The sequence below is a fragment of the Canis lupus genome, chromosome 25 (assembly GCF_003254725.2).
Source record: "Canis lupus dingo isolate Sandy chromosome 25, ASM325472v2, whole genome shotgun sequence".
NCBI classification, from domain to species: Eukaryota; Metazoa; Chordata; class Mammalia; order Carnivora; family Canidae; genus Canis; species Canis lupus.
In genome coordinates this window covers 4,117,411-4,178,358 of record NC_064267.1, presented here as the reverse complement: position 1 = coordinate 4,178,358, position 60,948 = coordinate 4,117,411, and the positions used below count along the sequence as shown (strand labels likewise).

Sequence of the window (60,948 nt, the reverse complement as noted above, 5' to 3'; positions counted from 1 at the left end):
CTTGGTGCCATTTAGACTTGTCATTAGCTACTATAAAAATATTCAGGGACGCAACTGATTTTATATTTATTCATTCAGGCACTCATGCATGGATTCCACAAACACTATTGAGTGTCTGCTGTGCGTCAAGCACTCTAGGACCTGATTCTGGTGGTAAACACAAGAGGGTGAGTCTGAGGTTCTCTTTCTTTACTTTCTATTCTTGGAGTTTACATTTGAAATATTCTTGGTCCCAGCCACCTCTAAAAGCCAACGTTCTGGCTCACAGTTAGGCCAGACACACTGGGAACTGTCCTATTCTCAGCCCAAACATTCTCAGTCCTATTTCTCTTTCTTACATGATTTCTCTGGCTCCTGACACAAATTCCTAGATTTATCCAAAATAATGCCCATGGATGAAGTCTTGTAAAAAAAAAAATCACCTTTGAACTGTAATACCACTTGTCTGCCCTGAAATAGGATAAAGTGTTCTTTTTTTCTCTTTCTGAAACTCTTTCAGGAAACCTAAGTCATCACTAGAATTCTGAAATTTGAATATGTATAATCTTTTAAGTTTGGCTGATGTGAATCATAGAGCATTAGAGAAATTAGCTTTACAATCTTTCTTGCTAAAAGTAAATTCAATTTTCTTTTAGTCTCTGCCATATAAATTGCAAAATGGCTGAAGGGATTTTTGGCAAAAGGCAAATCTATTATTATCACATTAGGATTTATTGAAGGCAAAAATGGGACCATTAGTTAGAAACTATGATATGGACTATAATTTGGTGTTTAACCTTTCATTGAAACTGTAAAACAGACAATCCCTGTTGGAAAGAAGATTTTAGAGTAGCAGGACAATTTTAAGATCTATTGAATCCATCCCATTTGAGAACTTTTTACAAAAAAGATAGTTTTTATGAAATTCTAGTCATCCTTAATGGAAGAATGCTAATTACTCAAGGAGTAATTAAAAACTTGTCCAAGCCCCAAGAGATTGCTTATGTGGACAACTGAAAAAAGTAGAAATTTCCTTCACAGCTATAATTTGGGAAGAAAATTTCTAAACCATAAAATTTACAAAGGCTTCTTGCTTCCTCTTTGGAAAAGAGTTGGACTTTATAGAACGCCTACCTGGTGATGTGGGATTTTGAAAAGTTTCAGCAAGACATGAACATCACCAGCACTATAAGTTGGTTAACAAGCATCCCCTGGCACTGGAAACACAAGCATTTCTTGGTTTCACTAGTAATCTTGTTGCTACTAGGACACACTCCCACAAATTTAGTGTTTTAAAACACACATTTATTCTCTCACAGTTCTGGAGCTTAAAAGCCCAAAATGAGCCTTACAGAGCTACAGTGAAGGTGCCCTTCTGGACCCTCCAGGGTCTCCGTTCCTTGCCTCTTCCAGGTTCTAGAATACATTCCTTGGCTCATAACCATTTCTTCCCCACACTCCAATCTTTTCCTTCCTTCATGGAATTTTCTACTGCTCTCTCTTATAAGGACCCTGGTGATTCCCAACCAGATAATCCAGGATCATCTCTCCATCTCAAGATCTTTACCTTAAACACATCTATAAAGTCCCTTTTACCATGTAAGATAATATTCACAGGTGCCAGGGACTAGGATGTGGTTATTTTTAGGGCACCATTATTCAGCCTATCAACTGAGCAACCAGAGTCATTAACTTCTGCAAACCTCTCAAATGGAGGGAAAAAAACCATATTTTGTAAACTCTAGGAGGATGATACCCATGTTAATATTTATGCCATCTCTAACTCTGTGGATCTATGAAAAATCTCACCCCAACCAAAAGAGTCTGCATCACTGATTTTTTCAGCTTTATTTAGGCATAATTGACAAATTGTACATATGTGTAGTGTACAATATAATGTATATGACATACATATACTTTGTGAAATGATTACTACAATTAGGTTAACATATCTATCAATCTATATAAAGCTACTTTTTTCTGTGATAATGTTTAAGGTCTACTCTCTTAGCAAAGTTCAAGTACACAATACAGTATTATTAACTAATCACCATGCTGTACATTAAATCCCCAGACCTTATTCATCTTCTAATTGAATGACCGTACCTTTCACCAGCATCTCCTACTCTTCCACTGTTCTATGAGTTCAACCTTTTATTTTTTTTTAAGATTCCATGGTTAAGTGAAATCATATAGCATTTGTCTTTGGCTAATTTCACTTAGCATAATGTCCTCCAGATTCATTCATGTTGTTGCAAAGGCAGGTGTTACTTGCACAGCAATTCCTTCCCAGCTGGAGACTCTCCTAAAACTCTTATTGGTTTTAACCAAAAAAAAAAAAAAAATGGGTTGAGTTGGGCCAGGGGAGGCGGTGACTCTTATGTTTGATCTTAAAAAAAGAACCCAGCATCTCATTGCCCATAATGCTGGGACAAGCTGTACAGAGGGTAGGGCTCAATAAACACCTGCAGCTGAATGGAACTGCACACCATTATACTATCATCTGGTTCTTTTTGATCAAGCCCTGTCCCATGGGCGAGTCAAGGTATGTTGGATGAGTGAGAAATCACCGGGATTATAAAATGTGGTTGGGGAGGAAAAATATCCTTTGGCTTCTACCTAACCCACAAGTTCAGATATCCCAGAGCAAATTTTTATTCTTACCATCACAATATGCCGCCAGTTCTAAAATCAGCAGTAGTTGATCCAGTTTGGAAATGTGAGGATGGATGTAACAGAATGGAACAAAGGGACATGGTGGTAAGGCAGTGAGTGTTGAGAATGGTATGTGGATTGGAGAAAGAATTAGAGGACAGTTGAAGTTCCGATCAATGACACAGCTGGTATTTGCTAATTAATACTATAGCTGTGAAATAAGAAAAAAAGAAAAAGACATAGCAAGTTAGTGATTATTTCAGGATGACTTACCAGTACAATAATTATTTAAGCATTGGTTTTTACAGAATATCATGCTCATTAACAACTTTAAAAAGTGACAAGATTTAGGACAGTCTGAAGCTGATTATTAATTAGTACCATATATATTTTATAATGTAACTAAGAAGAAACATAAATTTAGTAACAAAAATGTAATTATACACAAAGGTTACAACTTCTTTTTGGGAGGTTGATTGATGGTGTTTGAAATGCTTCCAATTGGGGATCTCTGGGTGGCTCAGCGATTTGGTGCCTGCCTAGAGTCTTGGGATCGAGTCCCATGTCGGGCTCTTTGCATGGGGCCTGCCTTCTGCCTGTGTCTCTACCCCTCCTTCTCCCTCTCTCTCTCTCTGTGTCTCTCGTGAATAAATGAAAAAATGAAATGGCTCCAATTATTTTTAAAATCTGTTTTTTTTGTTATGATAAACCTAAGGATATTTAAAAGTAAGCATTAGGGGTGCCTGGGTGGCTTAGGTGGTTGAGGGACTGACTCTTGATTTCAGTTCCAGTCATGATCTTGGGTTTCTGGGATGGAGCCCTGCCAGTGTGGGGGCTCCACTCTCAGGTTGAGATTCTTTCCCTCTGTCCTTCCCCCCACTTGCACTCTCCCTCTCTCTCAAATAAATAAATAAAATCTTTAAAAAACCAGCATTGATATTTTTGAAAGTACAAATCCATGGAAATTTTAAAACTGCTTCATAAACATTTTATTAAAATCTGTGGAATGCTAATGTACAGAATTCCAGACCATTGCCAATGAACAGAAGTTATTGGGATGAAGCTGGTTCTATTTATTTTAAAGCCTTCAGATCCAAAACCCATAAATCCAAAATATGTATCTGTAAAATTCTCCCAGTGAGTTATAAAATGTTACCATTGGTTCATGGAGTAAAAGGCAACTAGCTGTTCAACGAATCAAAACTTGAGGAATGTACTCCAGGAACAAAATTCAGAGATTTACAACTTCATGCCGCATAGCTGGATATAGGGTGGAGGAGCTAAGAGGAGGATGGGTATTTTTTAGGACATTTAGATAATCATATCTATTATCACAATAGAGATATTGCCAAGGAGAAACTTTCTGGCAGGTGAGGATTATCTTGGGTAAATTCAGAGTTCTCAGTTTTGTTAGGCTCAGAAAAATAAATATTACTGGTTTGTTTGAAATTGATTAAATTCTGGGGGGTTGATTCATTCAAACCAAAAAAGAGACTAATAAACTTGAAAAATGTTATTTATACTGGGAATAATAGCTGGCAGAATAATTTGGTACCTGCCGTTTGCTCAGAGCACTCCGTCCTGGTATATGCTCTGAAGAGTGAAGCAAAGGCTAAGCACAGAGATGAAATGAAGGGGGTGAGTTACTGACCGATGATGAATGCTCTTTGCAACTCTGGACATACTGGACCCTCCTCAGTAGCCTGCTAATATCTCAGGTAGTTGAGGGCCTGTCTAGTCTCCTTGAGAGCTTTATGTTAGACCTCTACCAAGCGTATCTGGCTGATGCATATTTATGATTAGATTATTTTGAGGTTGGTTAACATGATCAGCACTTCATTAATTCTCTGGTTTTTGTGTTAGGTGGTCATATTTTCTGAACTTACCCTTAAATTTTCAGATATTTTCTTGCATTGCTCTACAGATTGGCTATATATCTTAGTATTCAAATGGAAATCCTGTCTTAAAAAAAAAAAAAAAAGAAGAAAAAAAAGGAAATCTTATGGTCTACCTTCCACACCAATGGCTCATGATAGATCTTAAAGGCACTAACTATATAACTTCTCAGCTTAAAAAGCCCTTCAATGATTTCCTGCTGTCCATGCAGGAAGGCCTAAACTTCTTAGGGTGGTAGACAAGGGCTTCATGGGCTGAAACCTGCCTTTCTCCCCAGTCTTATCTTTTGCTATGGACTCAACTCTTCCTTTTTCATGCTAAGGCCATGTGAAACTTATTTGACCAACATGTCATATGATTCACATCAATCCTCCCTTCACACACATGCATACTTCTACCAAACATGTCCTTGATTTCCCCTGCTGGCTTGGAAATACTTTTTCTTTTTTTAAAGATTTTATTTGTTTATTCATGAGAGACACAGAGGAGGCAGAGACCTAGGCCGAGAGAGAAGCAGGCTCCATCCTAGGACCCTGGGATCATGACCTGAGCTGAAGGCAGATGTTCAACTACTGAGCCACTCAGGCATCCCGGAAATACTCTTTCTATGAAGTTTTTTCAGTCTCCTCAAGTTTCAGAATCAGTCATTCCTTTCCTTGATCTGATTATTTCCATCAGAGCATCTCTGGTGCTGTCTTCCATATACTTATTCATACGTGTGTCTAGACAGCAAGATGTTTTGTATCTTCACTGCCTGAAACAGCTCTGGCTTATAGCAAGCATTCAATGAATATTTGTTGAAAACATGAATAAGAGTCCTGAATCTATAAATTGTCAGTCTACAGCACTGAAAGGAGAGAGGAGAAAAAAGGAGAAAGAGGGAGGCTACATGTTAAAATATTTGAAAGATGAAGCCAAAGATGGCTCAGATACTGGAGAATTCCCATGGCTAAAGAAAGGAATATGATGGAGGAAAAATTTCTGAAGCAGTTTAAATGCTCTGATGATCCTACCATATTTTATCTCCCAAATTATGATGTCATAATTGTGTATATTTATCCACATTTGCAAATTTCTTTTATCTCAGTTCTGCCTTCTAGAACTTTACTTCTTTCTGAATTATATCCTTAAGAAAATGTCTTTTTTAAAAAATGTACATTCTCTTTTCTTTATTATTTGTAAGAAATTTAGTATAGTTGACACACAACACTACATTAGTTTCAGGGATACAGCACAGTGATTCGACAAGCTCATGTTATGCTATGTTCCCCACAAGTGTAGCTACTATTGGCCCCCAGACATCACTACTACAATGTCCCTGACTATTTATGTTGTTCCTTTTGTTCCCATGACTTACTCATTCCATAACTGGAAGCCTGTATCTCTCTGTCCCCACTCTCTCCACCTACTTTTTCCAACTTCCCATCCTTCTCCTCCTGGCAACCATTAGTTCTCCGCATTTATATGTCTGCTTCTACTTTTTGTTTGTTTATATTCCACATATGAACAAAATAATGGTATTTGTCTCTCTCTATAGGACTTATTTCACTTAACATTATACCTTGTAGTTCCACCCATGTTGCCTCAAATGGCATGATCTCATCCCCTATCTATGACTGTGGAATATTCTACTGCCCATATATACATCACATCTTTATGGTCTATTGATGGACACTTAAATTGCTTCCATATCTCGGCTATTGTAAATAATGCTGCAATAATCATAGTGGTGCACATATGTTTTCAAATTAGTGTTTTTGTTTTCTTTGGGTAAATACCCACTAGTGGAATTATATCATATGATATTTCTATTTTTAATTCTTTGAGGAACCTCCATACTGTTTTCCACAGTGGCTGCACCAACTTACATTCCCACCAACAGTGCATAAGGGTTCCTTTTTCTCCACAGCCTCGCCAACACTTGTTATTTCTTGTCTTTTTTTATTTTAACCATCCTAACAGGTGTAAGGTAATATTTCTTTCACTGTGGTTTTGATTTGCATTTCCCTGATGATTAGGGATGTTGAAATCTTTTAATATATCTGTTGGCTATCTGTATGTATTCTTTGGAAAAATGTCTATTCAGGTCCTAAGCCCAGAAAATATTTTTCTTTTGCTCATATTCTTGACTCAAAGTTTAGCTAGGTAAATTATTCTACCTTGGTGTTATTATCACTCAACATCTTGTGGAAATTTTTCTGATTTCCATTGATGGATGCCTGCCTTTAATCAATCCTGGAAATTTATATATATACATGTAAATATATATCATATATGTTAAGTTCCTTATGTAAAAATAAGAAATATATATGTTATGAAATGCATATCAAAATAACATTGAGGTAAGATCCATATAACAAAATCAACCATTTTAAGGTGAACAATTCAGTGACTTCTTTTATTTTGGAGTATTGTCTCTGTCCTCTTCTATTTTTTCTGTCAGGAACTCCAAGTTACATTAGATTTTCATATTCTACTCTCTATGACTCTTATTTCTTTTACATTTTCTGTTTCTTTGTGGTATGTGTAATTTCTTCAGTTTTATCTTTGACTTCAGTAAATCTCTCTTCAGCCGTGACTATTCAGTTGTCTAATCCACCTACAGAATGAATAATAATATTTTCTTGTGATGAGAACTTTTAAGATTTTTTAGATTGGCAGCTTCCAACTATACAATACAGTATTATTAACTATAGTCACTATGCTATATATACATCCCAGAATTTATTTTATAACTGGAAGTTTGTGCATTTTAACCCCTCCTCACCCATTTTGCCCACCAACCCCCCCTCCCACCCCAGGCTCCGGCAACCACCAATCTGTTCTCTATATCTAGGAGTTAAGGGTTGGTTGGTTGGTTTTCGATTCTACATACAAAGTTAAGGGTTGGTTGGTTGGTTTTCGATTCTACATACAAATGAGATCACACATTAGTATGAATATTGTATGAATATTTGTCTTTTTTCTGACTTCATCCATTGATGGACACTTAGGTTGTATCCATCAATAAATTTTTGCTGTTTAGAAGTTATATTTGTTTTTTTCCCCAAAAAACTTCCTAGTCATTTACAATACTATTATTCTTTACTCATATTTTTGATTCCTTTAAAGGAAGTAAAATGGGGCACTTGGGTGGCTCAGTGGTGGAGTGTCTGCCTTCAGCTCAGGTCGTGATCCCAGGGTCCTGGGATCGAGTCCTGCATCAGGCTCCCCATAGGGAGCCTGCTTCTCCCTCTGTCTGTGTCTCTGCCTCTCTCTCTCTCTGTGTCTCTCATGAATAAATAAATAAAATCTTAAAAAAAAATAAAAGAACTACAATGAAACTGACAGCTGGCCTCTGTAAATATTTATTTCATATTATCCGTGTGATAATTTCAGTATTTGACATTCTTTCATGTCTTATTCAGCCATTTTAGTTTCTGATGACTTTGGCCCATGGTGGTTTATTTGCTCATGTGTTTCGTCATTTCATAGTGGGAGCTGTGTTTGGCTGATATGGGGTGTCCTGAGTTCTGAGCTGAGGGCCTCCTTTTCCACAGAGGACTGGTATTTGATTCTGCCAGGTGCTCTCATTCACTACCAACCTGATACCCCTTCAAAAGCTTAGTGTTTCCTGGATGCTGTTGGTAGTGTAATTTGAACCATAAATCCAAGTAAAAGGGTCATGTGGCTCTGACACATGAGTGGATGGGTGTACACTGAGAGCAGTTCACAGAAAAACTGTAGTTTAAATTATGTGATGTCAACACATCTTCTTTGAAAAAGAATTCACTTAAAAGGAGCTGACTGTCCCTGAAAGGTAATTTGATATAAAATCCACATAATATCTAATCTGTCATGTTTCATACAAATTCTCTTAATAGATAATAGATACTCTTTACCAGAATATGCCACTTTTTATTTTTTTATTTTTTTAAAGATGTTATTTATTTGAGAGAGAGCATGTGCACATAAGTGCATAAGGAAGGTGAGCAGCAGAAGGAGAAGGAGAAGCAGACACCTTGGTGGGCAGGGAGTCTGATGGGGGACCCTGAGATCATGACCTGAAATGAAGGTAGACGCTTAAGTGACTGAGCCACTCAGGTGGCCCTGGTATGCCACTTCTTAGATGCTAAAACTTTTTTTTCCAGATTGCTATTAAATGGGAATAAGGCAGCCACTTTTCACGTAAAGATTTTGGTAAAGATTATGGATCTCTGCAGGAGTTCCTTGTTTTCCAGGATAGAGAGCAGCTGGAGATTAACCAAAAGAATCTCCTAAGGATATCTAGTTTAGATTTACTTTGGGGTCTGTGGAAGGAGCCTTGGTGTCCATCGAAAGATGAATGGATAAAGAAGATGTGGTTTATGTATACAATGGAATATTCCTCAGCCATTAGAAATGACAAATACCCACCATTTGCTTTGATGTGGATGGAACTGGAGGGTATTATACTGAGTGAAATAAGTCAATCAGAGAAGGACAAACATTATGTGATCTCATTCATTTGGGGAATATAAATAATAGTGAAAGGGAATAGAGGGGAAGGGAGAAGAAATGGGTAGGAAATATCAGAAAAGGAGACAGAACATGAAGACTCCTAACTCTGGGAAACGAACTAGGAGTGGTGGAAGGGGAGGAGGGCGGGGGGTGGGGGTGACTGGGTGGCAGGCACTGAGTGGGGCACTTGACGGGATGAGCAGTGGGTGTTATTCTGTATGTTGGCAAATTGAACACCAATAAAAAATAAATTTACTATTAAAAAAATAGATTTACTTTGGGGAACCACTAACTCATGCATATTGGGACAAAAGGAAGTGAGGCTCCCTTGAGGCAGCTTCTCTATTTCAGTATTTGTAGAACCCACCAAGGAGTTGGGAATCCTAGCACATCATGGTAAAAGGCTCCCTCTCTGTAAATGTGAAAGTTGCAACATATGTAGATTTTCAGGGTACTTATTAATAAACTGACTCTATGGAAGAAGGAAGAGGTGGAGGAGGAAAATGGAGAAAGAAGGGGGTGGGGGAGGAAGAAGAGGGAGGAAGAAGAGACAAGGCTCTAGTTTGCCGCTGTTCTGATACCTTGAGGTCAGCTGAAACCTCATCACCAGGTTATTACTCAGATATTAGTCTTTTCTTCATGTAAGATCCCTAGGCATTCTCTTGCTTTTGTATGATCTCAGCTACACATTTTTTTGTGAAATATATCTGGCATCTGGTGCTCTGTTGCAGGAGGATTAAAAAAAAAAAACAACAACAAAACACCTGTCTGCTCTACCGCTAGAAAGCAGACTACCTTATTCTTGATTCTTAGTAGGTAAGTGTGGTGCTTTGTTAAATTCAAAAATAAGCACATTCATGGTGCCTGGATGGCTCAGTCGGTTAAGTGTCTGCCTTTGGCTCAGGTCATGATCCCAGGGTCCTGGGATTGAACCCTGTGTCAGGTTCCCTGCTCAGTGGGGAGTCTGCTTCTCCTTCTGCCTCCATCCCCCACTTGTGCTGTCAAATAAATAAATAAAATCTTTCAAAAAAACCCCACAAAAACAAAAATAAGTACATTCATCATATCATTGTTAAAAATAAAAGTTTGAAAGATACTGTCAGCTTCATTTCTGAGCAGTGGTTTGTCCTAAATACAAGCATTTCATCCACTGACCTTTTTGTTCATTGTATGGCTTTGGAATTTCAAGAAAACCACTTAAGAGAAATAGCATCAAGTAATTCCACATGCTCTTTTAATTTTCCTTCTAAAGCAATTTAGATAACATACTGCTGTTTGTAACTTGGTACCTTTTCTAGAATGCTTTTGTCTTAGCAAACAAATTTTTAAAAAATCTCTGAAGCCTCCAAAACTCTGAAATATTTTTCTTAGAGCTTCTATGGTAAATCCTTAGTGTAAGTAAATCTGAAAAGCTTTGCAGACAAATGTTGGAAAATGAATTTTATATCATTTCTACAATCTCACAAGGGAAATTATCTCTAAAGAGATCAATCTCATTGACTTGGCAGCTTTATTAAACCTTAATCACCTTTTCAAGATTTTGAAGATAAAGATTTTGAAGATGTTGAAGAGTACATATTCCCATAAGGTAAAGATTCAGTCACCTAGAGCTTGAAAGATAAATATATAATATTCATAAAGGTCATGTAATCCTTACACAGTGGTCGAATAATAACAATTAAATTAGTACTGTCAGCACTGAATCTATCAGTGAGACCAAGAGTTGTAGCGAGTGACTTATTTCAACAAACTGTAACCAGCAGAGTATCATAAGAAAACTGACTCAGATTAGTTGGGAAGACAAAGCTTCAAATCTAATTAATCCTGATATACTATTTAATTACTCAAATCAACTGTCATGTCATACTAATTCACATCCCTTCTATCACAGGAAAAAGACCAAAAAAAACCCAAAAAACAAAAAACCCCACCAGTTTATTTAAGTATAAATTGACATACAAAAAACTTTACATATTTGATGTAGTCAGCTTAATTAATTTGGGAATAAGTATACAATAGTGAAACCATCACCACAATCAATGCCAAAACATATGTATCACTTCCAAAAGTTTCCTCCCCCTTTTTTTTTTTTTTGGTGGTAATAACACTTAACCTAAGATATACCCTCATAGCAGATGTTTAAGAATACAAAACAGTATTGTTAGCTATAGAAACTATGGTGCATAGTAGATGTCTAGGACTTACTCATCTTGTATAATTGAAACTTTGTACCCTTTGACCAACACCTCCCCATTTTGAAGGGATCTTAATTTGACCTGATTTTAAAATCACCCTCATTCAGAAAAGGTATTCAATCTTAATTTAATTCTTCATCTAAAAGAGAAACAATGATGTCTACCTATTTTGAAAAGTAAATTGTTGTATGTAATTTCTTTTTTTTTTTTTTTTTTTTTTTTAATTTTTATTTATTTATGATAGTCACACACACAGAGAGAGAGAGAGAGAGGCAGAGACACAGGCAGAGGGAGAAGCAGGCTCCATGCAGGGAGCCCGACGTGGGATTCGATCCCAGGTCTCCAGGATCGTGCCCTGGGCCAAAGGCAGGCGCTAAACCGCTGCGCCACCCAGGGATCCCTTGTATGTAATTTCTAAGTGAAAACCAATTAGTGAGTCAATAGTCCTATTTAACCACAAGAGAATACACACATCTTTCTGTTCTTAGAAGTAAGTAACTGATTTGGGACACCTAGCTGGTTCAGTTGGTTAAGTGTCTGACTCTTGATTTTGGCTCAGAGCACAGTCTCAGGGTCATGAGATTGAGCCTTGCCCTGAGTTCCACACTCAGTGTTGAGTCGGCTTGAGATTCTTTCTCTCCGGTTCCCTCTGCCATTCCCCCACTCTCTATCTCTCTCTAAATGAATAAATAAACTCTTTAGAAACAAGTAACTGCCTTTATCACTCTACAGAGGCTGTTGAGCTCCTGCCTCTTCCTAACATTCTGGGCATGGTGGAGAACAACCCCATGTTGGCCTGACATCTCAAGAATCCAAGTATCCCATGTTGGCCTGACATCTCAAGAATCCAAGTACTGGACAAATGAAACATGAGATATAACTACTACCTATAAGCCAAAAGGTGTACTTAAAAAAAAAGTCTAAGATTATGATGGAAAAGAAAAAATTAATATTTCTCCTTAACGCCATTATAATAGATACAGAATAATATACATTATTAAAATGCATACAATGTATAATAACCCTATTTAATTCAGTGTAAGAAAATGTCAGTCTACACAGAGGAGCTTATGGTGTTACCTGACTTTGCATAGATGCGTGAGCCCTAGATCTCTTCCAACAGATGAGAGTATGTGCTGGATCCAGGCCTTTCCAGCTCTGAACATGGCCTAGCACATCTACTGTCAGGCTCTCATCCCCTCAGAGACTGAGAAGAGAGCCTTCTCTGCCAAAGGTCCTATCACTTTTTTGTGCTGCTCACTGGGACAATCTCAATTAGACCTTCTTTTATTATTATTATTATTTTTTAAAGATTTTATTTATTCATTCATAACAGACACAGAGAGAAAGAGAGAGGCAGAGACACAGGCAGAGGGAGAAGCAGGCTCCATGCAGGGAGCCCGACATGGGACTGGATCCAGGTCTCCGGGATCACACGCTGGGCTGAAGGCGGCGCTAAACCGCTGGGCCACCGGAGCTGCCCATCGATTAGACCTGAACTACTTCAGGGAACTCTGTGTTGAATGGGCCTTTATATATACGGTACTGTATTGGATTGCTTATGTTCAAAGATTAATCATATTGATAATGACTTTACTCCATAAAAATATGTATTAGTGCTCACATAATATCAAAGTGAAGTTAAATCCATTTAGCTGGGGATCCCTGGGTGGCTCAGCGGTTTGGCGCCTGCCTTTGGCCTGGGGCTCGGTCCTGGGGTCCCGGGATCAAGTCCCACGTGGGGCTTCCTGCATGGAGTCTGCTTCTCCCTCTGCCTGTGTCTCTGCCTCTCTCTCTCTCTGTCTATCATGAATAAATAAATCTTTAAAAAAATAATAAAAAATCCATTTAGCAAAAACACAGACTATGTGTTTATTTATGGATTTGAAAATAATAAATTAATGAGTGTTAATATTTAAAAATCTATATGTTGATTAAAAAGAAACCACCGTAAATGTGAGCTGATCCTCTGTCTTCATAATGAAAAGGTACAGAGAAGCTTTTTGGTTAACATGAATATATAAGCATAATGGAAGTTAATTAAGATAGTCAATGTTTACTTGAACTATGTAATAATGAATTTGGTTACATAATCATATCTAAAATAATCTTATAAAATATGTCCCTTTAGAAATATTCTCATTGGGGCACCTGGGTCGCTCAGTGGTTGAGCGTCTGCCTTCAGCTCAGAGTGTGATCCCAGGGTCCTGGAATCCAGTCCCACATCAGGCTCCCCACAGGGAGCCTGCTTCTCCCTCTGCCTGTGTCTCTGCCTCTGTGTGTCTCTCATCAGTAAATAAATAAAAGCATAAAAAAAAGAAATATTCTCATTTCAGAAACAATTTTGCTCAAATTCTTTACTTACATTTTGACACGAGTCGTCACCTTCAGAAGAATCACTTTCTAAGCCACCTAACAGTTTCCCAGCTGTAGGTCCATTGAAATAAAACAATCTTTAAGTGGAGATAAAAACTGAATTGGCATCTGATGCTATAGTTGGGAATTTTATCCTCGGCAAAACAGCCAATTTTTAAGTAGTAAGAAGGTTGTTTTTCATTATCATGTTTGTTATTTCCACAAGATAAACAACTTATTAAGTTGCTTTTAAAAAACGTGATCTTGGTCATCTCTTTACATCCACATGCCAACACTTAAAATCAGAAGGTCCTGACTGCAATAATGACTAGGTCTGTACTAAAAGCCTTTGTCTCCATTTCCTGGTTCCATTAGAAGACCTTAGAAAACTCCCAATACAACATCGCTTCAGACCTTTCCAGGTTAACGCGTCTTTATAAATAGCTTTCTGTAATTTAACTAGAGTAATTGAAAGAATACCACCCCATCATATGAGAGTTTTTAAGAGGACTTTGAATATTCAGTAACTCCCTTTTCTTTGAGGACTAATTTTGCAAAAACACAAAACAAACAAAACATGCTTCACAAAAAACTTGCCTTATATTCTAACTCAGATAGTATTTATTCATCTTCTGCGCTAGTTTTGACTTTGATACTCCTTATCACACCTTGGGGGAGGACTTTTCAGTCATCAAAGTCCCAGAAATTGTCTCTGCTGTTTAATATGTACATGGGGTGGTAGTTTTAAAACACAGTCATACATTCTCTGACACTTTTCCCAAAGATAGAATCTAATTCCCCTCCTTCTGAATATGGACCAACCTAAGTGACTCACTTTTCATACATAAAATGTTATGAAAGTGACACTGTGGGGCTTCTGAGGCTAACTAGAAAGGTGACATAGTCTTTGCCTGGTTTCTGTCTCTATCTCTAACCTCTCTTTGAACCAGTCACCACGTTGTGAAGAAGCTCAACCCATGCGAAGAGGCCTTGCACGTATGCTCTTTTGGCCAACAGCTCAGCTAAGGTCCCAAACAACAGCTAGCATTACCTGCCAGGTATGTGAGTGAAGGAACCATCAGATGAGTCCAGCTTTTGAGCCGTTCCAGCCAACACCAAGTACAGCCCTGCCCAAGTTGTAGATTTGAGAGCAAAATAAATCTTGTTGTTTTAAGTCACTAGGTTCTGGTGTGGCTTGTTCTACCACCGTGGATAACCAAAATGGGTTATGAAATAGTACACATCTTGCTCCAAAGAAAATGATGCTGATAAAATAAGTATCAAGGCAACAAAATTTCTTCTAAAGGCTCTCTAGGGAGGGGTACCTGGGTGGCTCAATTGGTTAGGCATCTGCCTTCGGATCAGGTCATGATTCCAGGAGTCCTGTATCGGGCTCTCTGGCTCTCTCTCTCTCTCTCTCTCTCTCAAATAAATAAATAAATAAATAAATAAATAAATAAATAAAATCTTTTTTAAAAAAGGCTCTAGCGATAAAAATAAAATGTCTTTCTTCTGAAAAGTGTTTCTGATCAGGACAAGTAAAACTGTTCTTATTCTGCAATGAGTATAACTAAACAATAATTCCATGAAAAAGAGCAGTGTAAGAAAGAAAACAAAACAAAGGCAAGGTTAAGGATATCAAATTAAAAACTGACCCAATCTCTTCTTCTTGTGAGTCACACTTACCTGATGTCTTACAGTACTCAGTGTGTTGGCACCACATCTCCCACTCCCCAGCAATTTCTTCGTGTTTAAGACCAAGACTGTATCTCCCAGTCCTAAACATAGTATCTCACACAGAGCAAATGCTTAATCAAAAATTCCTAAATAAACACATGAACATGAGCTGTAATAAATCAAATGTCCTTTTTTTGGATGGCAATGCTGATACATATTTTTTTTTCTGGCATCATTATTTCTCAAACGCTCTGTATGAACTGAGTTGTGTCCCCCTAAAATTCGTATGTTGAAGCGCTAACCCAGCATGTGACTATATTCGGAGAGAAGGACTTTGAAAAGGTAATTTTGGTTCAATGTCATTATAAAGATGAAGCCTTAATTCAACCGGTTAGCCCTATAAAAAGAAGGAGAAACTACAGGAGTGCATGCATGCCAAAAAGGCTATGTGAGGATACAGGGAGAACATGGACATCTCTCAGGAGACAGCAAACCTGCCTGCACCTTGATCTCAGACTTCCGGGACTAGGAGAAAATGAATTTTTGTTGTTTCAGCCCCCCAGCCCTAGCAAACTAACGCAGGTGCCCAGCAGGTTCCCTCTCAGGGTCTCTATACTTGCAGGTTCCTCTGCCTAGAGCTGTTTCTAGATAGCCAAGGGTTTGTTCTTTATTCAGATCTCTGCTGATAATGTCACCTCATCAGAAGTCTTTCCAGGCCACCCTATAAAAGGTGGATTCTCCTCTTTTTCATCTCTCACCCTGTTTTAGATTTTCTTCCTAGCACTTATTGTTCTCATTATATAGTTATCTGTTTTTGTTTTCCGGAATGAAAAGTAAAGGCCTCGACAGCAAGAACTTTGCCTATTCTGTCTTACTATGCTATCCTTGTCCCAGTAACAGCTTCTGGCACAACACAGCAGCTCAATAATGTCGAATAAATAAAAGAAAAAAATGCACAATTTGAGACTGACGAAGAAAACAGGATCTGGTTTCAGAAATAACATCCTCATAAACTTAAAGTTAAAAAAAATACATATTTTGTGAGGTTGCAAAAGTGTTCTAAATTTTACCAAAAACATTCTAAGCACTACAGGGAGATCAGCAGGGGGCAGCAGAGAGCTACAGCCTGAAGCTGCTGGAGGAGGAAGGACAACCGGAGGCAAGGAGCCCAAAAAGTGAAGAACCAACAACCCTAGAGTCCTGTTCTCATAGAGGACATGGTTGCACTAGAATTGTGGTTGCAAGAGCGCCTAGGTGCAACCACAGGCGCTCTTGCCCATTAAGGGTGGCCAGCCCATTAAGCATCTGCCTTCAGCTCAGGTCATGATCTCGGTCCTGGGACAGAGACTCACATCGGGCTCCTTGCTCATTGGAGTCTGCTTCTCCCTCTGTCCTTCTCCTCCCCCTAACCCCACTTGTGCTCTCTCTCAAATAAATAAAATCTTAAATAAAACGTAAATAAAATAAAATTCCGGTTAGAACACTGGCCTTGGGTGCTCTATCATGTCTTTAATATCCACAGCTAATTCTGGCCAGAGAGACCAGGAGAGGAAGAGAGAGAATCTCAAGCCGACTGGGCTCTGAGCGTGGAGCCCAACCAGGGCTCCACCTGGGGACCAACCCCAGGACCCTGAGATAACAAACTGAGCCACCCAGGCACCTCTCATCCAAACTTTTTTATTTTATTTTATTTATTTATTTATTTTTTTATGATAGTCACACAGAGAGAGAGAAAGAGAGGCAGAGACACAGGCAGAGGAAGAAGCAGGCTCCATGTACCGGGAGCCCGATGTGGGACTCGATCCCGGGTCTCCAGGATCGCGCCCTGGGCCAAAGGCAGGCACCAAACCACTGCGCCTCCCAGGGATCCCTCATCCAAACTTTTTAAAAGGTCTACATATAAACTAAACACATCAAAGATAGTAGTAGAAGCTAGATTTGAGGGTATTTTAGAAGCATCATGGAAATCAAAATTTGGGGAGGCTTATGCTTATTTTAGTTCTGAAAAACAGTATTTAATAACAGCAAAATAGTTCCTATTTAATACACATATAGAATATAATAGATTTCAATTCTTAAATTACAAAATTTCCCAGATAACATGCAATATACATTTTTCCCCCCAAAGGAACATAATGGTCAGAAACAAACTGGTGTTCAATTTTGCATCAAAAAAAAAAAATTTTGCATCTATGTAACTGCCCAAAAGTGCAGTTTCAAAGTAGAAAATTAAGGTGAAATATAGTTTATAGAAAAAATGATTAAGTCTTTCTGATTAATGACTTAAATAAAATTTTAAACACTATGTTTAAATCCATTCTACCCTGAAACACTCTTGTATACATTGCTACAGATTATTAATTCATTTCTATGTGTTAGAATTTCCATTTTACTCATTGCATAAAAAGCACTGCTACTGTTGAACTGACAGATGGATGGTTAATCCTCAACAGATTAAAGTTTGTCAACACTGGCAGTTAAGGCAGAGCAATGTATGTGGGGAACATGGCTTGCCTATTCCTCCCGGATTCAGAAGCTTCTCTCCTTTATTTCTCCCTCTGGGATTCAATTCTTGTCGAGTGTTTCTCCCTCAATATTGCTTTGGTCTTTGCTTGAAATCAACAGAAAAGAAGTTTCCATATTGGCTATTCCTCTTGATTTACCAACAAAAAATTGGACCCCCCCCCCATATTCCTTTAGTAAGAGGATCAAAAGCTAACTTTTTACAAAACAAAGACAACTTAAAAATGGTTCAATTCCAGTGGGATAAAATATTGACTGTGGTTTCAAAGCAAGCAAACAGAAACAAAGTATCTGTTATTTTCATCACCCCAGATATTGCTCAGAGTATTCTCTTATTGCCAAATCTCATTTATAAAGTACATATAACTTCACCACTGTTTATTTGAACTTGTTTTCATTTACTGGGTAAATAAGTTTTTGATTATTTTCCCAAAGAATTGGCACAGCAACATGCTGGTAGACTGATCTCTCTATCTTACTAGCTGCCTTTCCTTCCCTCCACCCTAAATTACAAACTTTCCATTTCTCTTCTTTTTTAGCAACTGTTTCTGCCATCTTCAGTAAAAATTTGTAATTTGTTCTAAATGAATTATCTTGGATTTGAAATCCAAAGAAACTCATAATTATAGCTGTATATCTTCTATGTTCATTGTAATTAAAAAGATTTCTCCAAGAAAATTTGTAGCCAAAAAACACATCTTAATAACGTTCCAAATGTATTCCCAGCACATCTCTAGAATTTTTAATCAGTATAGTGATTTAAATGCTTTATCAAGTACATGAACATGAGGGGAACCACTATGGAATTTATAAAAAATCAACCCCACAATCAAGGGAACCCATGATAAAAATTATTTGTTTCCAGCAATATCAAGAAGTAGAATTGTGAGCATGAGGCTGCTGCATAAATTAACTACTTATTTTCTGGAAAACAGAAGTGTGTTCTGTTCCTATAGATAAAATGTCTCCTCAGTTAGGAAGCAAGAAACAAAACAATAGATCCCAAATAAGGACAGATCTTGGGTGCTGATAAGGTGTTGGTGAAGAGATTAAGACTTCACAAACACTGGTATTAGTCACAAAAGTGAATTCTTAAAGTAGGGAAGGAGAGTATGAATTGAGAGTATGAATTCTTAAATTAGGGAAAGAGAGTATTGAACTTGAGTACAAAAATGAAGCTTAAGCTTTAAGTTACACGAACTGTTACACCAGCATTCAGCAAACCTAAGTAAATAGTTATATCTATAAAATTAAAGAAAGTTTGATTAGTTCACCAGATTAACAGGATCTGAACTGATCTTTCAGTTGTTCCAGTTCTATCTCCGAACAATTGCCTGACTCGGAAGAAGGATAAGCATGTCGTTTTTAACAAGGAACATGTAATTTCTGGATAAACTCTCCTTGTTCATTTATAAATGGGTCTTCTTTATAAACTGCATGAACTCAATGTTTCTCAATAATGATTACGTGGTCTCATCTCATTATTTGTTGGTGCACTTTATCCCAAGGTATGTGAAATACAAGAATAACCTATAGAAGAAATACAACTTAAGCTAGTCAAGAAAACCATTCATATTTGCAAATACTGTAGAATGAGTCTATTTAATGCACTGTGACTGCTCCCAACCACCAAATATTTTATACTGCCTTGGCCAATATGGTAACTGCATGTGTCTATGTAAATTAAATTAAAAATTCAGTTCTTCAGTCTCACTGACAAATCAAATGCTCAATAGCTACATCTGACCACTCATCATACTGGACAGTGCAGATAGAAAACATTTCCATCACTGTAGAGTTTTATTGGACAGTACTGTTGGTCTAATCCTGTAATTTGCCATGATAATTTACCTCTTTAATAATGTCTTTTTTTCTTATTGAGCGATTAGTATTGTTTATGACAGGAAACAGAAATATAGAGAAACCAAATGAATTAAACTATAATCCTATGATACACAGATAACTACTTAATATTTGGTATGTGTTATTGGTGCTTTTTAAAAAAGATTTTAATTTATTTATTAGAGAGAGCAAGCCAAACAGGGGAAGGGGCAGACAGAGAAGGAGAAACAGGGAGCCAGATACAGGGATCCAGACGCAGGGCTCAATCCCAGAACCCTAGATCATGACCTGAGCCAAAGGCAGATGCTTAACCAACTGAGCCACCCAGGCGCCCCCTTGGTGCTTTTTCTAAGCACATAAAAATTTCAAACAAAAATGCAACATGCTAAACTTACTAGTTTTTACCTTATGTCATAAAATATATTATGAACATTTCTGTATGCTATTTTAAAAATCTGCATTGGGGATCCCTGGGTGGCTCAGCGGTTTGGCACCTGCCTTTGGCCCAGGGCACGATCCTGGACACCTGGGATCGAGTCCCGTGTCCGGCTCCCGGCGTGGAGCCTGCTTCTCCCTCTGCCTGTGTCTCTGCCTCTCTCTATGTCTATCATGAATAAATAAATAAATCTTTTTTAAAAAATCTGCATTATTTTACATGGCTATATACATAATACTTATTCAGATTATTGCCATTTTTGAAGCTATTTATGATCACTTCCTTGGTATAAGCCCTGGATTTAGGATTCATGGTTGTTAATTTCTGTAACTTCACTTTCAGGAGTTGAATTTTGAAAGAGAAGTCTGAACCCAAGTGTCCTTACCTATATAGGGCAAGGATTAATGAAATGACTTCCAAGGATTCATCTTGCTTGCCAGGTCTAAGAATTTTTTTCAGTAAGTGCCCAAGTCTGAACTTACTAAAAGGGAGAAAAAAAGATCCCATACAGTCTTGAGAAAGCAGTTTAAAGAAATTAATGTTTCCCTCCTTGTACACCTACAGTATGGTGGGTTCAGGGACTTGGGAGCCCATCAGGGGAAAAGATATGACCACAAGGTGGCAGTAGCACACAATAAGCTTCATTTGGGTGTGTTTTGAGAGGTTTGCATGGGGAATGGGGGGTAGAGGAGTGGATGGGAAAGGTTTCTCCAACTATGAAACCTTCCAGAGACAGTGGCGTGGGGCCACCACCCAAGAGTAGAAGAAAGCAAGGGAACTCTGGTGGGAGAGAGGAATCAGAGATGGGAGGTTACTTGCCTAGGTGATATCACTCTGCAGCATAAAGGGGGAGTCTCTCAGTCAGACAGCTGGAATGGCAGCAGTGACTTGGGGGCTTTAATAATCCCAGGGCTTGTTTATCTAAGGCTAACAGATGTTGGGTGCAGTTTAATGGGATATGTAAAGCAGACAGGCTCCAAATATTTAAAAAACATTTAAAATAATTGCATGTGCCAGAATTCGAGTTTGGTGCTAATAGACTTTTGAGGGAATGGTCCTGGCCTGCTATAGACAACATAGGGCCAATATACAGGGGTCACTATTGGCTCATTGATGCAACAAGTGTAAAGTAAATCTTATGACTCAGTTATTCAATCAACAAACATTTACTAAGTGCCTGCTGTGTTCTGGGCACTGTGCAGGAAATGATCTTACAAAGAAGATTCAGTCCCTGAATTCAAGGAGCTTATGGTCCTGGAAGAGGACCTCTTGAATAGAATAGTGGGATCCTGAAACAGGAGATAGGAAGCTTTTGATCTTTTATTCTTCCTGGTTTTTCCTGGAATAAGTATCTAAATACTAATAATTACTTTTTGCTGGGAATACTAGATCAACGATTGAAAACTGTGTTACTATCTACCTCTACCTCCAATCCCATCATCAACCCTTGAAAACAACTACAATATTCAACACCATCATAACTCATACATACACAGGGTTGGAGGTAGAGGGAAACAGTAGTGGTTCTGGACAGTTATTAGAAAAGACTCCTTTCATTATGATGTCCAAAATTAAACTCATTCTTCACATCCTTTTTTCTCTGAATCCAGTTAATCTGGCATTGTATCTTATTCTGTCCACCCTGCTATTTCTCCATCAACCTGACCTAGAAAGTGTAAAATTATTTGCCCGCATCTTCTTCAAACCCAACATACAATCAGTTGCTAAGTCATGTAAACTCCATGGTCATTATGGCTTTCTTGAGTCTTTTTTCTTTTATGTTCCCACATCATGGTCCTGACTCAGGTCCTCATTTCCTCTAGCAATTGTTTTCCAAAGCATCTCCTAGCTAAAATATTGAGCTATTCATTGGTCTCAGATTGTTTTCCTATAAATATAGTTCTAACACCATCATTTCTCTGTTCAAATGTTCCACAGCAAACTCCTTACTCTGGAATTCAGGACTCTACAAGATGTTATCTCAATGTTCTTTTTATTTTTTTAAAGATTTTATTTATTTATTCATGAGAGAGAGAGAGAGAGAGAGGCAGAGACACGGGCAGAGGAAGAAGCAGGCTCCATGCGGGGAGCCCGACGTGGGACTCGATCCCAGGTCTCCAGGGTCAGGCCCTGGGCCGAAGGTGGCACTAAACCACTGAGCCACCCGGGCTGCCCTATCTCAATGTTCTGAACTGTCCACTATCATCAAACTATACCGTATAGTATAACCTCAGTTGACAGAACCATCAGCATTCCCCAGATTATATTTTGCAATGTCTTCCTGTTGTTACTTACACAGAATTCTCCCTCTTATTGAAATAGACTCCCCAAACGAGGCCTATCCAAAACCATATTCAAATTTCAAGACTAAACACAAAAGGCCATCTTTAAGAAACCTTAATTAACTGAAAATGTACCTGGATTTTAGCCAGAACTTCCTTTGGACTTCTTAGACAATAGCCTTACTCTATCTTGTGGCAAATCATTTGTGTGTATTTCTTCTTCTATAAGCCTGAACTTAATTTAAGTAAGACTGTTTCTTACTCATTTATGTAACCCCTATGTCTCTCACAACTAAAATGTGTTGTGCTCTTCATATACAGAACACAATGCACTTCAGATGGATACAGTGGTTTTGACTGCCTGCTGACTAGATAAATGGTTCATTAATGATAATAAACAATTTTGGTAAATATGAACAAACCACCAAGCTGCCTCATTGAGTCAGAAAATATATCAAATGCCTAAAAAAGAACACATATACGTGCAGACAACTTGATGACTCATTGTTGCTATAGGAAAAGTTTTATGCATTTGAGATTTCTTCTACCCAGATAGAATTTTCACAAGTGAGGACTATATAAATTCTTAAGGCTAGATAGTTCTTATAGTAATCAAAATGTTTTAATAGTTCGGCAATAAGGTTTGCATTTTTTGTTTGTTTTTTTGTCTCTAGCATGGAAAACCTTGTTTTTCTAACAAAGTTTACAGTAGGAACTAATGTCATTTCCTGTGACCATTGATACTATTATAGATGAACAATAAAAGGACTGAGTCGATACAAAACAAGTTTTATAAATATTCTGTGATTTAGTGGCAGTAGGATTTAATTAACAAAAATATTAACAAGCAGACAATATTACTAAATGGCTGATGGAGTTAACAGGGCATGAGCCTGTCCTCAGATACAGTATTTATCTGAAAAATAAAAGACACAGGCAGCTGACAAGGAAATTTTATAACATTTTCAAATTAGAGACTGAGACAGAGATAGACATGAAACACAGGAAACCTATTTTGTGTAATCCACTGTGTCACAGAACTGATGGTACAATAATTAATTGATTTTCACAGAAAAACTGGTATAAATAGGGCTGTTAATCAAAGGACATAACCAGTAAATGACAGCTAACTTTAAGGATGCAATGACCTCATATTAACATGAGTTACCAAATGAATTTTAGACCTATGAAAGACTGTGCAAAATCCAGGTTCTTGACTTCTTCTAACAGATTTTCACTAAAGATCTGGCAACTAATGATTTAAACTACAATGGCTCCATCATCCCCCTGAAACTTATTTTCTCTCTTGATGCAGAGTCTTGGAGAGGATACTGTCTGAGAACCCACCTCTGCACTCACAGGTATCTGATTTTAATTGTGCACATTATTAAGGACTGTGTCTTGGTGACTAGAATCACCAGAACCTTCTCCCTTTTACCCAAGTTCCTGGGGAGGTTGACTTCATGAGATAGTTGCTGTGGAGTCTGTCCCAGAGCCAGGAGAGACATACTTGAGGGATATTTTTGGACATCACAGTTTATTGCTCTCTCTTGGAAGGTACTGGATAAACACAGCTGAAAATTCTTGTTCTTTGGGCTCCCCCTTTCTAGGATATATGTAGACTATGCCATCTGCCCTGCCAATTTTTTTTTTACTCTAATCATCTTTATTGTCAGTTCTAGATACTGCTTCCAAATCTCCACAGAATGCATTATTCCTTTTCTCTAAGCTCCAACTGCTCCCTGTTTATACATCTATGTCCCCCATGGTGAAATAAACACTAATTATGCTGCACCATAACTATCTGTTCACCATCTCATTGCCTGGAATAAAAAGCTCCTTGAGGGCAGGAATCCTTTTTAATTGCTGTTCTATACCCAAGCTACTCCCTAGTACAAAATGGATACTCAAAAAATATTTGTAAATGAGTGAATGAATAGTAGACTTTGGTTATTCTTGCGTATGAAGGGATCCACTTCGTACCATCTGAGGCTATAGGCTTCCTAAGGTTATATATTTGGGGTTGCTTCTCAAATTGGACTTCCTTGATCCTTTGGTCATCTTCCCTGGAACTATGGGCTAAAATGTCACAAATTGCCCACCAGCCCCAACATCTGTCCCTCACCTTACTATGTAGCTATTTTCTGATATTAAATATATAGAATGGCAGTGGTATGCCCACAAACAGGCAAAATACGTCCCTAAACAGACCTCAGTCCTGGGGAAAAAAAGGGTGCTCTTCTACTTTTTCATCTCTTTTTTTCAGCCTTATGCTGAAAATCAACTTGATTTCATACAAATTAATGAAAACTGAAATGTTTGAACAGGAGGTTAATTACTAGCTACCATGAGCAAATGTAATAGAAGTAATAACAGCTTCTGAAATGCCAGGTAATTACTGGCAAACAGAAAAGATTGTCTTTGAATTGTAATTTAGAGGGGAGAGGAAGTGATTTTAACAGGACCCTTGGGTTTTCAAAATTCCTAGTAAAGAATTCAGCTGTCATCCTCATTACGGAAATTAATCCCAGTGTCAAAGCTAGCTGAGTACGGAATATCAGGCAGAAGTGCCGACCCGTTGTTTTTAAGCTAAGAAAGTGTTATATCGGTAACTTTCCCCAAATATTTTAGACATTAAAGATTTATAATTAAATGTATGGTTCACTTCTCAATACCTTAACATGCAGAGATTTAAAATTGACCTTTGAGTTCTAATCCTGATTTTGCTGTAACAGCTAAATTAAACCTGTGCAGCTCACTAAAAGTGCACAGTCTATGAGAAAGTCTGTTCTATCCTCTCTGCTATTTTTCTAAATGATAAGGCTGTTTCTCGTTTAAATGTTTAATGAAAATTGTGCACCTATTTATCAGTTGTTTGTTTTTTATGACATACATCATTACTTGTTCAAATACTTAAGAAAGCCATAATATTGCATGTTATACAAATATTTGGATTTATATGCATACACATAAACATATATATAAATATCAGTTCATCTGAATTACTCTCCAATTTAAGATCTGACCGGAGGACTGCAATGATTTAATACTTCTAAGATAGCACAGTAAAATAAGCCATTATCACTTTCCTTTGCCAAGTTTAACAAAGTGGAAGGAGAGGATAGTAAGATGTAGTGATAATATTTCATATGTATTAAGGGAAAAGAACTATGAAATGATGGTAGGATCTCATCTTGTTAAAAAAGTTATTTTCTTTTTTAAAGGTAGTTTTCAGACTCAAGACAGCTGAGTGAGACTATACACCTTAGTAGCCTGGTCTTCTCGTCCTGACTAGGTTAAGGTCGGAACACTGAACTTCAGCCGGCTGCCTCTGCTGCCTCTGCAGGAACCCAGGGCTACCCTTTCCCCTTCCCTGCTCAAGCTTCAAGCACAGAGAAGAGAACCAAAACCACAGGTGCAGTAACAAACATTGCACTAGCTCCTTTGTTTCGGAAGAAAGGCAGAGTGGGGTTTCCCATCATTTTTTTGTTGAGGAAACCAGATCAAAAAGGACGTAGTGGAATGTTGGGTCACATGAATGCAGAGAATTCTTGAACCTGCCAAGGCCACCAAGGCTCTAGGCCAGACTTGCTCCCTCCCTGATGGAGCTCACCACTTGAGGCCTTCATCGTCCTCAGAAGCCACAACAGTGTCGCCAGGTGGGGAGGGCTCTTGGAAGACTTCCAAAACCCCTGCCGGGCGAGTGCAGAAAGCTGCTTTTCTTCCATTAGGCAGAGGCACCCTGCGAAGCAGAGCTTTTGGTCGCTGCCTGCACCTGACTCCTCTGTTGCCAAAATCAGGATGTTACCGGGGACCCTGTGTTGCCTTCAATTTCAAAGGCACAGGAATTCCGGGGTGCAGGAGGACTGCTGCTCCCCACTGAGGTCAAGACGTGATAAACGTGATAAAAGTTAGTTTCATCCTAAGCAAGATCAATTTCTGTGCTCCTCCAGCACTTGGCACTGATTTCTAAGATGCTTCCCAACTTCCTTGACAGCTAACTGATCAGACGCTTTCATCGCACTTTCTGTAGAATACTTCCATTTTCCCATGAAATAACGGCATCCCAAGCTCACTAATGAAGAACACTTAAGATTTTGGGGGGGGGGGGTAAGATTGACAATCATTTCCATTCGGAATCAGGAAGAAGGCGGTAACTAACCATTCCTTAGAGTGGACATTTAAACGGCCTTTGGGGGTCTGCTTTAGAAACTTAGGAATGCGTGTTTTAAGAAGACTCAGAAAACAAAACGCAGAGCGCGCATGCAATGTATTGCGTGTGTACACACACATTCATGAAACCGTAACGACGATTATTTGACCACGAGGCCCTGCGCCGTCTGCGCACCCGGGGCCGCGGGGTCCCCCTGCTCACGAGGCCGGGCCGCCGCCAGGCCCCCACGGCCGCCGCCGCCCCCTCGACGACCCGGCCCGGCCCGGCCCGGCGCTGCCGCCCGCGTTCCTTCCCCTTCCGGGCCCACCTCGCTGCCCCGGCCCGCTTCACGCCTCGCCCGCCGGAACCGTGCGGAGGCCTGTGGCGGCGGCGGCCTCCCACGCACTGCATCGCGCCGGCCAGGGGCGGCCTCGGGCGCACGAGGGCCCAGGATGGGCGGGGCCGAGGCGCCGCCGCCGACCGGGAGGCGCGGGCTCGGGGCGGGGGCCGCGGCGCGGCTGCTCGGCCGCCCTGGGGGCGCAGGTGTGAGCCGCGGCCGGGAGCGAGCGCGGCCTGCGCAGCCCCGAGGGCCCCGCGTCGCCCTCCCGAGCCAAGGTTCTCAGGAGCGGGCCGGGGGGCGGGGGGCGGGGGCCGGCGCCGGCGCCGGGGCCGGGGAGACGTTAGGGCTGTTGGGGGAACCGGCCCGGGGGAGCCCCTTCCAGAGCCCGGGCCGTCGCGGGGCGGCCGCCTCCCTCCCCGCCCGGCGGCGGCCTCCAGGAGCGCGCGTGTGCCGACGGCGCCCCCCTGCCCCGCCCCGCCCCGCCCCGCCCCGCCCCGCCCCGCCCCGCGCAGGGGGAGCCGGGGCCGCCGCCCGTTGGCCCCGCCCGGCCCTGAGCCCCCGGGGGCGCGGCGCCGCGGCCCGCAGCGCGTCGGGTGAGGGGGTCGTCATGGCGAGGCGGCCCCGGGGCGCGCCCGCCCGCTGCGGTTGGCATGGAAGCGGCCCCGCGAGGCCTGGCCGCGCCGCCGATTGGCGGGTTCAACAGACGCGGGGGAGGTGATTAGCTGAGCGCCGCGGCCACCGCCGCTGGGAGCCCGGCGCCCCCGCTGGCACGTGTCGGCGCCGCGTCCCCGCCCCCTCCGGCGGCCCCGCAGCCCCGGCCCTCGTGTGCACTTGCTAATTGTCGGAGACTCATGTAAAGACGCCAAGCGGAGGGGAGCGAGGCCCGCGGTAGTTCCAGTCGGGGGTTGGGGCCTTGTGTCTGGTGGAAGGAGGGCCGCGGAGGAGGACCCTGCTTGTCATTTGGGAAGGGGACGTACCTTCCCGCAGTGATGTATACACCGGGTCTTTTGTTTGCAAGGAGGTGGGGGGGGGGGGCGGGTAGAAAGGATGAGAGAAGCACCGCCGCGGTGGGCGAAGACTCGGGCTTGTAGCTGTAGGCTCCCCAGTGAACGCCGGACTCCGTATCCTTGCTTGGAGGTTGTCAAGATTAATCTCTCCTCCAGCCTCAGTCAGGTCTTAGAAGAAAGCCTTGAGAGATTCAAATCGCTGTTTGGGTTCAAAGGCGCTTGGATCCCTTGCAGCGTGGCTCTTGCCCTTCCTTTCAGCAGTAACAATTGCAGAGAAGATGATACGCTTTAGTGTTCTCCCTCCTAGACATTCATTGCATGCTTGGAGCCCATGATGGAAGAGCGTGGACTAACCATTGGGTTGTCTCTTTTTCCTTACCTAATAGTTGCATTCTGTGGCGACGGAGGGTATGCATCGCAGCAGCTCCAAGAGTGGAGTAGCCCTAGCTCCGGTGTCTCGAGGTCCCGATGCCTGTCAGATGATAACCAGAGCCCAACTCGGCCAGGATCCCCCGCAAAGAACAGTGCTAGGGGTGCTAACTGAGAATGGGCAGTACGGGAGGACCTGTGGCCAGGTAATGAGTGACAAGGGCCATCACGTCATGGTAGGAGGTGGGTTTCTCTTGGAGTCGGACCTAGAATACCCTGGAGTATTGCAGCCCTGGAATCTGGACTGTAGGGACACTGACTTTGGTCCCCTTTTTCAGCTAGAAAGAGTGAATAATTTATTATTTTTCCAATAATATCAAGGAAACAGGTCTAGGAACTATTTGAATTAAGTACATGTAAAGCCATGTAAGTGCTGGGCCAAGAGCAAGTGTTAACACACCAAAATAAACTATGGAACTGGGGGTTCCTCCAGAGCAGAGTGGCGTTCAGACTGATCTAGACTGTGCCTGAAGCAAACCTGAATTTGCTATGCTTTACTATGTTCGTTGCAAGTGGTGTTAGACTACAGATTGGGTACGGCTAGATGAAATTACTTCTGAAAGTGTGTTTTGAAAGTAGACATCTCCCCAGTCCGTGAAAAAAGGCAGGTGGGCAAATGGATAATAGATATTAGTTGCTTTTGCTGGACTCATCATAGGTAGGTGAATAGACTCCCTGAATAGATTAGAAACAAAATCAGACACCTAAAATGCAAAACAAGGGATTTGGATCCTTAAGACTGAATTTTGGGGTAGAAAAAAGTTTCCCTTAGTCTGTTATTAGGCCCCTCAGAATGATGCCTTAAGCTTATATTTTACACCTGTAATGGAATCATGCTGGCAATAGTCTAGTGAAGTAGGTAGGTCAAGAATTCTTCCCATTTAATAGGTAAGAAAATTTCAAAGATTTAAGAAAGGTCAGAAAGAAAGAAAGAAAGAAAAAAAAAAAAGGGTAGAGGCCAGATTAGAGCCCTTCATCCACTGACCACTCAAGGTATCTGCCTTTTGGTGGCATCTGATCAGTGAGAGAAAAATACCCAAAGTGATCTCTTCAAAGCTTTCGGAGGAGGGGGGTGAAATTAAGTGAAAGTGGTTTTAACAAACTTAATTTGCTTAGCAATATTTACTTTTTTAAAACGGAAAATCTGAAACCTGGTTCTTACGAATCATCAGTTCTGCCCAGTGAGCCCGGGCTTAACTTAAATTCAGAACTATTAGTTAACCTTTTATGTTGCCTAGCACTACTTCTCCATTCCCCTGCTCTATTCCTTTACCAACTTCTCAGAAATCTGTTTTATAGATTTCTTTTTAATCCTCCCAAACCTCTACCTTCCTTCCTTACTCTCAGTTGATGGCCTTGTGATCCTGTTATCTTAAAAATATAAAAGGAACCAAAAGGGAATTTCTGCACGTTCCCACGTGCCATATACCCTACCATCCCCACCCTGCTACATGACTTACACTTCCCTGCTCTCAGGCAGGGTGACTCTCACACATGTAGTATACCTCATGTCCTCTTGCTTCTTCAGGGATGTTGAGAACTCTCCTTTCTCAGCCTTGTCTACTGGTCAAACTCATAAGCATATAAATATATTGTATTCTTTTTCCATCTTTAAAACCTTTAAACTACAAAGCAGTGACTGTTCATTTTACAGCCAATAATTCGAGAGTTTATCCTGCTAGATCATAAACTCCCATCAGGATGAGGATTGGGATTTGAGGCTCACTGCTGTATTCTCAGTGCTTCGAACAGTGTTTGGCCAGGGTAGCTTGTGAAGATTTGTTGAGCGAATACTCTCTTGTCTTTAATTCTTCTCTTATTCTCTTTTGACTCCTTTTTTTTGTCCATTCCTTACTTGACTAATCCAGCAGCCTTTGACACATTTGATTATTCTTTATTCCTTGAAATCCTTTCTTCTCGCTCGGCCTGGAGAACCATACTCTCTTGGTTTTCCACCTTGCTCATTGGCCACTCTTCCTCAATATCTAAAAGAGTGCTCCAGGACTTGGTATTTGATCTGAATATGCACTCACTCCCTTTCAAACTTTCAAGCCTCTTAGCATTAAATACCATCTACCTGTGCTCATACTTTTATCTCTGATAGATTTCCTCAAGGGACATTATGTCATACAAGAGATTCTATGGCTTTGTAAGAGAAGTTAATGGTAGGAGTTTCTAAAACAATCATGTTTCTAAATATCTGAGTATAAAATGGAAACTTTATAGGCACTTACTTACTGAAAGCTGTTTAAGGAGGAAGACTGTAGGAACTCAGTGACTATATATCAAGAGGTACTTATAAAATCCTATAGGCTAGAAGTATGAAAGCCAATTAACAATCTCCCTCTACCCACTCACCCATGCAATACCTATCCTCATTTTGGAGGATAGCTATGGTTTCTTTTTTTTTCTATAATCTTGAGTTTCCTTTGATAGATATATGAGGAAGATGACAAATTATAGGTAGCTCTTTTCCCAAATGTTAGATGTAGATAAAGATAAGGGAGAAGTCATATTTCAGAAGCTTCATTTTCTGAAATTAAATTGCAGACCTAGATATTTCAATTTAAGCCTGTTCGCATCTTTCTGGCTTGCTGGCTTGGGTCACACAAGCTCATATCACCTATACTATCTTCAGGGTGGCCTCTCACAAAAAACTTAATCCTCTTCCAGGGGATCACAACAATCCGGTGCTTCTCTGGATCAGAAAATGTCGTCCCTCCAGCTGGAAAGAAAGTGTTCTCTGACTGCAGGGTCCAGGTGCCAGCCAAACAAGGATTTCATATCTACATGGATGAGGCTGAGCAAGGAGACAGAGACAGCTGCACTGGGAGAGAGGGGATGGCATTTGAGGATGTGTGTGGGGTAGACACCAGCACACTCAAGTCAGACCTTCACTTCCTGCTGGATTTCAACACAGGTAATCCGACTCACCTATGGCTGGTGGTACTCTGTACTCATAATCGCCTGCAGCATTCAATAGCATGTAACTAGCAGGAGAAAACCATGAAGTAATGCCTTATTTTCACAATTGCCTGTGGAGGGTTAGTGAATGCAATGAATTTTTAAACTGAATGTCTTACCTGATAATGTTGAACCCCTGCAGTTTCCCCTATGCTGGTAGATTCATCTCTCCATTCCCAGTCTGAAGATGCATCAGATTTTGGTACAGATGTGATAAATGTGACTGAATATGCTGAAGAAATTCATCAGTACCTTAGAGAAGCTGAAGTGAGTTTTCCCAAATTCTATTTCAATTTCTAGCACTCAAAACACTTAATAACAAGATAGCTATAAACTTCTGGCCAAATCCACTAGTGAATAGCATTCTTATGGCATCCAAATGTAGGAATATCTATGAAAAAGAATAGGTGTGGGGTGCCTGGGTGGCTCAGTCAGTTGAGCATCCAAATCTTGATTTCGGCTCAGGTCATGATCTCAGGGCCTTGGGATGGAGCCCTGTGTTGGGCTCCTCAGTCAGTGGGGAGTCTGGTGGAGATTCTCTCTTTCTCCCTCCCTGCCCCCCAAGTAAATAAATCTTAAAAAATAGTAATAGTTGTGAGGCAAGTAGCAATTACTTGGACTATTTCTCCACAACTCAAAGGGTTTATGTATTCAGTATTTCACTCTTAGGAATAACCCATATTGCTATTCCCTGCCCCTCCTCCTTTAAGTTATTTGTTGTTACCTAATTGCCTTACAGAACCAGAATTTCATACGTTCTTCCACATAGTAAAGATGTGTTTGGCTCTTGATCAGTTTCTTCCTAACCTTTGCTCAGAGATTATTTGTTAAATAGCCACTGTACCATGGAGCGATCTTTCTGATATACAACTATTTAAGTATTAGAACTCTTTTCCCAAACAGATAAGACACAGGCCCAAAGCACACTACATGAGAAAGCAACCAGACATCACAGAAAGCATGCGAACAATTCTGGTGGACTGGCTGGTTGAGGTCGGCGAAGAGTATAAGCTTCGAGCAGAGACTCTGTACCTGGCTGTCAACTTCCTGGATAGGTTTCTTTCTTGCATGTCTGTTCTGAGAGGGAAATTGCAGCTTGTAGGAACAGCAGCTATTCTTCTGGCTTCGTAAGTATTCTTTCAGCTTAAATAATGTAAAACTGCAGCCTGTCAAAACACTTGATTTTCTTTCCCATTTGTTGAAGAAATGCTCAATAATTAAGGCTTACTCATGCCTCCCTTGATAAAGTATCATTTTTGCAGTATTTACTGAGAAACTGAATCTTAACATGCAATCTTAACACGTGTTCACTCTTCAATTCCGATGTTTAAGATTTATAGCAACAAGTTCAATATCATGAACAGATAACCATCAGCTCAAATTCAAGATCCAGTTTAACTATTTTGCAGTGTGGTCTTTTGACTGCATTCTAATACAAAAAGATTGTGGTTATAGAAAATATTTTGATTATACAAAAGCCATCGTCACGATCTAGCAAATGACCTGTAGTAACACAGTTTATTTGGTTCCAGTGAATAAACTATCACTGTGTACAAAAAGAGCTGGCTTCTGCCTGAACTGCCTTAAATTCAGTGACCTGTTGGTAGATGGCAGTGTCTTCAATTCTTCTGGTCTTGGACATTCTACTTATTAATGCCCAGAAACTTGCCAAAATTCCCCCATAGAAAGCAGAAACTAAAGCAAAAGAGTTGATAATAATGAAATTCTATCATTATCTTACTCTTGGATACATAGCATCATTTGCTAATCCAATTGAGAAAAATTCTGAACATGATCTTTTTATTTTTATTATTTATTTATTTTGAACATGATCTTTTTAAAGATCTACAATCTAAGGAGCTTTTATTCTACGCTTGTGTTCAATATAACATTCTTTTCCACAAGATGAGTGAGGTTTGTAGAATTAAGAGCAATTTATCTGTATGTCTGTCATTCAGAATCTTTCAGCATATCAGAGGCCACAACCTAAAATTCTCAGTTGGAAATTGTCTCTGTTACTACTCCTAGCAGTAAGTACAACATATCCTTGCAATACTCATGCTCTTGTTCTGGCATCAAGATCTGAATATTTTCAAGGTCGGTACCATTTAGTAATATTTAAGTGGATATGTGGATACAGAGGAAAGAAGTCTTCAAGGGCCATGCAAAAGGCATGGTTGTGATAGCAGAGGAAGGAGCTCCACAGCTTCCAAGATTTACTTCCGAAAAACTCTTTACCTTTCATAGGAAATATGAAGAAATATATCCACCTGAAGTAGATGAGTTTGTCTATATAACTGATGACACTTACACGAAACGACAACTGTTAAGAATGGAACACCTGCTCCTGAAAGTCCTAGCTTTTGATCTGACAGTGCCAACCACCAACCAGTTTCTCCTTCAGTACTTAAGGAGACAAGGAGTGTGCATCAGAACTGAGAATCTGGCCAAGGTATGCTACCTGACTTCCAGGAACTTGGGAACCAAGGAGAATAAAATTAGCCTTTCCCCATCATCCGTCAGTTCTTCCTTCCTTATCAGTTCTTTGTCCTGGGTCCAGAAAAACTTTTTTAGCAATGGAAGAGAGCTAATTTTAGGATCATGATTTCTGGTTATGAGACATCACTGTCCATCACGTTTGGTAGGCATGGGTTATCTGATCACCCAACTCTTAAAAGAAGTTTAAGTTTGGAAACCGTTCCCTTGTCAAATACAGACTACATGTAGGCAAATACCTCTTCTTAGTTAACAGAATGGAAATAAAGTAAATGCAGTTTGATTTGGCTCTCATCTTACCCTAACTATGAAGTAATAAAGCATTATTTGGTCATCTGGGGTTAGTGTACTTTAGTTGAAGGCACTGAAGTATTAGTTTGGAAGACTTGGTTTCCAGTCACTGTGATCCTAGCATATCTGGAATGTATATGCTATGCAAAGAGTAATGAGGATCTATGTATAAATTTCCCAGTATGTTTCTTCTAATCTCTCAGGGACTGTTCTAGCCTCTGAACTACATGCATTTGCCTGACAAATCCGTAGCTTCATATGGTCGTATTTTGCTACTTTATGTGACTGGTATACACCTGTACCCACTAGTAGAAGACAAGAAAAGTAACCTATCATATATACTGTGTAGGTGGGCCAAATCCTTGTATATTGGCCTGTACTACAACACCAGTGCTATTCTGGTTATGGATAGGCATAGCAATTATTAACCCAGTGAATATTTTGAGCATCCGTTTCTGTCCACACATCACTAGATACAGGATGGACAAAGATAAGACAATTTTTTCCCTTCACATTTCTAGGTTTACTTGTAACCTTAGTCAGATTCTAATTCCACTGGGATTTTCTCTCTTGTGCTTAGTATGTAGCAGAACTGAGTCTGTTGGAAGCTGACCCATTCTTGAAATATCTCCCTTCACTGAGAGCTGCAGCAGCTTATTGCCTGGCGAACTATACTGTGAACAGGCACTTCTGGGTAAGATTCCAATGAGTTCTCTACACGAAATGCAAAGCCTATCTAAGAATCTGTCCAGTAACTCTCAAGGCTTAGTATGGACTGGCCTCTCATGAGGGAAAGTTAGTTTAATAAGGAACTGGTTGTCTTGCCAGCAGATGACAACATGTCACTGAGTGTTGCAGGTCAGCTTTTATGGCTTTGACTCAGTGGCCTTGGGGTAGAGATTGCAGGAAGGCAAGGAGATGGTGTTTGCATGCTTATTCAAAAGAAGCAGGCCTGGAAACCTCAATGCCCACCTTATGCCAGGAATGTCCTTGTGGTGCAAGCATTGAGCACTTCAGGCAAAATTTGTTGACTTTTGTTCTATGTGTGTAAAACAATCTGGATCCGTTTAGGATGGTCAGAAATTTGCATCAAGTTTTCGAGGAAAGGGAGCAATTAGTGCTGCCTCTTGGTCCAAAAAGAGGCGAGTTTAGAAACGGACCCTTCGATTGGGTTCTGAAGGCTCACTTTTATGCTAAAAGAAGTAGAGTATCTACTTTTATATTCTAGAATTCTTATTTATTATTATATATTCTGCATCCACTAAGAATCTTTCATATGTAAGATGTAAATAGGGTGTTTAGATAAGAAGAGGCTCTTTAGGGACCAGTAAAAATCCTGCTCATGACAGAATACATAAAAGTAACCTACCCCCAAATTGAGCATTATAAATACACAGTATGAACAAATTGAGAACTCTGGCTGTTCTTCCTAATATTTCATTTCTAAAGTCACTGAAGGAGGATTACAGTTTCTCTTGAAATGAATGTGGATACTTCCTAAGTAATTAACTTCCTTGATTTCAGATTTGTCTTCAGCTTTCTGATATAAAGTTATATGATGCAGTTTTTTTCTTTTTGTCTTGATTAGCCAGAAACTCTTGCTGCATTTACAGGCTATTCATTAAATGAAATTGTGCCTTGCCTGAGTGAGTTACATAAAGCATGCCTTGATATACCCCATCGACCTCAGCAAGCAATTAGGGAGAAGTATAAGGCTTCAAAGTAAGTTTCTGAAATTTTCTTCTCTGAGCTTACTAATTTAAGGCTTTAATAGGTTATAGTAATGTCAGCATTAAAAATAGAACAAATTGGAAATCTCAGTGCTAGGCTCGCATGTTAAATCAGGAAAATCGGTTTAGAGAGGCCTAGATTTATAATATGTCAGCTTGGAATACATAGAGTCAGAAAGCGTTCTTCCTTTCTGTTTAAACTACTGGAAAGTTCTCTGTGGCCTGAGATTTTATAAAACCGAAGTCCTTTGTTTGGGTCTCATTGCAGGTACATGCACGTGTCTCTCATGGAACCACCTGCAGTTCTCCCTCTACAATAAGTCTCTTGCTGAAGTAGTTCCAGAACTTAACCTCCATATCAACAGAATTCATCTTAACTTTTATAGGTTTCTGCAGGTTGGGTCAACTAGTGTTGCTACAATATAGATGACATATTTTTTAAAATGTAAATGTAGTCAAGTTCCCTTAGATTTTAGTAGTTTGTAATATCATCTAACATTTTTTAAAGAATAAACAACTTGCCTTGTGACCACATGTTAGACTTGTTTACTAATTAGGATGGCCCATATGCTTGCCTGGAATTGTAGTGGGGAGCATTATAAATGTCGTCTCTGTTTCAAGAATTCTCCTAAACTGGTTTCATAAATCTGGTATGCCATTGGGATTAAGTGTTTTGAGGAATTCAGAGATTTTCATGTTTGGTGTCAGTGGCTCCCCTGAGACTTTTTTCTTCCCATTGGTTTACTTTTTACACAGCTCTCCATAAATTGGCGAAGGAGGGAACTCCAAGCTTAGACTCATTAGTGAAGGGATATAAACAAGTACAATCTCTTCTAGTTTCCCTTCAGGACCCTAGGGAATAAAGGAAGTGAGTTGAAGACTAGATGTGATCAGGTACCCCTGAGCGGTGACCGACATGTAATTTTAATCCAGGGATGTGATGCTCATTTTGTAGATACCATGATGTCAATGTTCAGTTTTCACTTAGTCACCCATCAAGCATATATTTCAGCCTTAGAAGATGCTCAGAGAGGTAGAAAAAGCAAATTTCACCACAGGATGGGACTTCAGATTTTAATGAAGCTAACCCCTCCTATTTGTCCTCTGTAAGATATCCATACTAAGCTCTCCTCTAGCTCAAATTATTCATGATCCTACAGATCACTATACGTCCATACAGGACCCTTTGCAACAGCACTTACAGAGTTTGCAAGGTGAAGAGAACTGAATAACCAATCAACCAACCAAACACTTGTTTTAACTTTTTTTTAAAGCTTGGAAGGAAATTCCAGAGTACACTTGGCCTGATGCAAAGTGGTGCTTATTGGGGATTGAATATAAATTGTGTAAATCTCAAACCAGTAGTCCCTGGAGGCACATAAGCTTCCTGTGCTGTTTGTCCTGCCTCCAGGCCTGCCCTGGGGCTCAGCCCAGATGGCTCCATGGAGGTAAGAACAACAGGAACCGTGTTTTCTAGATCCCTTTACATAGAAAAAATTAGACCCAGATAGGTTTTGGTAAAATGATAGTAGATGAAATTAACTCCAAATTTTATGTTTGTTTCAAGCTTTAATGAAATTATTAATATGGAAATATAGCTGTATTTTACATATTTTGTGAAAACTTTTTCTTTAAGTACCCACAAACTCTTAAAAGGTTTAGCAATGCCTTCTTTTTCCCTCTGCAGATAAACATTCTCAAGGTGTCTTCATTTCTGGTTCCACTGAAGAAATCAACATTTCCTTAAGTATTCTGTGATTTATTTTGCATAAGTTTCACAAAGGGGATATAGGACCTATATCACTACTGAATTCTCTGTTTTTATGTTATATAATCGGCAATTTGTAATCACATTCTAACTTAGGACTGGTTATATTTCTGTTCACTGCATATATAGGCTTACCTTTCCAAGTATTCTTTTGCTCTTGACAGCATAACAGACATGCATGCTGTATGTTTGCCATAAAATGACCCCCTCCTGAGAAGACAGTGGGAGAGGGCGATTCTGGCTAAGACTTTGATGGTAGAAGTGCTGTTTATCCATTTCGGGCCTTAAAGATTTGAGGGACCAGGCCAGGGAAGCTTCCTCTCGATCTCTGCCAGTTTCCATGGGCTAACCACCGCCTTGTGAAATTTGCCTATCTCAAACTGCAGTTTGGATTCTGACAAAATAACATTTTCTGTCACTAGCAATATTTTTATTTTAGAATGTTTTGCTTCATCTAGAAAGGACCTGAGAGATAGTCCTTCATTATGAATTATTTTGCAAAGGAGGATTTTGTTGCTAACCTGAATCCAAAATTTAACCTTGACTTTAGGTCACAAAACCACACTATAGGACATAGAGGTCTAAACTCATAATTCTTATGTTCTTTGCTATCAGCAATTTGCACACACTTCCCAACACCCAACACACATACCTACCAGTTGCAAAGAACTGGTCTTCAGCTTAGACTTGCTTGTCTTATTTTGTGTTCTTGAAATACTTTATTTAGAACTAGAATATAACTGTCACCTCTGGACCTCTCAGTCAGCTTGAGACAGAATAGCAGCCTTCGTTCAGTGTGTCCCTCCTTTCATCCTGTTCTTTTTCTTCCCGGAATCTGGTGTTGATCACATGGTTTTTAAACTTCATAAGCACCTGTCTATAAACATTAATGCTTACTTCTAAAATTTAATGGTTGTTGACTATCTTGCATATCCTTCAGTGATATGTGTTTTAGGCAGCACTGTATTTTGAGATGATCTGTGTTGAATAAGTAGAGTCCTTGGTATTTATAGTATTGTGGAATGTTAAATGAATGTACTATGATTTATCTGTTCTCTTGATTTTTTCACCTCTTTCTCCCTGCCCCACCCCACCTGCTACTTGCCAGCCAGTGTGGAGACTGGTTGGGACAGGGCTATGGATGTGGGAGTACCACACCTAGCTGTCTCTAGTCTCTTTGGCCAGTGGCTTCAGGCAGATTCAGGCCCTTGATGAAGTGGGCCATGAGAAAGGACTATGGGAACAGCATTTTCCCACCCATCATCAGGAGCCCGAGAAAGAAGCTGAATATACCCAAGCTGTTGTTTCTGTCATCCTAGTAAGCTTTCAGCACCAAAGAAGTAAAACATTTAGACCTGATTTACCACTAAAACCTTGAAACTGAAGCCCACACTTGGGCTGAGAGTGCTCTTGCCCCAGCTACTGTTAGGCTTTCTGTTTCCTGTGTCCAGATTGGAGGGATGGGATTTACTCCTCAGGACTCACGGCTATGCCCCCATTTAGCCTCCTGCCTGCTGGGCAAGGCCTAGCATGGAAAACCCTAAGACCCCAGTTATAGTTATTACTTCAGGGAGGACTTTCCCTCAGAAATAATAACTTTTATTAGTGATTGTTGGACTTGATGGCCAATGCTTAATTAACGAGCATAACAATGAAAGAGGCACAAGTGGAAAAGCCTGAGGTAAAGGGGCTATGGGAGGGAGATTGTAGGTGACATAAGTTAAAACCAGTCAAACCAGGACCTGTGGATAGAGGGTCTGTCATGAGAGGAAGCTTACCAGGGCACGTAGTCAACTGACTGAGCATATATGGTCCCATTTACCTTCTAGGGTAGGTGTTTACCCAGGCTACACATGTTAGCTTCTCTTTAGTTGTCTCCTCTCCTTCACTCTGTCTAGATTTTCCAATTATATCAGTCAAGATATTATTTGCTACCTTTAAACTTGATTAACTAGGTAACTGGTGTGGCTGTTGACCCACTATAGTGAACATAGTGGAATGTTGGCTGGTCACTATGTAGTTTCAGCCACACACTACAAATACATAAATACTCTCATAAATGTCCTTCCACATCCTCCATGGTTGGTCTTCACATTGGTTGTTCGCATGATCAAGAGTTACTTGTAGAAGCATCCTCCATGTAACTCCCATTTTTATGCCCAGTGCACAGGCTATCACATTCAACGACAAAACCAACCCTTTCCCCCCCTGGTTGGTAGGCAAAGGGAGAAAGAGGATACCAAAGTCACAATCCCAGCAGGGAATCTACTGTTGGGCTGCAGTTGTTAATGCATATGCCCATCCCCCTGTGCCGGATGGAATTCCTTTTCATTACATGGACAATTCATCTAGTACATAAAACTGAGAAGACAGCTGAGCTTACTCTTTACCAAGCCCAGACTCAGCTCATGGAGGCAGTCAGCCAGGTCTGTCATCACATTCAAATCCCACAGTGGTAGCCTGGACTCTAGAACTACCAGCTGCAGGAGCTGTACTATCTTCTGGCCCACCTGTTTCTCTAGGCTGCTGATGCTGTGGTTACAGACTCAAGAATAAAAGGAAGGTGCTATCAGGATGCATGCTCTGCTGCCCGGGTCTCACACTGAACTAGAGATAAGCTGTCAGGAAAATGTCTGGATCGGGTGCTGGAGGGAGGGAATGGGGCCGGTTTGGGCTCATCTGATTAAGCTCAACCTATTGGGAAGGGTTTTCTCTCCTTAGTTTAATCAACAATGAGAAAAAACTACATCCAAATATCAGTTTGTGGAGTTGAGTGTGTCAGTCTTCAGAGAACTCATTTCAAAGTTGTGTCACCTAAAATGTGCTTTCTACTATTCTGGTGACTATTGGCAGCTCACTGTTTTATGAGATTGAAACTTAGAGGCAGATGCATGCGGTGGAAGGCCAGTACAGGCCTTCTTTTCTCACCCAGGAATTTATCCTTAACAAAGACCCTTAAGAGATCAGAGTCCTAATTTCAACTTGGCTATTAAATGAGTCATGCTGGTGGTACTGGGTAAGTCGATTGCTTTAGCCACTCCCAAATCTGTGTGGCATGTCACATTAAAGGTTTATCTCTTGTGTCACTCTCCAGCATGTATTAGGAAAAGGGAGCTGTTGTTTTCATATGACCATCCTTCCCTAGGCATCCCCCGCTGAATTCTTGTTTGCAGCAGGTGAGGGAAGAGAATAAACAGGGAGAAGACATCCCCATTATTACTGCAAGGGCCTGGGAAATGTAGTTGGGCTGTGAGCTCTGGGAGCAGAGGGGCATTCAGTATGGATAAACAATCAGTCCTTGACAGTGGGCATCTCACTTAGTGCCCTGATATTAATCCCATCATGAACTTTGAGTTTGATTAGATCAATCTTTGTTGATTTTGAGCTACTTATCCATTTTTATGATTTCTCTTACATCTAAGTATCTCCTTTAAAATGACTGACCTTTTAAACCAACCTTTTCCGAACAGTAACGTTCCTTAGATAATGGATGTGATATGCTTGTTACATATTTTCTAATACATATTCCAATATATGATTACTGAACGTAAGTCACTTAAAATTCTGTGTGGTATGTCACCCCTTGGGAAATACCAGATTCAATTATCTGAGATTCTGTCCAGTTCTGTTGAAAATTTGTAATGCTTCAAAAAAGTAAATGCCAACAAGAATTTACTTTTTAAATGTGTCTTAAACTTGAGGGTAACTTGGATAGGAAATTTGAAGGTTGGTCATGAACTACATTGAGTATGGCACTATCTTAGATGATTAAGGGCCACAGAGAGGGGTGATGGGGATTCAGGCCTTCAAAATAATGGGACAGCATCTCATTTCAGCCTTACTTCTTTGTCCTTTCCCTCTTCCTCAAGCACTAAAAGCAAAAGCCAAGGAAGATGGAAGATTGACATATCTGTTGAGAATGGACACTTTGATGTAGCAGTTCTGACATTTAGGGGAAGAAAAGGGCTGGGAAAGGTGCCTAAATTTGAGATCATACATCACACTTGAGTTTCTCCCAGAAATAAAACATAATAGGGGTTATTTTCCTGATGCCAGCATCCATCTCTGTCCTCCTCCTGCTGTCACTGCCTCAGCTGAGACCCCATCATTTCTCATCTGCATCAATCACTACAGTGACTTCCTCATTGCTTTTCAGTTTCCTTTTCCATTTCCAGAGTTTTCTGAAGTAAAACTGGTATCTCTTTATTGCATCTAATTCTTCAATGTTTCATCACCAGGGGGATAAAAATAGGGGGCATACAAAGGCCCTTCATTAGCCAGACCCTGCCCACCCTCAACAAACAGCTTCTGCTTTAGTTAACCCCACCAAAAGTTACTTGTGGTTCCCTGAATAGGCCATGTTCTCCCTTCCCTTATTCTCTCCCACAGACTACTCTCTCTGAAAAATATTTCACACTTTCCAATACCTTTTGGCTACTTCTGAAGTGATTCTTCAGAACCAGTCTTTGGCTTCACCTCCCCATTAGCCTCAGGGTAAGTGTCTCTTACTACAACTGGCTGTTACTTGTCTGGTTGCCCTTGTCTGTCTCCCCCCTAGAGTACGTATTTAATCCCTGTACCTCTAGCATTGAGCTTTATGCTAGAGATTCCGTTATATTTTATTGAATGAATGCATTATACTTTTTATAGACAATTGCTAACCCTCAATCAATTATAAAGTGATATTACTGAAAAGTATAAAGCTTTTCAAAGTACATTCAGATAAAATGAAGTTAAAAAGAGAAGTTGAGAGGTGCTTGGGTGGCTCAGTCAGTTAAGTGTCTTGACTCTTGATTTCAGCTTGGGTCATGATCTTAAGGTTGTGAGACCTAGCCTCTTGTCAGGCTTCACGCAGGACGTGGAGCCTGGTTAAGATTCTCTCTCTCCCTCTCCCTTTGCACTGCCCCGCCCTCCCCACCCCCTGCCAAATGCACATGTACACACACTCTCTCTTTCACTCTAAAAGAAAAAAAAAGAAGTCATGATTGAAGGCAAAAGTAGATGGTATCAATGTACTCTTGTACAACATTCATTCTTTTCATAGTTCTTAAATTTACTATAGCATAAGAAACTAAAAAACAAAAGGAAAACTTTCATTAGGGTCTTGAAACAAAAGGCATTTCTTAGATGAGAAGTGGGAATACAGTGGCTTTTTGAGAGATCTAGGGTTTTGGTGTCTTTTTGGCCTTTACATATTTCTTCATTTGCCTTAAAGGGAAGATTTTTGCCTTCGAAAGAGGTCTTCCTGAGCTGCCACTTAATGAGAAGCAACAGCTTTATTTTGCATGTGCTCTGATCTATCTTAAATCATACTTGCTTTTGAAATGCATACAGAAAAGCCCTTTTAAAGGAATGATTTATTCTTTGATGCCTTAAAAAAAAAAGAAAAGAAAAGCTTTGGCTTTGTGGCAGAAGGGTAGGGCTTTGTGGCAGAAGGGTAGAACTGCTTATGGAGCAAGCAGTTAAGTAGCAAAGGCCACAGCAACCAGTATGAGCTCAGCCTGGGGAGCAAGGGTGCTGAGGACAGTGATTTGGTGGGTAGTGGATAGTGGGTGGGCAGGAAATAGGTGTAGAGAAAGGGGCTTTTAAGTTGTAAGGAAGACTCTTCTAGGGCTCATTTATCATGAAAGATACTTCTTCCTTAAATTCTGGTAGATGGAGAAGGACCTTCTTGTCATAACAGCCTGGAGCTAAGCTTTTAGCTTTTTGAAAGAAGCTTTGCAGAATTCATGTCTTCCTATGAATCCTGTATTGTATGGATTGTGATACTAGTCAGCTTAGGCTAAACTGTGCTGAAAAAGCAAATAAGGCCCAGATTTCATTGGCTTGAAACAAGCTGGCCAGTCTGCCTGTGTACTTGCTTTACACAGTGACCCAAGCCCCAAGTAGCTTCCATCTTTCAGCTCTGCCACCTGGAGATCTTTGTTTTCAGATGCATCTGTGGATAAGAGAAGATGGAGAAAACACACAGGAACTTAACTACCCTCAGGCTGGAACTGCACATATTTCTGCCTCTACAAGGGCTGAAAAAAGTAGTTTGACTTTTTGCCCCGAGGAATGGAAATGGTTAGAGGAATACATACCAAGGGCTGCAACAGTTAAATATCTCTGTAGATTCTCTGTTGAATTTGAGAGTTAGGAATTAGGAACAGAAATAGCCTGGGCAGTAAAACTGGATTCTGAACTGCAATGAAAGTAAAAAGGTTCTTCAACCATTGAACAATTACAGTCAAGGATGGTAGGCAAGAACAACAAAAGAATCAAAACAAGAATGGAATCGTTACCCGGGTGTAGTGTTTCCCAGGCTGTATTCTGGGGGACCCTAGTGCTCCTTGAGATGCTGATGAGTGCTCTTTCGTGGAGGCTGACAGGGAAGGCAGGTGCACGTGAGTAGCAGTGAGGCATTTTGTAGCCAGATAAGCCTGATGGTTAAACAGTTTAAATGATTTCTCTATTATTGGAATTCTCACACAGCCTTTAACTGGCTAATGAGCTGTGGTGGCCATGATAATGCACCCCACACCATTTCCTTTTGTGAGGAACATAACTGACCAAGGATCCAGCTATTGTGCTCTGTAGGCCCTTGCTATGTTTGCATGGAGGAGGCCTACTTCCCTATAGCTGCTCCTGATGACTGGGGACAGCAGGGGTACTAATGGAAGATCATTTCCAAAGAGATACGGGATTCTGACTGGTGACTCTGGCTCTAGGACTCATGACAGTCTCCTGAATACTTTCTTAGCACTGTACCACAGTGAGTCTTGTCATTTCCAACCCTCTGTTCTTCCTTCTCCTTCATGGGGCCTGCACTGTGGTCTGAAGGCTTACCCTGCTTCCCTCCAGCTCCATCCTCTTTTTTGTCTCACAGGCAATTACCCCAGTAAATCTCTTGCACATCTACTGTCTTGGTGTCTGCTTTTGGGAGGCCCCAAACTAGCGTAGGAGTCTTGTAAACCTGAGAAGGGGGTATAGACAGTGTTTCCCAAATGTACTTGGCTAGAGAAAACGTTCTTTACACACACCTGCCATGTAAAAAAAAGACACTAATATTTCAAGGAACATGGATTGGAAATGCTGCCCCAGAGAAAAGGGATTAATTAATAATTAAGCCAATCTACACTTTAATTTGTATGTTATTTATAATTTGATTTGTACACATATATTTAAATTATCTGTGAATTTGTGTAATTCTTTCATAGTCATCTAATTTCAGTTTTCTGGATTAAAACAGTCCTTCAGATGTTATTAGGAACCCAACCACCATTATAGTTATTGTCCTGGTGCCCAGGGCAGGACCAATGCAGCAACCTTGTACCTTCTGTCCCTTGGGGGTATTCTGTTGAATGCTGGTAATGCAAATCACCAAGTTAGTGACTATATATTAAGTATCGATGCAAGAGGGATTTCTGGAATCCCTAAGACTGTCTAATATGTTATTAGGCACTTGGAGATTTTAATATAATGTCACATTCAGGAGAAATAAAGTTTTGGCTTCTAACATCTGACAGTATGGAATGCTAAAAATTTATAACTCCATGGCATTGGCTTTTTGAAAAGAACTGAGCCCCCACAGCACATATTAATATTGCATCTAGGAGAATCCTTCCAGCGTTATGTTTGAAAATTATTCAAAGATTCTTATATTTATCTAAAAAGCAGCATCCCAAAGAATTATTTATACATGCATATTGATAGTAGCATTATTCATAGTAAAAAGAGGTGGAAGCAATCCAAGCATCAATCAGTGGATAACTGGATAAACAAATTGTGGCCTCTACATACAATGCTTTATTATTTAGCCTTAAAAAGGGAGGGAATTCTAACTTAGGCTACAACATGGATTAACTTTGAGAACATTTTGTAAGTGAAATAAACTAGTCACAAGAAGACAAATACTGCATGATTCCACTTTTATGAGGTATCTAAAGTAGTCAAAATCAGACACAAAGTAGAATGATGATTGCTAGGGGCCAGGCGAAGGGAAAACAGGAAGTCATTGTTTAATGGATATAGTTTCAGTTCTGCAAGATGAGAAAGTTCTAAGAACTTTTCTCACAATATTGATATTGGAGGATCTAGGCAAGAATGGTCTGTATCCATGGATATGTGTTCCATGGTTGAAGAAGTCAACAGTTAGTATAGCCTCAGTGTGTTAAACATGCTACACTATCACACAGAGCTTCTGTAGCTCGGGCTGGGAAAAATAGTCATTGCATGTGCTGATGGGGCAACAGTACCTGGTAATTCAGTGCTACTGTGGTTGGAGAAAGAATTAGTATCTCGTACGTTTATTGGACATACACTTATCAAAGCACTTTCAATTACGTTATCTCATTTGATCCTCAACAAGGCTTTGCAACATCAAATAGGACAGGCACTATTAGCCCCATTTTATAGAAAACTAATCTAAATCTTGGCAAGTTTAGGATTTCCAGTGGTAGTTAACAACATTGGCTCAGATTCACTTATTTCACTCATTCCTTGACGATGAGCAAGTAATTTAGTGTCTCTGGGATGCAGTTTCTTCATCTGCAAATGGGAAGGAAAATAATTGGGTCTTGCCCACAAGCTAGATGGTACATGTGAAGACTATAGCACAGTGGCTGCCTGCACACAATAAGAGGTAACACTTATTAGCTAACTATGCTTACTGACAGATCACATAGCTAATATGTCATCACATTAGACCTAGGACTCAAACCATCTTCAGGTTCTAAGTCCAATGGTCTTTTCATTATGCATCAGTGTGAGTGATTTTAGATACATTTCCAGCATCATCTCCTTCAGGAAGCATTTTCTGATCCCATCCCATTCCTGACTCTGTGCCCCAACTCTCTTCTTAATTGCATTCTGTATATGTATAATTGCATTCTCCACACTGTGTATGAATCCACTGATTCTAAGCTCCCTCAGAGCTGGGATTATGCCTCCTTATTGATCTTGGTATCACCAGAGTTGGATCATTGCCAGCACATAGTAAGCACAATGAGTGTTTGTTAACCTGAACTCCAGTATGGTGTACCGATCCAAATTTTGATAGGAAGAAGTCTTGCTTTCAACCTTTGCAGCCGAGACCACGCTGTATCCTCCTTTCATTGTTTCTTTGCCCTTTAGTCTTTTATCTCTTCTCCTAGAGGCCTATTTATTATCTATGTCTATAATTCTCCAATTCTCACGCAGAGTTTGAATAAAATCACAGTTTAGCTCCAGCTGTGTAGATTTCTACAACCCAACATGAATCTCTTGCCTGCTACTGAGAAAACACACAGATGCAATTTATAATCAGATTTCAGGGGAATGTGGCACATTGTTAAGGTTTCATTTCTGGCCAAACAGGTGGGAGGAACTAAAAATGGGGCTGCCAGAACAAGATGAAAATGTCAGGTGCTTAAAAGGAAGTACGAAAGTCAGACTTTAAACAACTAGATGATACCACAACAGCCTTTTGTTTATTTTTGCTTTGTCTGTCTGATTTTGGGAAAGTGAATTATATTTGAGCAAATCAAATTAACTGCAGATTATACATATATGAATGCACAGAGATACCTACATATATATGGACATAGATGTACATATGCCTTTGTTTTCTGGAATTAGAAATGTTCATCCTATGTAGCAAAGCCTGATATATAAGCCCATATTGGCTATATATAAATAAATTAGTCAAAACTCTTATTGTGATATAGCAAAGATCATAATCATAACCCATTGTCAAGCATTAGATATTGCTATTATATACAACACATTGAAAGATGTGACCATTAAGCCATTTATAAATGGATTTAAACAATGGATCCCCATTGTTTAAATAGTTTTAAGGAGGGATTTCATCAGCTTAGGGGAGTATTCCAGGGCAACAATTCATTAACCAAATATCAGCAATCTTTTTCTTCCATACTAGAAATCTTGTTGCTTTGGACAACATATTAAAAAAATAGTTCTACTATTTTTGCAAGTCATCCATGAGAAAGGAAAAAAAAAAAAACAGTGATTGCTCAATTTGAAACTTCCAAAAGGATGGAATATAATATTTAGAGCTACTTTAATATATGAAATACAAATAAAGGCTTTCTGGATTGGTACAACTATTTTTAAGTTCTATCCTTATGAGAATAACAATCTTGCTTAATTTAAAACATCACACCCCCTGAATTTCCTTAGTTTGAGAAAATATAAGCAGATTTGACTTCACATTATTTGGCAAGAGCATGGTTAGCTGATGAAAGGTGGGATGTGACATGTTAGTCAATGACAGCCCAAGATAACCATGAGATCATCTGAGTAGTTTTAAAATCAATTGGTAACACAGTCCCATGGAAAGTCAAGGGATAATTTTCTCAGACACCTAATGTTTCAAAAAATGTTACGCTCTTAATTTTGATTATGGTTCTAATTTAAACTGGCTCTCCAATTTAAAAATGATTACATAAAAGCATTGATTTGGTGCCTGAGACACATTTGCTCAGAAAGCACATTCAGGTGAAATGAGCAGTTTTTAAAAGTGTAGTGTATGTTGTTTTCACTTTATTTTTATTTTTTTAAATTTTTACTTATTTATGATAGTCACAGAGAGAGAGGCAGAGACACAGGCAGAGGGAGAAGCAGGCTCCATGCAGGGAGCCCGACGTGGGACTCGATCCTGGGCCTCCAGGATCACGCCCTGGGCCAAAGACAGGCGCTAAACCGCTGTGCCACCCAGGGATCCCTGTCTTCACTTTAGAAAATAACTAGATACATATTCTTTTCTTATGGATTCTAGCAACCCAAAGCTTAATTTTAAGATTTTATTTATTTATTCATGGTAGACATAGAGAGAGAGAGGCAGAGACACGGCAGAGGGAGAAGCAGGCTCCATGCAGGGAGCCCGAAGTGGGACTTGATCTCGGGACTCCAGGATCACGCCCTGGGCCAAAGACAGGCGCTAAACCGCTGTGCCACCCAGGGATCCCTGTCTTCACTTTAGAAAATAACTAGATACATATTCTTTACTTATGGATTCTAGCAACCCAAAGCTTTATTTTAAGATTTTATTTATTTATTCATGGTAGACATAGAGAGAGAGAGGCAGAGACATGGCAGAGGGAGAAGCAGGCTCCATGCAGGGAGCCCGAAGTGGGACTTGATCTCGGGACTCCAGGATCACGCCCTGGGCCAAAGGCAGGCACTGAACCGCTGAGCCACCCGGGGATCCCAACCCAAAGCTTTAAATGCATTTGTCTCTACATCAATAATCATCATCTAATTTCTGATACTGGATTAGCTACACTACAAGAAAAAAGAGTTTATTTTCTGTGAGCGACTCTAACAACCCTCCATCTCAGAAGAAATGCTGAAAGCATTAACACCCCCTGAGTTCTGCCATCAGGCCTTGAACATGCTCTTCTTTCACTGTGTGATTAGAGAATTTTGCGATGAGAGCAAGAACTATTGCTTGTTTGATACCCTTCTGGTTGTCTTTTACTTAATGTTTGCCCAGAGCCAGATTTAGTTTGACTGATAGCTCCTGGGGTCTCAGTTTATATAACTTTGATTGAGGTAAGGGAAGGATGGAGGAAGCACCCCATCAGGCAGGTTTAAGAGATGTCCAAGCTTTTAAGTCACCTGGGCGACTACCAAAAGAGTTCTATGTTTCAGGGGTCCTGGAAGGCAGGATTCCAGGCCAATTTGGAGAAAGGAGAACAAAGAATGAAAAAAAAAAAAAAAAAAAGAATTCCAAATGAAAATAAAGCCAAAACTCTTTTTTTAAAATAAATTTATTTTTTATTGGTGTTCAATTTGCCAACATACAGAGTAACACCCACTGCTCGTCCCGTCAAGTGCCCTCCTCAGTGCCCGCCACCCAGTCACCCCCACCCCCCTCCCTCCTCCCCTTCCACCACCCCTAGTTCGTTTCCCAGAGTTAGGAGTCTTCACGTTCTGTCTCCCTTCCTGAAATTTCCTACCCATTTCTTCTCCCTTCCCCTCTATTCCCTTTCACTATTATTTATATTCCCTAAATGAATGAGACCATATAATGTTTGTCCTTCTCCGATTGACTTATTTCACTCAGCATAATACCCTCCAGATCCATCCACGATGAAGCAAATGGTGGGTATTTGTCATTTCTAATTAAAGCCAAAATTCTTGATGGGAAGTCAAGGGTACAGTTCAGGAAATTTGTTTGAAGTATGAGTAATAGATTGTTGTTTTTTAAAAAAGATGTATTTATTTGAGAGAGAGAGAGAGAGAGAGAGAGCACACGTGCACAGAGGGAAAGTGAGAGGGAGAAACAGAGTCCCCATTGAGCAGAGAGCCTGACATGGGACTTGATCCCACGCCCTGAGATCACAACCTGAGACAAAGGCAGACGCTTAACTGAACCACCCAGGTGCCCCTATAGGTTATTGTTACGCTTGGTCTCAGAGGAGCCCTGATCCAATCTTCATTTTAGCCTAATCCTGTCCCTGCACTCCTGACTTGTCACTGTAGAATACCAGACTGATCACTGCTACAGCTCACTAAATCAACTGGGATTTTCCCACCATTTCCTAGGAGAGGTAAGAATGTGAGGAGGTGAGAAAAGGATGTGCTACTTAGTATTTAACAACTAGGTCTGTGAGATGGGGTTGAGGAGTGGGGAATATACCTATGTTTACATACATAAGTTTATTATAAATTATACTAGTATAAATAAAGGATATATAGCACACAATTTATTAACAATAATAAAATACATAATACTCTTTGTTATAAATCCCATACAGCTAATTGATTCTTACAGAATATTGTTGATTTTTGCCAAACTGTTGTTCTCTATGGTTGCCATTGAGAACCAGATATAGTTCTTACATGAATGTTAGTGGATGCTTTCATTTAAGTCAGCAAGACTAAATAAAACAAGAAAGATGATGTTGGAACTCACTTATTTGTTTGTTGATGACTTTGAGTACTGGAAAAATACTGGAAGAATATTTCCTCATTTTTTTATTCACAATGTAATAAACATGTGATGAATTTAAAAAGTTTAATCTGCATTATTTCATTTTTCTCTACCACTTTCTTAAACCTAAACCAGGGATTAGGCAGTGTTTTCTGCTAAGGGCCAGATAATAACTTTTTAGGTTTATAGGCCATAAGGTGTCTATCTTAACTTTCTCTCTCTGTACCATGCTGCCATCAGTATGAAAGCAGCCATAAGCTGCATGTAAACAGATAAGCATGGCTATATTCAACTCAAACTTTATTTGTGGACACTAAACTTTGAATTTAATGTAATTTTTATATATCAGGAAATATTCTTTTTCTTTTGATTTTTTTCAACAATTAAAGATATAAAAAACATTTTTAGTTCATAAGCCATACAAAAACAAGCAGTGGGCTAGATTTGGTTTATGAGCTGTAGTTTGTCATTCCCTTATCTTGTTCGTCAACAAAGCAGTAAATCGAGCCTAAATTTGTAGCATTTGGCAATCCCATGATTTAAAGATTACCACTGTCGCTGATTTTAAGCTACCAGTGTGACACCATTGAATGTTGGGAAAAGATGAAGAGTAGCACAACATTATATAGTATTTCCACCCAATAGATACAACAGGTAAGAATAAGCTCGAGTGCATAGTTAATAGTAAGATAATTAGAAATTCTGAGTTTCGGTATTTATTATCTTTTGTATTATTTACTTATTTGTAAGATTATATAATTTCATTTTTTAAAAGATTTTATTTTATTCATTCATGACAGGCACACAGAGGCAGAGACATAGGCAGAGGGAGAAGCAGGCTCCCTGCAGGGAGCCCGATGTGGGACTAGATCCCGGGACTCCTGGATCACGCCCTGGGCCAAAGGCAGATGCTCAACCCCTGAGCCACCCAGGCATCCCTATATAATTTCATTTTTAATAATGGCAACACCAACTTGCAAAATTCTTAAAAACTTAACAATTGGCTTTTGCAAGTTGGTACCAAGCTGGCCTCACCAAACCACTACATTAAGCATTTATTCTAGGGTACACTGCAACTCTTGACTCTGAGATTCCCCCACCAACACTGATTCTTCTACCATAGAGACAGATTTATCTTTCAGAACTGACTACAAAGTAGAGAGACTGTCAGGAATCCTAGACCCTGAGTCCATCTAAGAAGCTTTGGCTGATTCTGCCTCCCACATAGAAATGAAATGATGGGGGCACCTAGGTGGCTCAGTGGTTGAGTATCTGCCTTCAGTTTAGGTCATGATCCTGGGATCCTGGGATCTAGTTCTGCATTGGGCTCCCCACGGGGAGCCTGCATCTCCCTCTGCCTCTCTCTCTCATGAATGAATGAATGAATGAATGAATGAATAAATAAATAAATAAATAAATAAATAAATAAATAAATAAATAAATTCCATAAATGAAATGATGGAAACGTTCACTGCCATAGGTGACTTAGGTTTTGACATAGGTCTTGACTTATCTCCCAAATGGGAAAATTGTTATAATAGTCATAATAGCTGGCATTTCTTGAGTATTTACTCTGGACCAGGCACTGTTCTCAACTTTTATCTGTACCAATTCATTGGATTGCCACTCAACCCCAAGAGGGAGTTTCCATCATTATCATTTTACATTTGAGGATATTGAGACCCAGAGATGTGAGGCTGCTTGCCAAGGTTACAGATGCAGAAAATAAAAAGTTCCAACTTCCCTAAACACTAGCTCATTTTCTCACTAAGTTGCATTTGGGAATATCAAGTATCTGTATGTATTTATTTATTTATTTATAAAATTTATCAATCAATCCAAAAAAATTATCAGTAAAATTCAGTAGGTCCCAAACTGGGACCTCCCCAAATCTGTGTCCACTATTCTCTTTTCTGTGTGTTTGCTGTTGTTCCTGGTACCAACATGGCGCACTGGCATCTTGGACTCTTTCCTCCTCATGCTACACAGCTGCCAATCCTGTCAGGAAACCTCTAATAGTACTTCCTGTGCCGCCTTCTCCTTTTTATTTTCATTCTCCTTCTAGTTCATGACTCCAGTAACTCTCATTCATATGATTACAGAAGTCCCCTCACCATCACCCAGTTCCAAGTTACATACTGTGTTGCTAGATGAAACTTCTGAACATGATATCTGTCTCTTGCTCACAAGCTGTAATGATTGCCCACTGCCTACTCCTCAAAGCTTTCCCCTTCCTCCTCCTCTTCACTCATTTTAAGCTGCAAGCTTACAGAACTTTTCACAATTTTTCACAGACACTCAATGCTTGACCCACCTCCACGCCTTTGCTCAAGCTGTTGCCTCTGCCTGGAGTGCCCTTCTCCATAACTTTGTATGTCTGCTCTCTATTCTTTTTTTTTTTCAATTTAAATGACCCAAAATTTCTTTGGTCTCCCAGCCGGAAAAAGCCTCTCCCTCTGCTGAAACTCCATAGCATTTAATCTATCAAAAGTGCTTTTCTATGGCACTTTTAGCTTTTCTCATCCTAATATTCTTTTTGTTTTTAAGATTTTATTTATTTGTTTGTTTATTTATTTATTTATTTATTTATTTATTTTAGGGGAGGGGACAGAGAGAGGGACAAGCAAACTCTGCACTGAGCATGAAGCCTGATGCAGGGCTCAATCTCATGACCCCAAGATCATGACCTGAGCTGAAATCAAGTGCAATGATTAACCATCTGAGCCACCCAGGCACTCCCTAATTATTCTATTTGTTCTCTTATTTCTCCTGCTTGACTCGAAATTCCCTGAGAGTATGATTAGTTTTCCATCTATCCCCTATAGTTGCTTATGCACTAGGTGTTTAGCCAATATCAGATGGGTGAATGAGTAAAATATGGCAAAGGCAACCTTTTACAACCTTCTATTGTTGTTGTTTAACATTCCTTTTGTGCAATATACCATGCACATCATAGAGCTGCATTGTCCAACGTGACAACCACTAACCACATGTGTCTGTTGAGCACTTGAAATGTGTCACTGGTCCAAATTGAAATATGCTCTACATGTAAAATATACTCTGAAATCTTAGGATGAAAACAAATCTCAGTCCTTGTTTTACATGTTGAAATTATGACTGTGATATACTGAGTTAAATAAAATATAAAAATTATCACCCATTTATTTTTCCTTTTTAAAATGTGACTACTGGAAAGTTTAAAATTATGTATGTGGCTTGCATTATATTTCTATTGGAAGCTCTGTTACAGTGTGTGCTCATGATACCTTTGAAATGTCTGTTTTCTAGACTGACAGTGTGTTGTCAAGGAAAGTATTCTGAGAGCTTGTCTCAGTTCCTTAAATTTTTGGAGTCTGTTTCCTTGATTTTAAAATGGGGGTAGCTTGTGTTTTCCTTACACAGTGGTTTTGAGTGTTTAATAAGGTAGTATACATTAAGTTGCCTGACACTTTGTATGTATTTGGTAAGTACTAGTTTCTTTGACTTTCTGAACCAGAACAAACATACTGCATACATCATTCCTACCTGTCATTATCAGTATATTAACATCATTGCACTGACCAGCACTGATCATTGTTTTAGGTCAGCTCCATATATCTTTCTATTATCTCTTACTGCTGCTTTAAGTCTCATAAACCTAGCAAGAATACATGGGAAGTGCAATTATTACCTTGAAAACATGGAGAGTTTGTAGTCCTTCTCCTGCTTACATTTTCAGAGTCTGGTTCCAAATTACAACATAAGCAGCTTGAGGCTTACCTCCCTGGAGGAAAGATATGTTCCCATCTGCCACATTGTTCAATTTGAGGGGGTCAATTTATGTTATACAGTATACTATGTTGTACACCAACAGTACCATGTAATGATCCTTTCTGGACCCGTGCAACACTGGAATATTGAATACCATGCTGCTGTTCTCATTGGTATAATATGATTGATAGGGTGGGCGAGGTAGGGAGGAATCATGTACAATTCATTCTCCATTTTAGGCAAGACCATGAACCGAGTTTCTGAGGTCCTTAAAGATTACAGGGTTATTATCAAAAAAGTAAAAGAATTATCAATGCTATATATAAATGTCAACGTTATTTTCAGAACAGATATTACCATTGCAATATACTGATTTTAATACTAACCAAAGATTTCTGGGCAAATTCTCCTTCATCAATAAAGGATAGAGTTGTCATTGCTGTCATTTTCTACGGGGTAAGCACGTCCTGCATCTGCTTGTCTCCTCCACAAATGGCTCATATATCTAGAAAAGGTGAGGTCTTCACTATGGGAATAGGAAGATTGTAAGTCTTCATTATCAATGTAGGACAGGTAATTTTAGATCCCAAGATAATCTAACAATAGAGAGATGATGGTGTTTATCGTCTTAGGCTGTTGGGGCATGAATATTTTTAATCATAAACCTAATCCTGAATATCTTGGGACTGCAGCAGAGTTCCAGGATTTCATTTCCTAATGTCTTAGTTACAGCTATAAATCTCAAAATAAATACAGTAATTACAAAGAAACATCAGCAGCTGGGGTAATTAAATACTATTTGCCTCTGCTATGCTGAGACTTAGATTAAGCAAAATGTGTGCTCTTCATTACAAAAGAATTCTTTACAGGTAAATGTTCTATAGTAGCAATGAGAGATGTTGCTCCTTCTGCCAAAAGGAGCAACTTACCAGGGAAGATACCATCCCTGGGGTCTCTGGATATCCAAATAGAGATGCTCAAGCTCAAATGCGAAAGATAAATGGGACATGAAATTTTCCTACCCCTGGGGCTCCACTAATCAGATGATTGGGCACAAAGATGGGTCTTCTCTTCTCAGACTGAAAACGTATTTGCAGAAAATCAACCAAGTAATAAAAAAATATTTATTGGAGACAAACCACCATCATCATCATCAACTACAAATACTTATTTTAAAAATGTGTGTAACACATATATTACCAGGATTAGGCCACAGAAGAGCAAAACTCTAGATTGTAATAAGGGAAACTAAATATGAAAAAAAAAAAAGGAAACTAAATATGATACAAAGATAGTAACACATGCATTTCAACAGAAAGTACTATACAGTAAGAGGTAAAGGGATAGCCACGTTAGTGGGTATTACTCTAGAGTCATGATACATTTAATGAGAGTATAAGAACTGATCTCTGTGCTTAGGGAATCACAATTTACTTGGGGGATGAACTAAACATAAAATAATAAGAGGACAATAGGAAACTATAAAGAGCTAAGTTACAGATGTGGAATGAAGACCTGTGAAGACTGGAAAGAAAGAGAGCAGGCAACATGATGTCAATGGTCAGGGATGGTTCCATGGAGAAGAGAGGATGCTTTATGAATCCTTTAAAGTCAGAGACCATTTGAATAAGTGAAAAGGATAGGGAGAGTTCAAGTTTTCAGGTAAAACTCTCTCCAGTTCTGGTAAACTTTGGAGAGTTGGTCAGCAAATCACTTAATAAACACCAGCATTCTGATGGAGGAATTGGACTATTTTGAATGGGAAATGAACAGGTCATTATGTCTATAACTTCAGGTTCTACTGATGGGCACACTCTTGGGTTTGGCAGTTATCCTTTTGTTCGTTCAGTAAACACTGACTAAATACCTGGTATATGCTAATATTATGCTAGGCTACATAGGCAAGACAAAATACATATCAAGGATATGGAAAAGTTAATAGGTTTAATTACATACAATGTGATCCATGTTCTCACAAGGGCAAATATAGAATGTTAGAGGAACATAGAGAAGAAACCCCAAACTCAGACTTGGGAAGTCAGGAAAAGTTGGGTTGTGGAAGATAAACAGTGTTTATCTGGGACAAGGACATGGGATTGTAGGAAGCATGGGCATGAATAATTTGGGTAAAAAGCCTACTTGGCTAGGTTTCAGAATCCAAAGTTGTTCTTTTTGGCTGGAATGAAATCAATGAGACCAGTGATATAGGCCAATCCCAAATGGTAAAATACTTTTAAGCAATGATAAGGAATTTAAACTTTGTCCTGAGGACAGTGGAGAGTCCATGAATAAACTGGGGATGGACATGATTGCATCTGTTTTGAAACATCATCCAGGCTGCAGTGTGGAGAATGGATTGGATGCTCCAGGGTCAAAGCTGATGTTATCATAGCATTTTCATAACCACCAAAAATGAGAAAAGGAAAAACATGTGTTGTCCAGTCTCCTCTGTCCCTGCCTATTGTCTGCCTCTTGACTCAAGATTGCAAACTTTATCCTTAGAGGCATGAGATTCTGATCTCCAATATCTACAAAAAGGTTTTTCTGATTCTATCTGGTTCCACCCAGCAATTGATAGATGACTGCTCAAATTTCTGTCTGCTCAAGTACTAGCCTGATCCAAAAGGAGGCCACTTGCTAACACATATAGCAGTCATATAATTCAGCACAATTATGTTGTGGAGGGCAAAACATTAGGGAATTAAAGTGATTCAATTTAATATCTGCTGAAAGCTTTGATAAAGGTTTATGTGGCTGTTCAGAGAAATCACATGTAGTAAGATTGCCATTGCCATAACCACTGAAGAACACTTGGTATTTTGACAAAATTAAAATGCCCTCTCAGGAAAGGCTCTATTCTTCCCCTGAATAACTTTTTAGATCTTGAGGTAAAGGCAAAGGATATGTGTGGTGAGAGATTATGTTCATATTATACACAGCTCTTAGCTTGTATTCCAAATTTCTTTTTTCTTTTCTTTTTTCATTTCAGTCAGTGTAAGAACAAAATTGATCTAACTTCACAAATTGTGCTTCTAGCAAATTTTAAAAGTACTTAAAACGTTATCTTTGAAAATGAGATAATAAAATGGGACATCTGCACATTCTTTTTATTTTAGGCTTCTGAAATAGTAAGCATCCCAGCAGCCTTCCAGGTTAATAGAATCTATGTGTGATTGCAGCTACTTAATATGCATAATTAATTAAGAGCTGATCCCAATCATCATGCTGCCAGATATAAATACTATCTGGGAAGGGTTGTTTTATAAGATGACAAGTCTAATAGTGCAAATGTTGCAACATCATTCAGAGGAGGAAGGAACCCATTCTGGAGTTTTACTAAAAATAAGATGCTTGCACCAAGAAAGGAAATTATAAATGCATATTCTACCCACCTAAGTTGGCCATCCATTCCATTCCAAAGAGGAGCACTCATTTCCAAACCACTCTCTGAGATAAAAGGAGCTGCAATTGAGTAAGAATAAGAAATTGATAGATCTTCTGTTATTTGGATAAATGATCCTTTCTCCTTTCCTTTCATATAATTGCACTACTTAAATTGAATAAACAAGAAGTTAGTGGATTAAATAAACATTAATAAGAAGGCCTATGAAACAAAGGTTACATCCTGCAATATTTAATATGTATTTCTCAAAACAGACATACACACTTAATTTTACTCTATGAACAGATTATTTTCAGTGCATTTTGGGAGCTGTATTATTGTTTTGATCCATTACTTTGAGGTTCTTATCCTAACTACATGGAACTATCTAAACAGAAAGAAACATCATCTTGAAAAGAGAAGATAGTAAAAGTTTATATCTGCTATTTAGACACAAGAAAAAGCTGTTTATTGGAGGGTATATCCCATGAAAAGCAATTTATTTCTAGCATGGCAAGGATACTAAATTTCCTTATTTTTGGCACATTTAATCCATGTTTGGAAGCTAGACCAAAAATGGAATACTTTCAGGGGAAGAGGAATTGAAGTGGATAAATCACTTTTGAGAATTTTGCAGCAATACAGGTGAGAGATGGTGGTGGGAGAATAGGAGATGGTGAGAAGTAGGTTGATTCCAGATACACTAAGAAAGTCATGGTGCAAGAAAAAGAGAGGACTCAAGGATGATTCCAGCATTTCTTAAGCAGTTGGATAGTAGTGGTGCTAATTAAAGAGTTGGGGAGGGGCACCTGGTGGCTCAGTTGGTGAAGGGTCTGACTCTTGATTTCGATTTCGGCTCAGGTTGTGATCTCAGGATCTGTGCGATCAAGCCCGGGTCAGGCTCCGCACTCAGTGGGGAGTCTGCTTGACACTCTCTCCCTCTCCCTCTGCTCCCTCCCCTCCTCAAAGGCATGTGTGTGTCCTTTCTCTTCTCTCACCCTCTCTGTCTCCAAAATAAGACTTAGAGAGAGAGAGAGAGAGAGAGAGAGAGAGAGAGAGAGAGAGATGGGGAATATTTGTGGATGGGATAAAGGCTGGAGGAGAGAACACTTGAATTCTGCCCTGCCATCCCTGCCTTTCTCTTGTTCTCCCTCCCTACTTCGTTCTTAGCCTTCCTTCCTTCCTTTTTTCCTTCCAAGCAGCAAGGGAAGGCAATTGGGCAGTCAGGAGCCTTCATGGCTGAGTATCTTAGGGGGTAAGAGGCCTTACTGGGCTGAGGTTTACCTTAGGAGGTTGTGCAGAGGCAGCCTGGTGGGATCAAGAGTTTGGCTACATGAGCAGGATTGAGCCCATGAGTAAATATACTGGTGACATGAGGAGCCAGGTTTCTTACTGTTGGAGAATTTACAAATATGGAAAAGAGGAGAGCTAAGTGGACCCTGTGGTGTTGGGAATGCAATCAGAGGTGCCTGTGTGAGCTCATGGCTTCTGTGCCTGTACACACACACATATCTACACACATCATATGTATACACCCAAATGTATATATGTGTATGTATTTACATATGTGTGTGTATATGTACATATATTTCCTAGATCTGCCCAATGCCCGCACTAAAAAAAAATACAAATAAAAGCCACACATTTTCCCCACATACAGCTATATTGTGTAGTAACTGGAATACTGTTCAGAGCAGCAGCTAGGTTTAAACACTACAACAATATACAAAGAAAGAACCTAGTTAGCAATGATGCCCCAGTAGCAATGGACATATCTTTGTTTCTAAATATCACTCTTCACTAAAACACTAAAACATTCCTTAAAGAACTGACTCTCTCTAGGGCTGGACAGGGAAAAGAGTAAGACGAACTTAGAACACCCTTTTGTATCAGAAAGTAAGGAAGTGCTCATAGAATAATGGGGCTATGTCAAAGAGACACAAAGACCTTCCTGAAGAGGCTTCCTGTGGTCAAGTCTGAGTCAACTTGAACATCAAAATAAGTAAGGACAACAGTGGATTATAATTCATTAAATAATAGAGGAATACATGAATTCACACTGATATAAGTAAATGGCCAAAAAAGGAAAAAGCCTCTTCACAGGGGAATGCCAAGTAATAAATGTAAAAATAATAACAAAATTAAAGAAACACCATTTGTTAACCATCATCATAATAATTGATTCAGGAAAAAAAAACATGGATGATGCTAAAGCTAGTGGGCAAAAGTGGGATGGGGAAGGGGATTTTATCATAGTCTTAAAATATCTCTTTGTGATACATAATTACTAAGAGGGAAGTATAATTTCACAGTGGGGAAACCTAATAGAACCTTCTTCATCAATAAATCAAAGTTAAAATATGAGGAAATGTCAGACAGACTCATATGCAAACTCATTCTACAAAATGACCTACCTGTAACCTTACAGGTCATAAAGGGAGGAAGGTCAGAATCACTGAGGAGAATACAGAAATGTATGCGGCAACAGAATTCAACATGTGATCCCAACTGGGTCCTTCTGCTATCAGATGCTATCAACATCACTGGGATAGTTGGAGAAATCTGAATGGGATTTTTGGTGAAGGGTATTCAGTTCTTTACACTCTTCAACTATTCTATTCTTTAAGTTTGAAATTATTTCAGTATTAAAAGTTAAAAAAAGTTATGTTTTGATAGGTATGTGTGTGGTAGATAATGAGTGGGAAAGTCATTTTTTTTAAATTATTTCTAGTTTTCTGGATTTTTTGTGTGTGTGTGTGTGTGTGTGTGTTTTGTTTTGTTTTGTTTTGTTTTTTAGGCCTCATATATTTTACACAAGGCAGTCTAAAAGTGGATGGTGTTTTCTCAGTTTATTTTCCCTCAACACCACTAAATGAGATCTGCAGACCAGAAGCAAGGCCATCACTAGGGAACCTATGAGAAATGCAAATCCAAGGGCCCCAGTCCATTCCTGCTGGCTGAGATTCTTTGGGGACTGATTGGGGTCTGTGTTTCACCAAGCTCTCCAGGTCACCGATGCTTACTGCAATTTGAGAAGCCCTACTTAACACTGGATAGGGAATAGCTTTTCATTAAAAACAAACAAACTTCTAGCTTTATTTACTTATTCTTGTTTTTAAGCTGATACCTACATAAAGAAAAGTATCCTAAGGGAGATTATATATATATATATATATATATAATTTTTTTTAAGATTTTATTTATTTATTCATGTGAGACACAGAGAGAGAGAGAGGCAGAGACACAGGCCAAGGCAGAAGCAGGCTCCATGCAGGGACCCCGACATGGGACGTGATCACAGGTATACAGGATTAGGCCCTGGGCTGAAGGCAGTGCTAAACCACTGAGCCACCCAGGCTGCCAGGATATTTTTATTCAATATTTTTTATTTTAATAGTTC

General features: G+C 39.7%; 1 protein-coding gene and 1 long non-coding RNA gene across 8 annotated transcripts; one reads left to right on the top strand and one right to left on the bottom strand.

Moving 5' to 3' along the window:
• Positions 1-5,764: 5,764 nt before the first annotated feature.
• On the bottom strand, positions 5,765-26,897 carry LOC112669399 (uncharacterized). Of its 2 annotated transcripts, none has more exons than XR_003142216.3 (3): positions 26,801-26,897; positions 10,538-10,619; positions 5,765-7,129 (listed from the first exon to the last, which is right to left on the bottom strand). It is a non-coding gene; the product is annotated as an uncharacterized LOC112669399 (long non-coding RNA). The 2 variants fall into 2 exon arrangements; XR_003142217.3 differs by lacking the exon at positions 26,801-26,897 and adding an exon at positions 26,482-26,779 and having other exon boundaries at positions 5,766-7,129.
• Positions 26,898-26,963: 66 nt separating this feature from the next.
• Positions 26,964-36,263, top strand: CCNA1 (cyclin A1). Of its 6 annotated transcripts, none has more exons than XM_025462482.3 (9): positions 26,964-27,087; positions 28,206-28,394; positions 30,922-31,168; positions 31,355-31,479; positions 32,098-32,339; positions 33,460-33,664; positions 34,580-34,693; positions 35,588-35,721; positions 35,998-36,263. In XM_025462482.3, the coding sequence occupies exons 2-9, from the start codon at positions 28,230-28,232 to the stop codon at positions 36,047-36,049; spliced, it is 1,284 nt and encodes a 427-aa protein (XP_025318267.1). In that variant the 5' UTR covers positions 26,964-27,087; positions 28,206-28,229; the 3' UTR covers positions 36,050-36,263. The 6 variants fall into 6 exon arrangements, with proteins under 6 accessions (XP_025318267.1, XP_048957179.1, XP_025318266.1 ...); XM_049101222.1 differs by lacking the exon at positions 26,964-27,087 and adding an exon at positions 27,508-27,526; XM_025462481.3 differs by lacking the exon at positions 26,964-27,087 and adding an exon at positions 27,544-27,700.
• The last annotated feature ends 24,685 nt before the right edge of the window (positions 36,264-60,948 follow it).

Excerpts from the sequence above, each read along its gene's own strand:
- CCNA1 (XM_025462482.3), top strand. The coding sequence starts at position 28,230 with ATGCATCGCAGCAGCTCCAAGAGTGGAGTAGCCCTAGCTCCGGTGTCT. Across the intron at positions 28,395-30,921 it reads ACGGGAGGACCTGTGGCCAG|GGGATCACAACAATCCGGTG; the intron begins GTAATGAGTGAC and ends ATCCTCTTCCAG. Across the intron at positions 31,169-31,354 it reads CCTGCTGGATTTCAACACAG|TTTCCCCTATGCTGGTAGAT; the intron begins GTAATCCGACTC and ends GAACCCCTGCAG.